General features: G+C 45.2%; 1 protein-coding gene and 22 non-coding genes across 23 annotated transcripts; all 23 read left to right on the top strand.

Annotated features, from left to right (window-relative positions):
- The first annotated feature begins 22,375 nt into the window (after positions 1-22,375).
- On the top strand, positions 22,376-22,540 carry LOC114440636 (U1 spliceosomal RNA). Its single transcript, XR_003671173.1, has one exon. It is a non-coding gene; the product is annotated as a U1 spliceosomal RNA (small nuclear RNA).
- Positions 22,541-22,896: 356 nt separating this feature from the next.
- On the top strand, positions 22,897-23,087 carry LOC114440632 (U2 spliceosomal RNA). The gene has a single exon (XR_003671170.1). It is a non-coding gene; the product is annotated as a U2 spliceosomal RNA (small nuclear RNA).
- An 806-nt stretch (positions 23,088-23,893) lies between these two features.
- Positions 23,894-24,058, top strand: LOC114440647 (U1 spliceosomal RNA). The gene has a single exon (XR_003671184.1). It is a non-coding gene; the product is annotated as a U1 spliceosomal RNA (small nuclear RNA).
- A 356-nt stretch (positions 24,059-24,414) lies between these two features.
- On the top strand, positions 24,415-24,605 carry LOC114440640 (U2 spliceosomal RNA). Its single transcript, XR_003671177.1, has one exon. It is a non-coding gene; the product is annotated as a U2 spliceosomal RNA (small nuclear RNA).
- Positions 24,606-25,411: 806 nt separating this feature from the next.
- LOC114440659 (U1 spliceosomal RNA) lies at positions 25,412-25,576 on the top strand. The gene has a single exon (XR_003671195.1). It is a non-coding gene; the product is annotated as a U1 spliceosomal RNA (small nuclear RNA).
- Positions 25,577-29,285: 3,709 nt separating this feature from the next.
- Positions 29,286-29,476, top strand: LOC114440637 (U2 spliceosomal RNA). Its single transcript, XR_003671174.1, has one exon. It is a non-coding gene; the product is annotated as a U2 spliceosomal RNA (small nuclear RNA).
- Positions 29,477-30,282: 806 nt separating this feature from the next.
- Positions 30,283-30,447, top strand: LOC114440666 (U1 spliceosomal RNA). The gene has a single exon (XR_003671201.1). It is a non-coding gene; the product is annotated as a U1 spliceosomal RNA (small nuclear RNA).
- A 324-nt stretch (positions 30,448-30,771) lies between these two features.
- Positions 30,772-30,962, top strand: LOC114440633 (U2 spliceosomal RNA). The gene has a single exon (XR_003671171.1). It is a non-coding gene; the product is annotated as a U2 spliceosomal RNA (small nuclear RNA).
- An 805-nt stretch (positions 30,963-31,767) lies between these two features.
- Positions 31,768-31,932, top strand: LOC114440625 (U1 spliceosomal RNA). Its single transcript, XR_003671163.1, has one exon. It is a non-coding gene; the product is annotated as a U1 spliceosomal RNA (small nuclear RNA).
- Positions 31,933-32,288: 356 nt separating this feature from the next.
- LOC114440642 (U2 spliceosomal RNA) lies at positions 32,289-32,479 on the top strand. The gene has a single exon (XR_003671179.1). It is a non-coding gene; the product is annotated as a U2 spliceosomal RNA (small nuclear RNA).
- Positions 32,480-33,285: 806 nt separating this feature from the next.
- Positions 33,286-33,450, top strand: LOC114440631 (U1 spliceosomal RNA). The gene has a single exon (XR_003671169.1). It is a non-coding gene; the product is annotated as a U1 spliceosomal RNA (small nuclear RNA).
- Positions 33,451-33,806: 356 nt separating this feature from the next.
- On the top strand, positions 33,807-33,997 carry LOC114440641 (U2 spliceosomal RNA). Its single transcript, XR_003671178.1, has one exon. It is a non-coding gene; the product is annotated as a U2 spliceosomal RNA (small nuclear RNA).
- Positions 33,998-34,803: 806 nt separating this feature from the next.
- Positions 34,804-34,968, top strand: LOC114440626 (U1 spliceosomal RNA). The gene has a single exon (XR_003671164.1). It is a non-coding gene; the product is annotated as a U1 spliceosomal RNA (small nuclear RNA).
- A 3,709-nt stretch (positions 34,969-38,677) lies between these two features.
- On the top strand, positions 38,678-38,868 carry LOC114440638 (U2 spliceosomal RNA). Its single transcript, XR_003671175.1, has one exon. It is a non-coding gene; the product is annotated as a U2 spliceosomal RNA (small nuclear RNA).
- Positions 38,869-39,674: 806 nt separating this feature from the next.
- Positions 39,675-39,839, top strand: LOC114440627 (U1 spliceosomal RNA). The gene has a single exon (XR_003671165.1). It is a non-coding gene; the product is annotated as a U1 spliceosomal RNA (small nuclear RNA).
- A 3,709-nt stretch (positions 39,840-43,548) lies between these two features.
- LOC114440639 (U2 spliceosomal RNA) lies at positions 43,549-43,739 on the top strand. The gene has a single exon (XR_003671176.1). It is a non-coding gene; the product is annotated as a U2 spliceosomal RNA (small nuclear RNA).
- An 807-nt stretch (positions 43,740-44,546) lies between these two features.
- Positions 44,547-44,711, top strand: LOC114440629 (U1 spliceosomal RNA). The gene has a single exon (XR_003671167.1). It is a non-coding gene; the product is annotated as a U1 spliceosomal RNA (small nuclear RNA).
- Positions 44,712-45,035: 324 nt separating this feature from the next.
- Positions 45,036-45,226, top strand: LOC114440635 (U2 spliceosomal RNA). Its single transcript, XR_003671172.1, has one exon. It is a non-coding gene; the product is annotated as a U2 spliceosomal RNA (small nuclear RNA).
- An 806-nt stretch (positions 45,227-46,032) lies between these two features.
- On the top strand, positions 46,033-46,197 carry LOC114440628 (U1 spliceosomal RNA). The gene has a single exon (XR_003671166.1). It is a non-coding gene; the product is annotated as a U1 spliceosomal RNA (small nuclear RNA).
- A 356-nt stretch (positions 46,198-46,553) lies between these two features.
- Positions 46,554-46,744, top strand: LOC114440643 (U2 spliceosomal RNA). The gene has a single exon (XR_003671180.1). It is a non-coding gene; the product is annotated as a U2 spliceosomal RNA (small nuclear RNA).
- An 807-nt stretch (positions 46,745-47,551) lies between these two features.
- Positions 47,552-47,716, top strand: LOC114440630 (U1 spliceosomal RNA). Its single transcript, XR_003671168.1, has one exon. It is a non-coding gene; the product is annotated as a U1 spliceosomal RNA (small nuclear RNA).
- A 356-nt stretch (positions 47,717-48,072) lies between these two features.
- Positions 48,073-48,263, top strand: LOC114440644 (U2 spliceosomal RNA). Its single transcript, XR_003671181.1, has one exon. It is a non-coding gene; the product is annotated as a U2 spliceosomal RNA (small nuclear RNA).
- A 3,622-nt stretch (positions 48,264-51,885) lies between these two features.
- Positions 51,886-53,894, top strand: LOC114439878 (zinc finger BED domain-containing protein 1-like). Its single transcript, XM_028412074.1, has 4 exons — positions 51,886-53,180; positions 53,307-53,457; positions 53,557-53,735; positions 53,891-53,894. The coding sequence occupies exons 1-4, from the start codon at positions 51,886-51,888 to the stop codon at positions 53,892-53,894; spliced, it is 1,629 nt and encodes a 542-aa protein (XP_028267875.1).
- The last annotated feature ends 7,054 nt before the right edge of the window (positions 53,895-60,948 follow it).

A 60,948-nucleotide genomic window follows, 5' to 3' on the forward strand; every position in this document is an offset into this window, starting at 1 on the left:
CCAGGTTAGCTCTGTGAGGGTTTAAAAAATACAGAATAAAGTATTTAAAAATATGCAGAAACACGTTCCCTCACAAACCTCATGAAAATGTCTCTAAGGATGTTACCATGCAGAGATCTGTTTGCTCTAAATATCTTGATGCATATTTGTGTTAATACACAGTTCAATGTTTATTTTAATGGTTCTACCTGCATCCAGATAAAGGACTGTAACATGGTGGCCTCCAAGCTGATTCTGGTCCTGGATGACCTGCTGTGGGTGCTGACCGACTCCCAGCTCAAAGCTATGGTGCAGTATGCCAAGTCCTTAAGCGAGGCCATGGAGAAGTCTGCACAGCAGAGGAAGAGCATGGCGTCAGAAGATCAGGTGCACATATACAACACAAACCCTTTTATCTGTAGAGGAGCTATGTCTGCTCCTCTCTGTGCTTCTCCCCGATGCCATATGGTGTCTGTCTGCCTGTAGCATCTCTGTCTCTCACTCACTGTTCAAACACACAGTAAATGTACAGACGTTCATCACCCACACACTTCACACCTTCCAGGCTCATTATGTTTTCTGTTATTTTCTCGGACATGCAATCTGGTGGGCACATTGAGAACTGCACAACTCAACTAAAGAAGTCACAATGACACAAAAAAACAAAATCTCAACATCACCACTAAAAACATCTGTGCTCACCACGAGTCATCAGCGCCCCCTTCAACCCAGCATGTGTGCACACAGCAGGCGTCCACCTTCTTCTCTTCATCTTTCTCCTCTTTCCACCGCTCCTCATCTTCCTCTCATGCATCCCGTCTTCCAGCAACACGCTCATGAACAAGACACCAAGCTGCGCGACATCTACCGAGCCCTGGTGGTGGCAACGATGAGCACAGAAAGCTGTGCCGTGGGATTTTGTTACATGTCAAATGTGCCGTGGCTCAAAAAAGGTTGAGAAACACTGGTCTAGACAGACACAGATACTGCAGTTGTTCTCTTTAGTGTCAACTTTTTTGTGCTCACACACTGTTGTGTGTGTGTGTGTTGCAGCAGTCGATGGAGATCGTTTGATGCGGTCCTGCATCAAACGATCTCCATCGACAGCTACCTGATGGAGGATGGAGACACCTACATCCTGCTGGAGAGAGGTGGATATCATACACACATGCGTGAAAACAAGAGAATAAATCTGAATATGCATTTGACCTTTAACCTCGTTTTATGTAGCAGTTGCAGGATACTGTTTTGACCAGCAGGTGGCAGCATCATCTATACTGCACACAGTAAGACAGGGTTCAGTGTCTGTGAGTCACTTTTGTGTGTTTATATGACATTTTTACAGATGATGTGTCCATCTCAGGTTTCAAGAATGCGATCAGTGAACAGAGCGTCACAGAGAACGCCACCGAGGCAGCCGCTGGTCTTGAGCAGGACGGAGGGGCATGGATACCGTCAGTGCGCTGTTTTAGAGCCCACCAAAGATATTGTAGGATAACACCAAAAGAGTGTGATATCCTGACCAACTAAACCTATAAATAAAGAATATATAACTGTCCTCCGTGCCCCCCCCCCTGCAGTTGTCTGTCCTGGTGCTGAAGGTGCAGTCGGTGTGTGCTGGCATGGAGGTAGTGGGCGAGAGCACGGCTGTGGCTTTGGAGGTGGGCCGGGTCACACCCAGCCAGCTGGGCAATGTCAGCCTCAGGCAGTACCTGAGCAACCACAGCCTGGGTAAGAAGTCTGCGTGCTGGGCTGAGCACAGTTTGTGGGAGCGCTGACGTGACGTATTTGTGTTTTCGTAGAATTTCGTAGAATTTGAATTCAGTTTCAATTCAATTCAATTCAGTTTTATTTATATAGCGCATATTACAATCAGACATCGTCTCAAAGCGCTTCACAGGAACCCCCCTAAGAGCACTGTGGCAAGGAAAAACTCCCTTTAAGAGGAAGAAAACTTGAGCAGGACCCGTCAGCTTAAGGGGGAACCAGTCCTGCTGCTAGTCAGAGAGGATGAAGGAGAGAGAGAGAGAGAGAGAGAGAGAGAGAGAGAGGATGAAGGAGAGAGAGAGAGAGAGAGGAGCAAACATGATACAAACATGATACAGTACAGAGCAAACATGACAGCAAGATGAAACAGTGATTATATTGTAATAGATATCTATATATATCGTCAGTCCATAAGTAGGAATAGTAATTTGGTAGCAAAGATGAGCAGCAGGGGCTGATGAAGTCGATGAGCACAGGAGAGATCAGGGGCCAGACTGCAGGTCAGGATGCAGGTCTGAGACCTGCAAAGAGAGAGAGCGAGAGCGAGGCACAGAACTACAAGGAAGACAGTAAATACAGATTATGAGACAATATTACCAGTATGAGCCAGACTAAGGAGAGTAGAGGAGAGGTCAGAGGGTGAGGGGGACACTGCTCAATGGGTCATGTTTGTACCCCCCGAAGAAGCTGAGGATGCTTCATAATGATCCCTCCTTCACAACAATCTTTGATTATTCACACTTTTGACATCACAGTTTAAACCTCCACACACCCTGAGCAGAGCAGGAAGCAGGTATTTAACATGTTCATGGTTCCACATTTGATGAATCACAGTTGTCTTTGCTCTTAAATGTGATTGTTTTAGTAGGCTCTTGACCAGTTTTCTGAAGCATTGATTATTCAGGGCTAATAGGGACTCCTTTACGTATGCAAATTTGTAATAATTCATCAATTAAAATACAAAATACAACTTTACTATGGAGGGCTTGGAAGGACAGTGGCATTAGAGCATTATCCGATGCTCTAGTAATGTTCGCTCATTTAATGATTTAAAAGAAACATTTAACCTTAAAGGTATAGAGATATTCAGGTATTATCAATTAAGGAATTGGATAAAAGAACATTTTGGTATTGAAACTTTGGTCCCAACAGATATAAAGCTACTTTGGGGTCTAGATAAGTGAAGAAAATTGATAAGTAGACTGTACCATATGTTTATTATGATGAGAACAATGATGACCCATTGGCCATTATATATAAAGGTTGGAATAAAGACTTAAGAGGTTTTGATGCCAAAAACAAATGGAAAGAGTGTTTGCAACTTACATATAGACTTACAACTAATGAAAATTTGCATTTGATACAGTATAACGTATTTTCACGACTATAAGGAGCACCTAAAAGTCTAAAATTTTCTCAAAAGTCGGCCTTGCGCCTTATAATGCAGTGCGCCTTGTGTATGGGTTGAGTACCAGACACAGGGACGTGGTACGTAAACTACATACGCTGGCAGCAATTCACCAATCAGCTGAACGCTATGGTACTGGCGCAGCAACTTCCAGCGGATTACAAAGAAAAGCTGGCCAGCTTCCGCGTCTACTGCAGTGACAACATTGCCAGCAAAACCATCCAGCCCAGCCACATCACCAACATGGATGAAGTCCACCTCACTTTCGACATCCCCGTGAAAAAAAAACAGGCGAAGCAGATGAATTCAGAGCTTGCCGTATTCCCGGGAGGGTTAACAAAGAACTCCAACCCCTGGACATCGGCGTAAACAGGACATTCAAAGTAAAGTTGCGAGCGGCATAGGAGCGATGGATGGCAGACAGCGAGCACAGCTTTACTGGGAGGCAGCGCCAGGCGAGTTACGCCAGCATATGTGAATGGATTGTGGATGTGCAGTGACTGTTGCCCGAGCTTTTGTGAAAGCCGGCATAATTTCTGAACAATAATAATAATTTCCGAACAGCCAGCCGGCCACGTGTGTGGCTGTGACTCTGACAGCGATGAGAGGGAAGCTGGCAGGTTTGAACTCGCGCAGTTGTTTCCTGTTTATTGTTGTAATAAATATTCTGTATAGTCAGCCACTGGTAAGGTTGAATTAGGAATCACTGTGGTGCATCTGATTAAAATGCGGGACAACGTATATCCGAAGATGGTCTTTATTTATTAATAAAGTGTAAAGATAAAGCTGGAATCACAACAGGCATTCAGCAGCAGCCACTGTTCTGCCCATAGAAACACACACGCTGTTTCTCTGTCGCTGCCACCGTCGAGAGAGAGGCTGCACCGGCTCCTCACTCTTTCACTGAATCACTGCTGATAGAGATGTGAGCGGCTTGCGGAGGATGCGGAGCAGTTTCCTGGGTTTTCACTTCTGCAGCGCAACATAACTCTCTGTCTTAAAGCTCAGACGGGAGGGTCTGATCATACGTCACTGCAGCTCAGAGCACAAAAACAAAAACCCCACACAGGCACGGCAGCAAAACAGAAAATTGTACATACACATTTCAAATGGTTATGCAGAATAACGTGTAACAAACCACTGCATCTGTATTATGTAATTATTGCGAGCTACAGCACTATATGCAGCGAGTAATCAAACTATATACAAAGTTGTTCCTTCACAACAATAAAGTTTGACTTAACTCACTGTTTTGCTCCAGTTACCTTTTTATTTACGTACTGGTATGTTTTAGTGTAACCTGCCCCTTATAGTACGGTGCGCCTTGCGTATGTGCTGAGGACAGAAATAGACCCTGTAACTGACACTGCGCCTTATAATGGGGTGCGCCTTATGGTCGCGAAAATACGGTAATGACAAGAATGTATTATAGTAGAGATAAAATACTTACCTGTGATGTTCTGGCTGACTGGAAAGCAGCACAAACTCAGTCACATGGTGGTGGTGGCCTCAGACATCATCTTTCTACCACATACAATGCAGTGATTCCATCCATTCCCAGGAAGTTTGCACATACTCACAGTAAGAACAAAGGGCTGTCAACCAGTCCACCTCCGGCAGTTTCATAGTCGTTAGCCAGTCGTTAGACACACCTGGCCCAGTCAGCCAGAACATCACAGGTAAGTATGGAAACATTTAGTGCTATTGTTTTTTTCAGTTTTTAAGTTTTTACCCAGACCCACCCACATAGGTCTGTAACCACATATAAACCATGTTTCCCCACCAAACAGTTAGAACTGATGAAGCTGCTTGGATGAGCAGCGAAACGTCTTCTAGAAAACTCCACAAGTCCAGACGCCTTGCTTCAATCTTCTCTACGTATGATGACCTGGATGACTGAGAATCTTCATCAACATGTCACATCACTGGTGTACACAAAGTTAATACTACAGTATTGAAAAAATGAAAACCCTAAAGTTGGAACGTTGTCTTTAGCATGTCGGCCGTGTGTAACCTCATGTTTGGGTTTCTGGTGCTATTAATTTAATTTTTGTCGTGTCTGTGACTTCAGGATCCTCTGAGACTGAGATGTTCATTCATTTCATCCTATTTGTCTCAGCAAGCTCTGCTTCCATGAGTAGAATATTGTTTAACTGACTCATTATTGCAGCTTTAGAGCACATCAGGATTTAGATGAGAGTCTCCTGTGAGGTGAGTGGACCGTCTCCTCTCTCTTTAGGCCTTTTTAGTTGATTATTGAGAAATAATGTACTTTCATACTTGTGAAGAACGACTTTTCTTTTTTCTTCCTCCACCACAGGTATGCCAGTGAAAGAACGCTGACGTTCAGGTTCTCAGAGTGTGATGTGAGAGTGAAACTGAAAGCCATCACTAGTCACAAGCTGCTGCTTTACAGCATGTTGACACTCATGTGATGATTGGAGTACATCAGTTTCACAGTGGCATGCATTGAGTCTCCTTTCTATAAGACTCCCTGTCAACAAAGGACCTAGCATAGGGCCATGGTGGCCATAATAAAGGTGAATGAGGCTACTGAATTTTCTTATGTTGCAGGGATGCACAGTGATAACAAATGAAACCAGTTCACTTGTTGTTGGAGCTGACTGAAGCTTGTCAGAGCCTTACTTGGCAGTTTGTTCTAAGGAACTATTGAGAAAACCTATTCTCAGTCTTGGCTTGCCTCGATACCACAGGAAGTGATGTGTGGTTTGTGAGAGAGTCTAAGAATGAAGAAGAACGATGATTAATCCCAAAAGAACTGATTTCAATATATCAACAAGGAGCAGAGAGGTCAGAGGAGGTCAGTCCACTCATTTTATTAACTTGATCAATAGATCGAGTTTAAATCCTACCTACCAACAGGTCCTAATCAAAGTGATTTACTGCTCTTCCTTGTAATTTAATGATATGGTTTAATGATATGTTGCCCTATGTGTGTGTCAGTGTGTCTCTGAGAGAGAGAGGGAGAGCAGAGGGAGAGGGAGAGAGAGCAGGGAGAGAGGGAGAGAGAGAGAGAGAGAGAGCAGAGAGAGAACGGACCTCAGCTCATTGAGAGGATGGTGGACAGGCTGTGATTTTTTTTGATGTTCTGTGTTGTTATTTAAATGGTTACTTAACAAGAGTTAGACAAAAGTCAAGTTTGATTGCTGCAGCTGAAGCATTGTGTTGAATGCTGATGTGAAGTATTGCTCTGAATTGCTGGAGAATCTGCAATCTGAATTGAATTCGCTGAAACACAGTTAGGAATTTAAAAAGATGAAGCTCTTATTTTGAAAAGCAGAAAATCTTAATATGAAGATATGAAACAGTATGAAGTCATGACCTTAAAGAATAGCCTGTGAATATACCATATGAAAGGTCAGAGGCTGGAATAATAACATAAGACTATAAGACGCTCAGGCTGTGTGATTTGAATGTGGAAAAGTAGTATCCAGATGAAGGATGATCAATATGACAGATACAATGCTTAAAATGTGATAAAGACTACAAATATGGCTGCTTTGTGTCAGCCTGTCACCATGGTAACAGCCCTAGGTGTGTCAGCGTCCTTTGCACTCCTCTCAGGGCAGATCCCATGTATTTTAACAGGGGTTGCACCCTCCGAACAACTTCTCTTTTTGTCCAAACCAAAGCCTTCAGACCAAAAATAAGGACACTGTGAGAATCACAAGTTGCTCTGCACGGTATAATTTTTATGTGTATGATGTCAAAGATGTGGAGATGGCGGCAAGTTAAAAAATATGGCTGCTCTGCTTCTCTGTTTTTGTTTTACATTATGTCTTAATGGAGGAATGACCAGCACTATCCCCGAACAGCTGGGTGTAAAGGCAAAACGGTTTGGTGTTCACACCATCAGAAAGCTAACGAGTGTTCCTTCGAACTGATATACAAATTATCCCAGTTAGATGGAAGGTGCAGGCCTGAGCGCAGGTTAGAGAGATTTTATTTAGGCATCTCCTCAGCCTCTCACCACTCCAGTGTTAATTTTGGCAGCAATTTCTGATTTAGTTTTTATTTTAGTCTTGTGACTAAAATGTCATTTGATTTTAGTCACATTTTAGTCATCAACATGTTTTAACTTTTAGTCTAGTTTTAGTCGACTAAATATCAAAGAATTTTAGTCGACTAAAATTCTATGATATATATTTTTTCATGAAATAATTAAGGTTTGAAGTGCAATAAAAACAGGCACAGCTTTAACTTGTGTTATTTGAAACAAACACCTCTCTATTTAATTGCTATGACCTTTTCACAAAAGCACCAGTGAACAGTGAGCTGCTGTCCCTGAATACACGGTTCAGTCATGACCTTCTTCATGAATACTCCATAACTATAGCAAAACACTTCCGTGACAACTTAGAACAGTGCGCATGCTGTAAAACCACCAGCAGCCTTGGTTCTTCCCTGAACTGAAGTTAAGATGACTCGTCTGCAAACGTCGGTTCACGTTTGTTTTGTTTTTACCTCTGATAGTCACTCCACGCGGTTTGCAAACCGTCTTGTTTGTCTTGACATCAAACGTGTCTGTGTGTCTGTTCTTCTCCTGTTTTGTGTAACCATGCATGAGTACACCTTCTTCCAGCATCGCGGGGTAACGTCCTTACTCAGAGAGATCACTTCTGATTGGCTTTCTGCCGCCGTCTCCTGATTCGTCCCTCCCTTCCACAAACAATATTTGTTCTGATTAGAAGATTAGTAGATTGAAATTTGTAGGAGGAGATACATTTGGCAGATGACCCTTGGTGAAGGGCTCTCTCATAGACTTCAATGTTAAATGGCTTTTGAATTTTAATTAATATTTTGAAAACGAAACATATTTTAACAATCTGGCACCTCCATAGACTGGAATGTTAAAAATGACAGATATTGCTTAATATTTGAAAAATTATAATATTTTCAAAAAAACCTGAAGTTGACCCGGAATGTCCTCTGTGAAATGAACATTTTGATAGTTGAATGGCTGACATCGGTGAATGTATGCTGAAGATACGCTGTGCCAAAAAACTTACGGAAGAATAAAAAGAAGAAAGAGGGTGAAGAACAATAGTTTGATTGCCTAATCAACTAAAAACACAAATGCAATGCATGATGGGTAGTTTTTATATGTAAACATGATTACATGTCTCCATGGTGATGTGAAGCGCTTTGATGACAAGGGTTCCATTCACAGTGTGTCTTTGAACTTCAGTTACATACTGAGAGGAGACAGGCAACAAACACAGAGAAAATATAAAGTCTGCAAAGTCAACATGACTCAAAAAGACAGGGAATTAGTTTACAAGGATCTCCTTGACCAGGAGCTTTTCTGTGACGGCGTCATCAGAGTGGAGGAGGTTGACTTTAATATCCACAAAGTCATCTTGGCGAACTGCACCCCTTACTTCAGGTGAACTGATTATCTCAATTTTAAATGAATGTGTTAATAACCTTTACATAGGGAGACAAAAACAAGGATTTGTTATAGTTTTTGATGTGAGTGTTGGAGATTATTCACTGCAATCTTGTTTTTATAGCTTACAGTGTTTCAGTGTGTTTGCTTATATTGTGTGAGGATTAGTCAACTGCTGGGGAAAATGTTGTCAGCCTGACCTCATAGAGATCTAGACCTTTAACTAGACTGTTGAAATAAAGTTACCCATAAATCCACCAGTGACTTAGTGACTCATTTTAGTATCTGTTTTAAAAACTGAAATGCATCAAAGTGGTGTATAATGTTGTGGAACTTTTTCTTTGTATTTCAGAGCTCTCTTCACACGCTGGTCTGAACCTGACAAGAAAGTCTACATTATTCCTGACCTATCCTCAGACATGATGGAGTTCATCATTGAGTTTGCATACACCGGCTGTGTTAACGTGACAGAGTCCAATGCATGGAGGCTTTTCATGGCAGCTGATTACCTCAATATAGTGGAGCTGGTGCAAATATGCTGCAACTTTTTTGAAAAGACGCTCTGCCCACACAACTGCATCGGCATCTGGCAGTTCACAAAAACCTACCATGCCCCTGAACTGCACCTCAAGGCTTTCCACTATGTCCTCAGTCACTTTGAGGAAGTGGTTTTCGGCAAAGAGTTCCCGCAGCTCTCAGCCCAGGATGTCAGTGACATCATCAGAAGTGACAACCTCAATGTGAGACAGGAGGCAGCTGTGTTTGAGGCCATCATTCGGTGGATCACACATGAACCTCAGGAACGAGAAGGATACGCAGATCTTCTCTTGCCAAAGGTAATTTATGTTATACATTATAATTTTCACTTTATAAGGTAATCTATTTATCAGTCATTAGATGTGCTCCATGTCATGATGATGGCCAGTACAGCCATCCTTTACCCTTTTATAGGCCAGAAGGTGCAATATCATCTATTCTGATGAGTGATAAATAGAAAGAAACACAGACTACCTGAGTGACGCAATGTGCTCATGTGCATGCTGGTCTTCTGGGTGACTCTGAAAATGGAGGAGAATTTATACAAATCATCATCTTTTCCAAAAACTTACCAAGCATTTGTGGTTTGACAACCTCCCTATGAAAGAGCAAGAAATGAAAATATAAGAAAACCAAACAAAAGTTACTAAACCTCCTGTTAAAGCTGGGCACTGGCACAAGCATTTATAATCATTTATTATTATTAGTACAGGTACATAAACTAATAAGGAACATATACATGTAATGCTAATTTGCATAAGGTTTGTGTGCAGGTTAATGCAACTCTAAGATCTAAGATCAAGATAATGATACTATGACAGATGAAGGCAGGAGAGTAATGAGAGGAATAAAAAAAATATATTAAAGATAAGACTTCAAAGAGGGCTCAGTGCATCTGACTGACTGCCACAATGTAGAACAAATAAAATGAAGACCTCGTTTGTTCCGGTTGCTAATAGCATTTCAAATAACTGACCATTGTTTTATTGTTTTACTTGTTGTATTCATTGTGATGTTCTTTATTAGGAACCATGATTTTTTTGTGTATTTTTATTCATTCTGACACAGACTGTTAAGTTATATCCTCTTTATTCTCTGTATTGTTGTAGGTCAGGCTGTGCATGATGCCTACAGAGTACATACAGAGTCAGTTGCTGTCCAATAGGCTGGTGACGGACAGCTTCAGATGCCAGGCCATGGTCTCTGAGGTCATTGAATGCAAAGACAGCATCCTCGGTCGGCCTCGTCTGCCTTCTGCCATTCTATTGGCCATTGAAGGCATGAGCAGCAGCAGGGATCTACCTAATGTAATCGAGGCATTTGACGTCCGTGCAAATCACTGGATGAACATAACAAACCCTTCTGAGCCTCCTCGGAGCTTTCATGGTGCAGCCTACCTCGGTGGGTATGTCTACTGTGTTGGTGGCTTTCCTGGGGTGTTCAAAGCCACCAATAGTGTGCGCAGGTTTAACCTGAGCACACGGACATGGCAAGAGGTGGCACCGATGCACTATCGGCGCGGTAATGTGAGCGTGACTGTGCTGAACGGGTGCATCTACGCCATGGGAGGCTATGATGGACACACACGTCTCAGCAGTGCTGAGTTCTACCAGCCAGAAACCAACCAGTGGCTTCAAATTGCATCCATGAATGAGCAGAGGAGCGAAGCCAGCTGCACAGCACTCAACGGCAAGGTGGGTGGAACACAATGGAACATACCAGAGGACAGAAAGATCTGTTTACAAAACTGTAACTGCTGCCAGTTTGAGCCAACAAAAATGACCATTTCTTATTGTCCCCCCCACCCACCTTTTGTATTTAGATCTACACATGTGGTGGATATAACAGGAATGAGTACCTGCAAACGGCAGAGTGCTACAACCCAGAGACCAACCAGTGGACCCTGATCTCTCCCAAGAGCAGACGGTGCAGTGGACTAGGAGTCATTGCATACGACAACCATGTTTATGCAGTAAGTGCATGAAAGAAATGTGTGACCAGCTTTCATCAGCGGTTTAAAGAGGCTAGTTTTTTTTTATGTGACAATTGAATTGATAAGTGATGCATCTTCTCATCTTTGACTCCAAAGGTTGGAGTGGGGTATTTGATAACCGGCAGGGTGTACGTGTTGATGGCCTGGACCTTGTTCTTCCCCTGGTTCCTGTTCAGGGAGGTTGTGGTGGTCTGCGTACGTAAACTACGTACGCTGGCAGCAATTCACCATTCAGCTGAACAGTACGTCATACGTACACTACGTACACTAGCAGCGATGAACCAATCAGATGGATACTACATAACACACCGGTTCAGCCGATTGGTGAATTGCTGCCAGCGTACACTACGTACGCTGGCAGCAATTCACCAATCGGCTGAATGCTACGGTACTGGCGCAGCAACTTCCAGCGGATTACAGCTTCCGCGTTATGCAGTGACAACATTGCCAGCAAAAACATCCAGCCCAGCCACATCACCAACATGGATGAAGTCCACCTCACTTTCGAAATCCCCGTGAACCAAACTGTGGAGAGAATGGGGACCAGCATGGTATCAATACGGACTGTAGTGGTGGACTGGATGGTAATGGACAGAAACTACCGCCTATGGAAGAGAAAGACTCTGCCTAAAGAAATGTTTCCAGCAGGAGTCTTTGTTAAGGAGAAATGAGGAGACGAGGAGTGGCTCAGGGAAGTTTATGTAAAGAGACCGGATGTTTTTTTTCACGCATCACCCTCGCTGCTGATCCGCGACTCCGCGTACGCCCGTCTCACCGCTGGTGTAAAAATACAGGCGAAGCAGATGAATTCATAGCTTGCCGTTATCCCGGGAGGGTTAACAAAGAACTCCAACCGCTGGACATCGGCGTAAACAGGGCTTTCAAAGTAAAGTTGCGAGCGGTGTGGGAGCGATGGATGGCGGACAGCGAGCACAGCTTTACTGGGAGGCAGCGCCGGTGTTCCAGTTTAACTGGTGATCATGTTGACTGGTGATATTTGTTTACATTCCAGGCAACCAGATGTGCTTGGTGTTGGCCTCCGCAGATTCGTCACAATCCGAGACCACTCCTATGCTGTGTGGCCGTCAAATGTTGCAAGATATAGATATCTGCGTTGAATAAAAACAGCCGTCCTGTCGATACCGTGCACAGAAAGTAATGAAAACGTGCTTATAAAACAAAACAGCCACATGTATAAATAAAGCCCCATGCGGGATTCGAAACCCTGCACAACAGCAATATGATTACCAACCCAGCGTCGTATTCTCTGCACCACGGACAAGCTACTGTCTCCTGTCGCTTTACCTGCACATATCTCCTTCACGGTGTTGGCCGTTCAACACACGTGAGTGATGCGGTGAACACGCCCATGTTAACCAGTGACAGTCACAACTTAACATGGGCAGATGACCCTCTTTAAAAGCGAAATAAACCAACACAAAGCAGCGTTTTTCACAGCGAAACTCAGCTATAGGGAAGAATACACAAGCACGGACACCGTCACGTTGAATGGATTTGATGTGAACCATGTGAAATATGTAACTCTGGCCTTTTTGATCGGACCACCGAACTACAGCCACCATTCAAAACATAAGCAGCGCTGTGTGTCACAGCGACGCTGGTATTGTGAAGAACATTCAAAGACAACCACCACGACGTGACCACAGTCCAGTTATCATCTTCCATGGTGCCCTATAAAGGAGCTAAATGCAGCTTTATCCCAATATCTGTGGTTGATTCTGTCACTCGCTCACATTTAGGCGGCGAGGTTAACGCGCCCATGTCAACTAGTGACAGTCACAACTTAACATGGCCCGACTTCTGTATCCTCAAAAACAAACGATCGTCTCACACAGCAAACTCAGGTGATGTAAAAACACACAGACATGGCCACCGAGGACACAGACCGTGGGCTGACAGCGTTTTTTGGGTTCGGTGTAAACATTTAGAGCTAGTTTAAAGCTCTGTTTGATTACACTGCTGAGCCACAGACACCGGAAGCGAAATGCACCTTTCAAAATAAGAGCAGGTGGCACCATGCACAGCCACCCCAGAAGAAACTACACACAATATGTATCGTTACTTGTGTTTGTTTGTATGTATGCACTAACGATACAAATTGTTTAAATTGTTTACGGTAGTTATCAAACAAACACACAAAAGTACAAGTAGTTTCTTCTGGGGTGGCTGTGCATGGTGCCATTTGTATTATTGTCGGTATCGACAGGACGGCTGTTTTTATTCAACGCAGATATCTATATCTTGCAACATTTGACGGCCACACAGCATAGGAGTGGTCTCGGATTGTGACGAATCTGCGGAGGCCAACACCAAGCACATCTGGTTGCCTGGAATGTAAACAAATATCACCAGTCAACATGATCACCAGTTAAACTGGAACACCGGGCGAGTTACGTCAGTTATGTGAATGGATTGTGGATGCATGGACTCATGTTTCTGCAGTGACTGTTGCCCGAGCTTTTGTGAAAGCCGGCATAATTTACAATAATAATAATAATTTCCGAACAGCCAGCCGGCAACGTGTGTGGCTGTGACTCTGACAGCGACGAGAGGGAAGCTGGCAGGTTTGAACTCGCGCAGTTGTTTCCTGTTTATTGTTGTAATAAATGTTCTGTACAGTCGGCCACTGGTAAGGATGAATTAGGAATCACTGTGGTGCATCTGATTAAAATGCGGGACAACGTATATCCGAAGATGGTCTTTATTTATTAATAAAGTGTAAAGATAAAGTTGGAATCACAACAGGCATTCAGCAGCAGCCACTCTTCTGCCCATAGAAACACACACGCTGTTTCTCTGTCACTGCCACCGTCGAGAGAGCGGCTGCACCGGCTCCTCACTGATATCCAGCCGGTTTTTACTGAATCGCTGCTGATAGAGATGTGAGCGGCTTGCGGAGGATGTTTCCTGGGTTTTCGCTTCTGCAGCGCAACGTAACTCTCTGTCTTAAAGCTGAGATGCGAGGGTCCGATCGCAGGAGAGTTGCTCAGGGAAGTTTACGTAAAGAGACCGGGTGGTTTTTCCACGTATCACCCTCGCTGCTGATCTGTGACTCCATGCGCGCCCATCTCACCGCTGGAGTAAAAAACCAGGCGAAGCAGACGAATTCGGAGCTTGCCGTTATCCCGGGAGGGTTAACAAAGAACTTCAACCGCTGGATATCGGAGTAAACAGGGCGTTTAAAGCTAAGCTGCGAGCGGTGTGGGAGCGATGGATGGCAGACGGCGAGCACAGTTTTACCAAGAATGGGAGGCAGCGCCGGGCGAGCACATCTACTGTGTTCCAATGTGCCTGCGATACTTCAGACTGTCCGGTGATGAGCTGTGAAGATGCGACATTAAAAGTAACAATAGCAAAGATATACAGACATTGTTAACGAGCCTATTATGCCCGGGTATGTAGGAGTATATAGAATGGTAATAACAGTCACCATCTGGTATGTGTGAACGGCTGTCTGGAGTTATTGGTGACAAATCGCGCCTGACTTGCCTTTCTTTCTTTCTTTTATTGCTCATCATGCAAAACCGGTATGGTCTTATCTAAATCTGCTGAATCAGCGCTGTTTATACACCTACCTATATACCTGGAGAGGCTCTTGCGCTTCTCCACTTTCATCACGCCCACAATAAATTCCGACCAATCACAGCATGGTTGCCGCACAGCCTTGAAAGACAAAGTTCGGCCCGGACCCTGTGCACAGGAGTGCGGATCAGCGGGCGGTCAGAGACAAAAAATGACGTCATTTTGTGGGCGTAACGTCTGCAGGGGGGGGAAATGTCTTTGTCTCGCGGAGTATGGATCCAGCTTTACGCCACCATACGTGAGTGGATTGTGGACGCATGGACTCATGTTTCTGCACTGACTGTTGTTCGAGCTTTTGTGAAAGCCGGCATAATTTCAGAACAGCCAGCCGGCAACGACAGTGACTCTGACAGCGATGAGAGGGAAGCTGGTATGCAAGCACTCGCATATATTCTGACGCTGAAGATGAGGACTTTGATGGGTTTGCGGGAGAGGATTGATTAAAATGTGAGTGTATTGTACATAGCTGTAATAAAGTTCGACTTAACTCTATGTTTTTGTCCCGTTACCTTTTTATTTACGTACTGGTATGTTTTAGCGTAGCATGCGTCTTAGCGTCTCAGTGACTGTTGTCCGAGCTGTTGTGAAAGCCGGCATAATTTCAGAGCAATAATGAATTAGGAATCACTGTGGTGCAATTTATATCCAAAGATGGTCTTTATTTGTTAATAAAGTGTAAAGATAAAGTTGGAATCACAACAGGCATTCAGCAGCAGCCACTGCTCTGCCCATAGAAACACACACGCTGTTTCTCTGTCGCTGCCACCGTTGAGAGAGAGGCTGCACCGGCTCCTCGCTGATATCCAGCCGGTTTTTACTGAATTTACGTACTGGTATGTTTTAGCGTAACCTGCGCCTTGTAGTACGGTGCGCCTTGTGTATGCGCTGAGGACAGAAATAGACCGTGTAACTGACACTGCGCCTTATAATGCGGTGCGCCTTATGGTCGCGAAAATACGGTATATATATATATATATATATATATATATATATATATATATATATATATATATATATATATATATATATATATATATATTAGCTTCACTAGGGGGCACCAAGGTTATTTAGGGAAGCACTGGACACAGGTAGACCAGAACAAATGGGCAAATGGTTTTCTACCAGCACAGGAGAGACAGCAGGGACAAGTTTTTCTGGTTGTCTGCCTGAACATGGACAAAATAAACATTTCCTATCAAAATGATTTTAAGAATGGACATTGAGTTTTTTTCCTGCCTGCGTAAACCAAATACCCACGGTGCACAGAAGTGATTGTTTGATTAAGTTGATAGTTTTCTTTTGTTAAAGTTTCAAATATTTGTGATAAATGGTCACTACAAAGTATTTGTGATTCTGATCTAACTGCTGCGCTGTTGCTTTAAGTAAACCGGAAGGAACCTTTCCTCATAACCACCCCTGTTTCCACTCGGACACTAACAGTTTGGAACAAAGAACAACTCATCAACAACGCAACAACTGGATATGGAATTCACACATTGATATACCCCATGGGCGTTCCTGCCTGCCGGCCCACAGGGGCATCTACTATCCCCCTGCAGACCCTGGTTCACACAGCGAATAGACTATTAGTGTTTACTGCCAAATAAGGCAAAACTCCAATTCCTTAAATCTCATAGGTTGTGAGGCTGATCTAGGGATGACCATAACATGGGTACTCAGGAGAAAAACACATTCCTTTAGAATCTGGCTTTTATCAGGTCAGAGGTGCTGCTGTCCTTACTCTGAATTTATGACCATCTCGTACCAACCGGAGCTCTCTCCAGAGAGCAGAAAAACAACCGATCTCATCTGCCACAGCCTGAACTGCAGAAAACAAAGTTATATGACACACTATGAAATCACTTCTTAATACATTCAATATCCTCAAATTACTTTGATTTTCTATAAAACTTCCTAACACATAAACACTTATGAAAATTACATTATTAAGCGATAAACACATATAAACATAAATACTTAACGTTAGGGACACACTCCTATATATTTGACCACACACTGCATGTTAACACCGTGCAGAATAAATTCTTTCACCCTACAATTCCCTCTTTTGAGCTCTTATAAGAGCTCACAACAAATCTTCCTCGTCGTCGTCGTCACCTGGCACAGGCACCTCTGCTGCGAGCAGAGGCATCTGGTATGAAGGAGAATAACCACTTGAATCCTTCTTGTCAATTGCCGACACAATTAACTTGTTACATAAACAGTGCACACAAGGAATACAACAACAACCACATATAGTCAAAATACCCAAGAATGCTGCAAAAGAAATGATTAGTGACATACCATACTACCGCCTTCCAGGGTCCCAGCACCCTAATCAACCAGCCGTCCAGGGGGTTATCTATCCCTGAGTGCTCATGCAACGTACTGGAAAGAGTTCTCAAACCTTCTAATGCTTTAGTGACCTTACCGTCGGGAGCAGTGTTTTTGGGAATGAAAGTACAACACATTTCAATTTCACACAAGCAATTTCCCATTTTGTGGGACTAATAAAGGTTTCTTAATCTTAATCTTTCCCCAAACATAGCACATACACCTCTTTTCTCTGCCAATAACATATCCAAAGCCATCCGGTTCTCTACTGAAATCAAATCCCCATGCATCGTCTGGATATAATGGGGCAGGTTCAGTGTACAGGTGGGGCCTGACATATTTTGCTCCCTCACCTGTTTTACCATCCATCTGAGCCAAATATTATCATCCTCATATCCAGTAGATAACGCTAATACATCAAACGGCGTGAGCTTAGTGTAATCACGGACTACAATGTCGGGTTTGGGGTCCCAACATTGGCCAGGCACTCCGGAAGGTTTAACATAAGGGTTGTCATCCAGGCCAATAATTGATAGCATAATGGGATTCTGCACGCAGCTCCAATCTCTTAGTATATGGAAATACCCACTTAACAAGATCCGCCCACCTGAGGTGGTTTTAGCTTTTTTAGGTGCCCAATTTGTGTGCTGCCACCCCAATCTACAAACATAGATGCCATACTGTCTCTGCGACGCATTATGTCCCCCGCAGTTGATTACTGCACACAAATCAAAGATAAAAGAGAACTCTGAACCCTTATAGTAGTCTAACTCTATACCTTTCCCGTTTCTCACACATGCATCTTCTGCTGTCCCTGGTGCTCTCCTCACCCTGCGTGTGCTGGGCCCTGGATTTGACTTACCATTGGATCCTGGAAAACTGACAAAATAATTATGTTCACACAAAAATAAAGTCAAAGATACAATAACTACTGACATGAAAACACAAGCTCATGTGAAGTATATAAGGTTATTTACGCACTGACATGTACTCGATTATATATGCTTACATATATATATATATATATATATATATATATATATATATATATATATATATATATGCTTACTAAACGTTTTGATTGAATTTGATTGGTTGTTTCTTGACTGTTTACTGTAGTATAGTATAAAGTATAGTTCACGTGAGGAGCAATATTGTCGTTATTATATCAAACGGTCATTCTGCCTGTTGTCATTTTGTTGTAGGAGGAGCAGAGGGAAACAGAAGAAACCTGACAATTGATAACGGAGGAGAAGAGGCTGGAGAGGGAGGGAGGGAGAGAGAGAGCAGAGAAAGAGCGGACAGACCTCAGCTCATTGAGAGGATGGTGGACAGCAGTGATTTTTATGTTCTGTGTTATTTAAATGGTTACTTATTAAATTGTATATTAAATTGTTCTTGTCTCTGTGTTCTTAAAATCTTCTAACCTTGTTACATTATGTGTTTCATTACCTATTTATAATTTAAGTAAACTTTTGAACAACTTCTCAGTGACCACAGTAAATCATTTATTGTTCTGTTATGTACAATATTTACAAAGACACAGTTTGAACATTTCTAACTATTTACCAGTGGGCATTATGAAAATGTACAGTTTATTATTTATAAAAGATCAGCAGAAAATACTATTCACAAAGAACATATATATAAATGTTTGGCTGAGCAGGAGTCCTTGGTGCTGCTGGGCTGGATGATGCCACGGTGAAGAGCTTGGAGTCCTCTGGCTGTGAGTGGGACATCATCTGGGGGAGGGGGGTGTCTGTCTCCTCTGTCCACCACATCGTCCATCAGGGTTTGCAGAGCTGATGATCGGCGGCTGCCATGTTACTAAAGATGTTTTTTAAAAATAAAAATAATAACTTCAACAGAGCGGTTTCCAAAGCAGCTTAAAATATGAAAAGCTATAAAATATGTATCCTCACCCTCCAAAGGTGATGATGGTCAGTACACCTCCTCCAGGACAGACAGCTGGTCCTGCAGGGAGCCCCACTCTCCTCCACCCAGCAGTAATTCTCTGGTGTAGTGACAGACCTGATGCTTAATGACACATTAAAGCAGTGCTTTCAGGGTTATTTGCAGGGTTCTTACACATGTAGCTATTTAATTTAAAGTATTAAAATTACAAACAGACCCTGTATCAAGTCTTACAATTGAATAAAATATAAATTACATTTAATCATATTTGTCTATCTACTGGTTATATGGCTAGCGTTTGCTCAGTAACTGGTATATTAATTATGATCAATAATATGGTTAAACAGCAGCTTACCGTCACCTCCCCACTGCGCTCTCCCAGCCTGAAGAAAATGAGCCGTCACCAGTTTTGCTGCCGCTGGAGCCGCCTCTCCCCTTCCTCCAACAACAAATACATATATTAAAATATTCCAAATTTCTAAATCCACACTGTTGTCCCGCTTGTTGTGTAGTCCGTGTTGTGTCGCTGTCGCTGCTTTTGTTTTTCCCGGGGCAAAATTTATGACGTCGCGCCACAATCAGGAAGTGCTTTGAAGGCCAGACCGTCCCATTTACCAACGGTTGGGGATCCTCCGGAGGATCCTCAGGAGGACGCGGCCTCCTGAGACGGCGTAGGCTGCGTTCTCCGAAGGATGCAGACCCTGAATTGAGACACAGCTAGAAGGTGCTAAGTAAACATAAATATAGACCAGTGGAGGGAATGACAGTGATGCCTGACATGATTATCTAGCTCTTCTTCTGGTAACACCATGCAGAATAAATTGTTTCACCCTTCAATTCCCTCTTTTGAGCTCACAACAAATAAGAGCTTTAAGAGCTCACAACAAATCTTCCTCCTCGTCATCATCACCTGGCACGGGCACCTCTGCTACCAGCAGAGGTATCTGATATGGAGAATAACCACCTGAATCCAGCTTTTAAATTGCTGACACAAGTAACCTGTAACCTAAACAGTGCACACAGGGAATACAACAAAAACCACATGTAGTCAAAATACCCAAGAATGCTGCAAAAGAAGTGATTAGTGACATACCATACATATAAAATCAAAACAACAACAATTACAGACAATAAATATGTAAATATTTATTTATAATAATTAAATAACTAAATGTATTTATTATATATGTATTTATTTATAAATATTTAAATATGTATTTTTGAGATTATGGACAGAACTACTTTTAAAATTAAAAAATATATATTTGTAGTAACATTATTTTAAAATGGTATAACCTATGAACACAGGTCTCACTTTTTAGACCATGTAAAGGAACAAGTTATTTACTATATAATTTTTTATAAAAATTAGGATTTATCTGATTTTTTTTTCATCATATGTCAACTCCATACAACATATCCAAAATAATTTTATTTCAATTTGAATAATTAAGTCAAACTTTAAAAGCTTCAAATATCAAGTACTAGCTTACTTAATCATAAAAAAGTGATTAAAATACATATTGTACCATTCTGTCATTATTTTACATGGTTTTGGAAAATGACTTTTAAAAAGAACTTTGTTATATATATTCATTTTTATTATGAATCATATTTAATCTTCCGATTTATGCAGATAAGAGACCAGTGCATGCAGTCCAAGTAATATTTTAATAAACAAATTCATAAATTGTACCAAAATGTAATGCATTTAAAAAAAAAAAAGAATAAACCTACACTTGACAGTGCGACAACTGATGGAGTTGACAAGAGTAGGCAAAGCCTGTTAACAAGGCCATTAAACAACACATGAATACACATGACTTTGGAGGTACTCTATACTTGGAATATTGCCAAACTGGAATATTGCTGAACTGAACTGTTTGAGGAAATGATATGATTTACATGACATAACAGACATACGTTTACTTTGAAATTTCATGATCATAAACAATTACTTTTTTGCCTTCTTTTTGCCTTTAAATAGATTATCGTGATTAGCAGAATAATAATACACAAGAACAAAAGTGCAGAACTGTATAAGTTTGAAATTTTAACTTCACAATCATATCAGCAATGCTCCTTGTGACAGCCATGGCTCTTTGTGAATCATGTAGGTCATGTAGGTGTGAATCATGACTAAGATACTTTTATAAAAGTTTAACACCTCTCTGCATGTAGCCTAAATATGAAGAATAAAGATCCTTCAACAGTTATCACCAAAGCATAATTATATTAATCATACTGTAATACATATCATTATATAAACTTATATAATTACATTATGGGGACAACAGTGGAGCAGTGGTATAGGAGGGTTGTCTAGTAACTGGAAGGTTGGTGGTTCAATCCCAATCCCAAGACACTTCACCCTAGCCTGTGGCGCGCCTTGCTAGTCATTGTATGAGCCGTAAAGAATTTCCCTCTGGGATTAATACATTATCTAAAATAAATAAAATAAAATTAAATATATTTTGGAATTTGAGAAAAACGAGATTTATTTCCGCTGGTGATATGATGACAGTTCAGTCATTCTGCTTAAATTGCATGTCTTAGAGTAATTACTGATCCTAACTTTGGTATCGATACTATCGATATTTAGATCGATTTGCCCACCCCTACCCTCCACTCCACGCATCAACCTGGTATTGCAGTACTTCCAGGAATGGTGCACCCCCTCATTTTGCTGTAGAAAAATACACGGAGAAGTTTTACCGTAGTAGTTTGACATGCGTGGATGCTGCTCTTCTTGAAACAGGGAGATGTGGCTTCAGGATGAGCTCTGGGGCGTGTGCAAACATATAAATACTTAATAAATAAAATAGAAATTAGGAAATGAACAATAAGCAACCTTTTAGGGAACAAAATGTGTACATTACTGTACAAAGAAGTATGATAAACATGACAGACCTGCAAGAAATCTTCCCTGTTATGGAACTGTATTGTGTATGAAGCGTAGTTCACACTCCGCACCAGCAGGTGGCAGCAGCAGAAAAGCCAGATGGCTAAGCAAGATTTAGACAAAAAAAGGAAGTGATTGTACTGTGAGGAGAAAACAATTTGCTGTTATATTCCTTCCTCTGAATGTCACATGTATATCAGATAGTCTTCTGTCTTGATATTGTCATACAGCTTTGTTTCACCTGGATTTGCTGGCAGATTTCTTTAGTCTTTTTTTTGTAAGGATAGAAAGACTTGTAGGGGTAATCTGAATGTTAAAGTATGATGGAAAGTGCAGGGTGTGTGCTCCAAATAAACAGTTAATCTTGACTGGCATTTGTGCCAAAACCTAGTTACTCTATAATGACAGTCTATGAAGATGCAGCCTGAGCTGTGTGTGTGTGGTTTTGATGGTTTGTAGATTGTCAGGTACCATTGTTCAGGGGGGCATCTGTGTGAAAGGCTCCCCTGTTTGTGACGTGCCCAACTCATACTTACCTGGCAGGGGAGATACCATGATCAAGAAGGTGGTTCACCCAGGGCGAGGCTCAGCCATTGCACTCTAGGTTGTGCTGACCCCTGCGAATTCCCCAAATGTGGGAATCTCGACTGCATAATTTCTGGTAGTGGGGGACTGCGTTCGCGCTCTCCCCTCATAACGTGTTTAATGAAAATGAACAAGCAGCTCTCTGTGTGCGTGTGTGTTTACCTGGTGCTCTCTCGCAGCACCTTCCAGTGGTTTGTTTAGCATGAAATTTGCACTCCTAGTGGTTTGTTGAGCTTGAAATTTGCACTCCTATTCTTTTCTCTAGGCCTCATGTGTGGATTAAAGATTTGCTGACTGCATTATAATTTAGTTTTTCACTTTGATTTGTGTTGGGCCCTTTAGTCAAGTTGTAGAAGGGCAGTTTCTAGCTGAAAGCTAAAATCGGAGTCGCTGTTCGTCTTCGGAACCATCAGTGAGAGAGACGGCGCCGTGCATGGCTCGCTTTCCTCTGGCCCCAGCGTGGCATCGCTTCTCGGCCTTTTGGCTAAGATCAAGTGTAGTATCTGTTCTTATCAGTTTAATATCTGATACGTCCCCTACCCGGGGACCATATATTAAATTGCTTTTTGGACAAGGGAGATGGAATAGGGGCTTGCTCCGTCCACTCCACGCATCAACCTGGTATTGCAGTACTTCCAGGAATGGTGCACCCCCTCCTTTTGCTGTAGAAAAATACACGGAGAAGATTTACCGTAGTAGTTTGACATGCGTGGATGCTGCTCTCCTTGAAACACGAAGCACCCAACTCTCATCTTCAGTGACCAGGAAAAATGAGCTTCTTTGTGAAAGGGAGATGTGGCTTCAGGATGAGCTCTGGGGCGTGTGCAAACATATAAATACTTAATAAATAAAATAGAAATTAGGAAATGAACAATAAGCAACCTTTTAGGGAACAAAATGTGTACATTACTGTACAAAGAAGTATGATAAACATGACAGACCTGCAAGAAATCTTCCCTGTTATGGAACTGTATTGTGTATGAAGCGTAGTTCACACTCCGCACCAGCAGGTGGCAGCAGCAGAAAAGCCAGATGGCTAAGCAAGATTTAGACAAAAAAAGGAAGTGATTGTACTGAGAGGAGAAAACAATTTGCTGTTATATTCCTTCCTCTGAATGTCACATGTATATCAGATAGTCTTCTGTCTTGATATTGTCATACAGCTTTGTTTCACCTGGATTTGCTGGCAGATTTCTTTAGTCTTTTTTTTGTAAGGATAGAAAGACTTGTAGGGGTAATCTGAATGTTAACGTATGATGGAAAGTGCAGGGTGTGTGCTCCAAATAAACAGTTAATCTTGACTGGCATTTGTGCCAAAACCTAGTTACTCTATAATGACAGTCTATGAAGATGCAGCCTGAGCTGTGTGTGTGTGGTTTTGATGGTTTGTAGATTGTCAGGTACCATTGTTCAGGGGGGCATCTGTGTGAAAGGCTCCCCTGTTTGTGACGTGCCCAACTCATACTTACCTGGCAGGGGAGATACCATGATCAAGAAGGTGGTTCACCCAGGGCGAGGCTCAGCCATTGCACTCTAGGTTGTGCTGACCCCTGCGAATTCCCCAAATGTGGGAATCTCGACTGCATAATTTCTGGTAGTGGGGGACTGCGTTCGCGCTCTCCCCTCATAACGTGTTTAATGAAAATGAACAAGCAGCTCTCTGTGTGCGTGTGTGTTTACCTGGTGCTCTCTCGCAGCACCTTCCAGTGGTTTGTTTAGCATGAAATTTGCACTCCTAGTGGTTTGTTCAGCTTGAAATTTGCACTCCTATTCTTTTCTCTAGGCCTCATGTGTGGATTAAAGATTTGCTGACTGCATTATAATTTAGTTTTTCACTTTGATTTGTGTTGGGCCCTTTAGTCAAGTTGTAGAAGGGCAGTTTCTAGCTGAAAGCTAAAATCGGAGTCGCTGTTCGTCTTCGGAACCATCAGTGAGAGAGACGGCGCCGTGCATGGCTCGCTTTCCTCTGGCCCCAGCGTGGCATCGCTTCTCGGCCTTTTGGCTAAGATCAAGTGTAGTATCTGTTCTTATCAGTTTAATATCTGATACGTCCCCTACCCGGGGACCATATATTAAATTGCTTTTTGGACAAGGGAGATGGAATAGAGGCTTGCTCCGTCCACTCCACGCATCAACCTGGTATTGCAGTACTTCCAGGAATGGTGCACCCCCTCCTTTTGCTGTAGAAAAATACACGGAGAAGATTTACCGTAGTAGTTTGACATGCGTGGATGCTGCTCTCCTTGAAACACGAAGCACCCAACTCTCATCTTCAGTGACCAGGAAAAATGAGCTTCTGTGTGAAAGGGAGATGTGGCTTCAGGATGAGCTCTGGGGCGTGTGCAAACATATAAATACTTAATAAATAAAATAGAAATTAGGAAATGAACAATAAGCAACCTTTTAGGGAACAAAATGTGTACATTACTGTACAAAGAAGTATGATAAACATGACAGACCTGCAAGAAATCTTCCCTGTTATGGAACTGTATTGTGTATGAAGCGTAGTTCACACTCCGCACCAGCAGGTGGCAGCAGCAGAAAAGCCAGATGGCTAAGCAAGATTTAGACAAAAAAAGGAAGTGATTGTACTGAGAGGAGAAAACAATTTGCTGTTATATTCCTTCCTCTGAATGTCACATGTATATCAGATAGTCTTCTGTCTTGATATTGTCATACAGCTTTGTTTCACCTGGATTTGCTGGCAGATTTCTTTAGTCTTTTTTTTGTAAGGATAGAAAGACTTGTAGGGGTAATCTGAATGTTAAAGTATGATGGAAAGTGCAGGGTGTGTGCTCCAAATAAACAGTTAATCTTGACTGGCATTTGTGCCAAAACCTAGTTACTCTATAATGACAGTCTATGAAGATGCAGCCTGAGCTGTGTGTGTGTGGTTTTGATGGTTTGTAGATTGTCAGGTACCATTGTTCAGGGGGGCATCTGTGTGAAAGGCTCCCCTGTTTGTGACGTGCCCAACTCATACTTACCTGGCAGGGGAGATACCATGATCAAGAAGGTGGTTCACCCAGGGCGAGGCTCAGCCATTGCACTCTAGGTTGTGCTGACCCCTGCGAATTCCCCAAATGTGGGAATCTCGACTGCATAATTTCTGGTAGTGGGGGACTGCGTTCGCGCTCTCCCCTCATAACGTGTTTAATGAAAATGAACAAGCAGCTCTCTGTGTGCGTGTGTGTTTACCTGGTGCTCTCTCGCAGCACCTTCCAGTGGTTTGTTTAGCATGAAATTTGCACTCCTAGTGGTTTGTTCAGCATGAAATTTGCACTCCTATTCTTTTCTCTAGGCCTCATGTGTGGATTAAAGATTTGCTGACTGCATTATAATTTAGTTTTTCACTTTGATTTGTGTTGGGCCCTTTAGTCAAGTTGTAGAAGGGCCGTCGTAGTGTATCGTCCACCTGCTGCTGCTTATTCAGAGTTCCTGCTGGAGTTTTCAGACTTCTTATCAAGTTTAGTGCTTAGCACAGATAAAGTCATTATAGTGGGTGACTTTAACATTCATATGGACGTCGACTCCGACAGTCTGAAGATTGCCTTCAACTCACTCTTGGATTCAGTTGGGTTCTCTCAGTTAGTAAATGAACCCACACACTGTCACAGTCACACCCTCGACCTGGTTCTCACCTACGGCCTGGAAGCTGAGAACCTGCTAGTGTGGTCTCAAAATCCTGTTCTTTCAGATCACTCATTAATAACTTTTGACTTCTCTCTTTCAGACCTACCAGCACCTGAGGAAAAGGTCTACTACAGCAGATGTCTGTCTGAAGACGCCGTAAAGCAGTTTAGGACAGCAATCCTACCAGTACTCCCCACAGTCCCAAGTACTGACGGGGGTACCAACTTAAATGTTACTCCTGCAGAGCTGGACCGCTTTGTCAACAACACTGCAGACACACTACACTCAGTCTTAAACAGGATTGCTCCACTGAAGAAGAAGAAAACTACAAACCAGAAGAGGCTAGCTCCGTGGTACAACTCAAATATCCGATCACTGAAACGGATTACACGTAGGATGGAGAGGATGTGGCAGTCCTCTAAATCAGATGACTCCCGGAGGATCTGGAGAGACAGTCTGCTGACGTATAAGAAGGCCCTTCGTAAAGCCAGGACAGCCTACTATTCATCACTAATAGAAGAAAACAAGAACAACCCGCGCTTTCTCTTTAACGCCGTGGCCAGGCTGACAAAGAGCCACAGCTCTGTGGAGCCTCGCATTCCTGCAGCTCTTAGTAGTGAAGACTTCATGAGCTTCTTCACTGATAAAATCACCACTATTAGAGGACAAATCAACCACAATCTCTCTGTGACCGCTGAGGATACACCGCCACTTCTGGAAATGGATCCTGATCTAACTCTGGACTGCTTCGCGCCCATCGGCCTCCCTGAGCTGACCACCAGCATCAGCAAGTCTAAACCTACTACCTGTCTTCTGGATCCGATCCCTTCACAGCTCCTCAAGGATGCTATTCCTCTGATCGGAGACTCTATATTAGGACAGATCAACTTGTCTCTGGAAACAGGATATGTACCACAGGCTTTTAAAACTGCTGTGATCATTCCGATACTTAAAAAACCTTCACTGGACCCGGACGTCCTAGGAAACTACAGACCGATCTCCAACCTCACCTTTATCTCCAAACTACTCGAAAGAGCTGTTGTAAGTCAGCTAAACGACCACCTGTGTAGTAACAGTCTGTTTGATGCTTTCCAGTCTGGTTTCAGAGCCCATCACAGCACAGAAACAGCACTGCTTAAAGTCACCAATGACCTCCTCATGGCATCGGACCGGGGTCTCGTCTCTGTACTCGTTCTACTGGATCTCAGTGCTGCCTTCGACACCGTAGACCATCGCATCCTGCTACACAGATTGGAACACGAGATCAGGATTACAGGAACAGCACTGCGCTGGTTTAAATCATATTTATCTGACAGATTTCATTTTGTTCACACTAACGATGTGTCTTCCACAGGTACAAGGGTTAACCACGGTGTTCCACAGGGTTCTGTGCTCGGACCGATCCTGTTCACCCTCTACATGCTCCCTCTAGGATACATCATCCAGAAGCACGGCATAAACTTTCATTGTTATGCTGATGATACCCAGCTGTATTTATCCATGAAGCCTGAAGAAACGGAGCCGCTAGTCAGACTACAGGCGTGTCTAAAGGACATAAAGGACTGGATGTCCTCCAACTTTTTACTATTAAACTCGGACAAGACTGAGGTCATTGTTTTTGGACCGAAACATCTCAGAACTAGTTTATCAGATAATACTCTCTCCCTGGATGGAATTACTCTGGCCTCCAGTACGACTGTGAGGAACCTTGGAGTTATCTTTGATCAAGACATGTCGTTTGTCTCTCATATTAAGCAGGTCTCCAGGACCGCTTTCTTTCACCTGCGTAATATTACTAAGATCAGGAGCATCCTCTCTCAGAGTGATGCTGAAAAGCTCATCCATGCTTTTGTCACTTCAAGACTGGACTACTGCAACTCTTTATTGTCAGGATGTCCACATTACTCCATCAACAGTCTGCAGCTGATCCAGAACGCAGCAGCTAGAGTTCTGACAGGAAGCAGCCAAAGGGATCATATCTCTCCTGTCCTAGCGTCTCTTCACTGGCTCCCAGTGGACTCAAGAATACACTTCAAGATCCTTCTTCTAACCTACAAGGCTCTTCATGGACTTGCTCCGTTGTATCTGCAGGACCTGATTGTACCATATGTTCCTAATAGGACACTCAGATCTCTGAGTGCAGGTTTACTAGTAGTTCCTAGGATTCATAGAAGTAGAATGGGAGGACGAGCTTTCAGCTATCAGGCACCGCTATTATGGAACCAGTTACCAATCTGGGTCCGAGAGGCAGACACTGCCTCCACCTTTAAGACTAGACTTAAAACTTTTCTGTTTAGTAAGGCGTACAGTTAGCCTTAGACCTAGTGTGTACCACAGCTATGCTGCTCTAGGCCTACGTTGTCGGGGGGCACAAACATGATCCACTGAGCAGTTTCCCTCTCACCCTCTAACCTCTCCTTTTCTCTCCTTAGTCTGGCTCACACTGGTCTCAAGACCTGGATGATGACCTGCAGTCCGGCCCGTGAAGTCTCTCTTGCTCTACGTTGTCGGGGGGCACAAACACGATCCTCTGAACACCCTCTGACCTCTCCTCCACTCTCCTTAGTCTGGATCATACTGGGTAATATCGTCTCATAATCTGTGTTAACTGTCTTCCTTGTAGTTCTGTGCCTCGCTCTCGCTCTCTCTCTTTGCAGGTCTCAAGACCTGCATACTGACCTGCAGTCTCTCCTGTGCTCATCGACTTCACTAGCCCCTGCTGCTCATCTTTACTATCAAATTACTATTCCTACTTATGGACCGACGATATATATAGATATCTATTACAATATAATCACTGTTTCATCTTGCTGTCATGTTTGCTCTGTACTGTATCATGTTTGTATCATGTTTGCTCCTCTCTCCCTCTCTCTCTTTCTCCTTCATCCTCTCTCTCTCTCTCTCTCTCTCTCTCTCCCTCATCCTCTCTGACTAGCAGCAGGACTGGTTCCCCCTTAAGTTGACGGGTCCTGCTCAAGGTTTCTTCCTCTTAAAGGGAGTTTTTCCTTGCCACAGTGCTCTTAGGGGGGTTCCTGTGAAGCGCTTTGAGACAATGTCTGATTGTAATATGCGCTATATAAATAAAACTGAATTGAATTGAATTGAATAGAAGGGCAGTTTCTAGCTGAAAGCTAAAATCGGAGTCGCTGTTCGTCTTCGGAACCATCAGTGAGAGAGACGGCGCCGTGCATGGCTCGCTTTCCTCTGGCCCCAGCGTGGCATCGCTTCTCGGCCTTTTGGCTAAGATCAAGTGTAGTATCTGTTCTTATCAGTTTAATATCTGATACGTCCCCTACCCGGGGACCATATATTAAATTGCTTTTTCGACAAGGGAGATGGAATAGGGGCTTGCTCCGTCCACTCCACGCATCAACCTGGTATTGCAGTACTTCCAGGAATGGTGCACCCCCTCCTTTTGCTGTAGAAAAATACACGGAGAAGATTTACCGTAGTAGTTTGACATGCGTGGATGCTGCTCTCCTTGAAACACGAAGCACCCAACTCTCATCTTCAGTGACCAGGAAAAATGAGCTTCTGTGTGAAAGGGAGATGTGGCTTCAGGATGAGCTCTGGGGCGTGTGCAAACATATAAATACTTAATAAATAAAATAGAAATTAGGAAATGAACAATAAGCAACCTTTTAGGGAACAAAATGTGTACATTACTGTACAAAGAAGTATGATAAACATGACAGACCTGCAAGAAATCTTCCCTGTTATGGAACTGTATTGTGTATGAAGCGTAGTTCACACTCCGCACCAGCAGGTGGCAGCAGCAGAAAAGCCAGATGGCTAAGCAAGATTTAGACAAAAAAAGGAAGTGATTGTACTGTGAGGAGAAAACAATTTGCTGTTATATTCCTTCCTCTGAATGTCACATGTATATCAGATAGTCTTCTGTCTTGATATTGTCATACAGCTTTGTTTCACCTGGATTTGCTGGCAGATTTCTTTAGTCTTTTTTTTGTAAGGATAGAAAGACTTGTAGGGGTAATCTGAATGTTAAAGTATGATGGAAAGTGCAGGGTGTGTGCTCCAAATAAACAGTTAATCTTGACTGGCATTTGTGCCAAAACCTAGTTACTCTATAATGACAGTCTATGAAGATGCAGCCTGAGCTGTGTGTGTGTGGTTTTGATGGTTTGTAGATTGTCAGGTACCATTGTTCAGGGGGGCATCTGTGTGAAAGGCTCCCCTGTTTGTGACGTGCCCAACTCATACTTACCTGGCAGGGGAGATACCATGATCAAGAAGGTGGTTCACCCAGGGCGAGGCTCAGCCATTGCACTCTAGGTTGTGCTGACCCCTGCGAATTCCCCAAATGTGGGAATCTCGACTGCATAATTTCTGGTAGTGGGGGACTGCGTTCGCGCTCTCCCCTCATAACGTGTTTAATGAAAATGAACAAGCAGCTCTCTGTGTGCGTGTGTGTTTACCTGGTGCTCTCTCGCAGCACCTTCCAGTGGTTTGTTTAGCATGAAATTTGCACTCCTATTCTTTTCTCTAGGCCTCATGTGTGGATTAAAGATTTGCTGACTGCATTATAATTTAGTTTTTCACTTTGATTTGTGTTGGGCCCTTTAGTCAAGTTGTAGAAGGGCAGTTTCTAGCTGAAAGCTAAAATCGGAGTCGCTGTTCGTCTTCGGAACCATCAGTGAGAGAGACGGCGCCGTGCATGGCTCGCTTTCCTCTGGCCCCAGCGTGGCATCGCTTCTCGGCCTTTTGGCTAAGATCAAGTGTAGTATCTGTTCTTATCAGTTTAATATCTGATACGTCCCCTACCCGGGGACCATATATTAAATTGCTTTTTGGACAAGGGAGATGGAATAGGGGCTTGCTCCGTCCACTCCGCGCATCAACCTGGTATTGCAGTACTTCCAGGAATGGTGCACCCCCTCCTTTTGCTGTATAAAAATACACGGAGAAGATTTACCGTAGTAGTTTGACATGTGTGGATGCTGCTCTCCTTGAAACACGAAGCACCCAACTCTCATCTTCAGTGACCAGGAAAAATGAGCTTCTGTGTGAAAGGGAGATGTGGCTTCAGGATGAGCTCTGGGGCGTGTGCAAACATATAAATACTTAATAAATAAAATAGAAATTAGGAAATGAACAATAAGCAACCTTTTAGGGAACAAAATGTGTACATTACTGTACAAAGAAGTATGATAAACATGACAGACCTGCAAGAAATCTTCCCTGTTATGGAACTGTATTGTGTATGAAGCGTAGTTCACACTCCGCACCAGCGGGTGGCAGCAGCAGAAAAGCCAGATGGCTAAGCAAGATTTAGACAAAAAAAGGAAGTGATTGTACTGTGAGGAGAAAACAATTTGCTGTTATATTCCTTCCTCTGAATGTCACATGTATATCAGATAGTCTTCTGTCTTGATATTGTCATACAGCTTTGTTTCACCTGGATTTGCTGGCAGATTTCTTTAGTCTTTTTTTGTAAGGATAGAAAGACTTGTAGGGGTTATCTGAATGTTAAAGTATGATGGAAAGTGCAGGGTGTGTGCTCCAAATAAACAGTTAATCTTGACTGGCATTTGTGCCAAAACCTAGTTACTCTATAATGACAGTCTATGAAGATGCAGCCTGAGCTGTGTGTGTGTGGTTTTGATGGTTTGTAGATTGTCAGGTACCATTGTTCAGGGGGGCATCTGTGTGAAAGGCTCCCCTGTTTGTGACGTGCCCAACTCATACTTACCTGGCAGGGGAGATACCATGATCAAGAAGGTGGTTCACCCAGGGCGAGGCTCAGCCATTGCACTCTAGGTTGTGCTGACCCCTGCGAATTCCCCAAATGTGGGAATCTCGACTGCATAATTTCTGGTAGTGGGGGACTGCGTTCGCGCTCTCCCCTCATAACGTGTTTAATGAAAATGAACAAGCAGCTCTCTGTGTGCGTGTGTGTTTACCTGGTGCTCTCTCGCAGCACCTTCCAGTGGTTTGTTTAGCATGAAATTTGCACTCCTAGTGGTTTGTTCAGCATGAAATTTGCACTCCTATTCTTTTCTCTAGGCCTCATGTGTGGATTAAAGATTTGCTGACTGCATTATAATTTAGTTTTTCACTTTGATTTGTGTTGGGCCCTTTAATCAAGTTGTAGAAGGGCAGTTTCTAGCTGAAAGCTAAAATTGGAGTCGCTGTTCGTCTTCGGAACCATCAGCGAGAGAGACGGCGCCGTGCATGGCTCGCTTTCCTCTGGCCCCAGCGTGGCATCGCTTCTCGGCCTTTTGGCTAAGATCAAGTGTAGTATCTGTTCTTATCAGTTTAATATCCGATACGTCCCCTACCCGGGGACCATATATTAAATTGCTTTTTGGACAAGGGAGATGGAATTGGGGCTTGCTCCGTCCACTCCACGCATCAACCTGGTATTGCAGTACTTCCAGGAATGGTGCACCCCCTCCTTTTGCTGTAGAAAAATACACGGAGAAGATTTACCGTAGTAGTTTGACATGCGTGGATGCTGCTCTCCTTGAAACACGAAGCACCCAACTCTCATCTTCAGTGACCAGGAAAAATGAGCTTCTTTGTGAAAGGGAGATGTGGCTTCAGGATGAGCTCTGGGGCGTGTGCAAACATATAAATACTTAATAAATAAAATAGAAATTAGGAAATGAACAATAAGCAACCTTTTAGGGAACAAAATGTGTACATTACTGTACAAAGAAGTATGATAAACATGACAGACCTGCAAGAAATCTTCCCTGTTATGGAACTGTATTGTGTATGAAGCGTAGTTCACACTCCGCACCAGCAGGTGGCAGCAGCAGAAAAGCCAGATGGCTAAGCAAGATTTAGACAAAAAAAGGAAGTGATTGTACTGAGAGGAGAAAACAATTTGCTGTTATATTCCTTCCTCTGAATGTCACATGTATATCAGATAGTCTTCTGTCTTGATATTGTCATACAGCTTTGTTTCACCTGGATTTGCTGGCAGATTTCTTTAGTCTTTTTTTTGTAAGGATAGAAAGACTTGTAGGGGTAATCTGAATGTTAACGTATGATGGAAAGTGCAGGGTGTGTGCTCCAAATAAACAGTTAATCTTGACTGGCATTTGTGCCAAAACCTAGTTACTCTATAATGACAGTCTATGAAGATGCAGCCTGAGCTGTGTGTGTGTGGTTTTGATGGTTTGTAGATTGTCAGGTACCATTGTTCAGGGGGGCATCTGTGTGAAAGGCTCCCCTGTTTGTGACGTGCCCAACTCATACTTACCTGGCAGGGGAGATACCATGATCAAGAAGGTGGTTCACCCAGGGCGAGGCTCAGCCATTGCACTCTAGGTTGTGCTGACCCCTGCGAATTCCCCAAATGTGGCAATCTCGACTGCATAATTTCTGGTAGTGGTGGACTGCGTTCGCGCTCTCCCCTCATAACGTGTTTAATGAAAATGAACAAGCAGCTCTCTGTGTGCGTGTGTGTTTACCTGGTGCTCTCTCGCAGCACCTTCCAGTGGTTTGTTTAGCATGAAATTTGCACTCCTAGTGGTTTGTTCAGCTTGAAATTTGCACTCCTATTCTTTTCTCTAGGCCTCATGTGTGGATTAAAGATTTGCTGACTGCATTATAATTTAGTTTTTCACTTTGATTTGTGTTGGGCCCTTTAGTCAAGTTGTAGAAGGGCAGTTTCTAGCTGAAAGCTAAAATCGGAGTCGCTGTTCGTCTTCGGAACCATCAGTGAGAGAGACGGCGCCGTGCATGGCTCGCTTTCCTCTGGCCCCAGCGTGGCATCGCTTCTCGGCCTTTTGGCTAAGATCAAGTGTAGTATCTGTTCTTATCAGTTTAATATCTGATACGTCCCCTACCCGGGGACCATATATTAAATTGCTTTTTGGACAAGGGAGATGGAATAGAGGCTTGCTCCGTCCACTCCACGCATCAACCTGGTATTGCAGTACTTCCAGGAATGGTGCACCCCCTCCTTTTGCTGTAGAAAAATACACGGAGAAGATTTACCGTAGTAGTTTGACATGCGTGGATGCTGCTCTCCTTGAAACACGAAGCACCCAACTCTCATCTTCAGTGACCAGGAAAAATGAGCTTCTGTGTGAAAGGGAGATGTGGCTTCAGGATGAGCTCTGGGGCGTGTGCAAACATATAAATACTTAATAAATAAAATAGAAATTAGGAAATGAACAATAAGCAACCTTTTAGGGAACAAAATGTGTACATTACTGTACAAAGAAGTATGATAAACATGACAGACCTGCAAGAAATCTTCCCTGTTATGGAACTGTATTGTGTATGAAGCGTAGTTCACACTCCGCACCAGCAGGTGGCAGCAGCAGAAAAGCCAGATGGCTAAGCAAGATTTAGACAAAAAAAGGAAGTGATTGTACTGAGAGGAGAAAACAATTTGCTGTTATATTCCTTCCTCTGAATGTCACATGTATATCAGATAGTCTTCTGTCTTGATATTGTCATACAGCTTTGTTTCACCTGGATTTGCTGGCAGATTTCTTTAGTCTTTTTTTTGTAAGGATAGAAAGACTTGTAGGGGTAATCTGAATGTTAAAGTATGATGGAAAGTGCAGGGTGTGTGCTCCAAATAAACAGTTAATCTTGACTGGCATTTGTGCCAAAACCTAGTTACTCTATAATGACAGTCTATGAAGATGCAGCCTGAGCTGTGTGTGTGTGGTTTTGATGGTTTGTAGATTGTCAGGTACCATTGTTCAGGGGGGCATCTGTGTGAAAGGCTCCCCTGTTTGTGACGTGCCCAACTCATACTTACCTGGCAGGGGAGATACCATGATCAAGAAGGTGGTTCACCCAGGGCGAGGCTCAGCCATTGCACTCTAGGTTGTGCTGACCCCTGCGAATTCCCCAAATGTGGGAATCTCGACTGCATAATTTCTGGTAGTGGGGGACTGCGTTCGCGCTCTCCCCTCATAACGTGTTTAATGAAAATGAACAAGCAGCTCTCTGTGTGCGTGTGTGTTTACCTGGTGCTCTCTCGCAGCACCTTCCAGTGGTTTGTTTAGCATGAAATTTGCACTCCTAGTGGTTTGTTCAGCATGAAATTTGCACTCCTATTCTTTTCTCTAGGCCTCATGTGTGGATTAAAGATTTGCTGACTGCATTATAATTTAGTTTTTCACTTTGATTTGTGTTGGGCCCTTTAGTCAAGTTGTAGAAGGGCCGTCGTAGTGTATCGTCCACCTGCTGCTGCTTATTCAGAGTTCCTGCTGGAGTTTTCAGACTTCTTATCAAGTTTAGTGCTTAGCACAGATAAAGTCATTATAGTGGGTGACTTTAACATTCATATGGACGTCGACTCCGACAGTCTGAAGATTGCCTTCAACTCACTCTTGGATTCAGTTGGGTTCTCTCAGTTAGTAAATGAACCCACACACTGTCACAGTCACACCCTCGACCTGGTTCTCACCTACGGCCTGGAAGCTGAGAACCTGCTAGTGTGGTCTCAAAATCCTGTTCTTTCAGATCACTCATTAATAACTTTTGACTTCTCTCTTTCAGACCTACCAGCACCTGAGGAAAAGGTCTACTACAGCAGATGTCTGTCTGAAGACGCCGTAAAGCAGTTTAGGACAGCAATCCTACCAGTACTCCCCACAGTCCCAAGTACTGACGGGGGTACCAACTTAAATGTTACTCCTGCAGAGCTGGACCGCTTTGTCAACAACACTGCAGACACACTACACTCAGTCTTAAACAGGATTGCTCCACTGAAGAAGAAGAAAACTACAAACCAGAAGAGGCTAGCTCCGTGGTACAACTCAAATATCCGATCACTGAAACGGATTACACGTAGGATGGAGAGGATGTGGCAGTCCTCTAAATCAGATGACTCCCGGAGGATCTGGAGAGACAGTCTGCTGACGTATAAGAAGGCCCTTCGTAAAGCCAGGACAGCCTACTATTCATCACTAATAGAAGAAAACAAGAACAACCCGCGCTTTCTCTTTAACGCCGTGGCCAGGCTGACAAAGAGCCACAGCTCTGTGGAGCCTCGCATTCCTGCAGCTCTTAGTAGTGAAGACTTCATGAGCTTCTTCACTGATAAAATCACCACTATTAGAGGACAAATCAACCACAATCTCTCTGTGACCGCTGAGGATACACCGCCACTTCTGGAAATGGATCCTGATCTAACTCTGGACTGCTTCGCGCCCATCGGCCTCCCTGAGCTGACCACCAGCATCAGCAAGTCTAAACCTACTACCTGTCTTCTGGATCCGATCCCTTCACAGCTCCTCAAGGATGCTATTCCTCTGATCGGAGACTCTATATTAGGACAGATCAACTTGTCTCTGGAAACAGGATATGTACCACAGGCTTTTAAAACTGCTGTGATCATTCCGATACTTAAAAAACCTTCACTGGACCCGGACGTCCTAGGAAACTACAGACCGATCTCCAACCTCACCTTTATCTCCAAACTACTCGAAAGAGCTGTTGTAAGTCAGCTAAACGACCACCTGTGTAGTAACAGTCTGTTTGATGCTTTCCAGTCTGGTTTCAGAGCCCATCACAGCACAGAAACAGCACTGCTTAAAGTCACCAATGACCTCCTCATGGCATCGGACCGGGGTCTCGTCTCTGTACTCGTTCTACTGGATCTCAGTGCTGCCTTCGACACCGTAGACCATCGCATCCTGCTACACAGATTGGAACACGAGATCAGGATTACAGGAACAGCACTGCGCTGGTTTAAATCATATTTATCTGACAGATTTCATTTTGTTCACACTAACGATGTGTCTTCCACAGGTACAAGGGTTAACCACGGTGTTCCACAGGGTTCTGTGCTCGGACCGATCCTGTTCACCCTCTACATGCTCCCTCTAGGATACATCATCCAGAAGCACGGCATAAACTTTCATTGTTATGCTGATGATACCCAGCTGTATTTATCCATGAAGCCTGAAGAAACGGAGCCGCTAGTCAGACTACAGGCGTGTCTAAAGGACATAAAGGACTGGATGTCCTCCAACTTTTTACTATTAAACTCGGACAAGACTGAGGTCATTGTTTTTGGACCGAAACATCTCAGAACTAGTTTATCAGATAATACTCTCTCCCTGGATGGAATTACTCTGGCCTCCAGTACGACTGTGAGGAACCTTGGAGTTATCTTTGATCAAGACATGTCGTTTGTCTCTCATATTAAGCAGGTCTCCAGGACCGCTTTCTTTCACCTGCGTAATATTACTAAGATCAGGAGCATCCTCTCTCAGAGTGATGCTGAAAAGCTCATCCATGCTTTTGTCACTTCAAGACTGGACTACTGCAACTCTTTATTGTCAGGATGTCCACATTACTCCATCAACAGTCTGCAGCTGATCCAGAACGCAGCAGCTAGAGTTCTGACAGGAAGCAGCCAAAGGGATCATATCTCTCCTGTCCTAGCGTCTCTTCACTGGCTCCCAGTGGACTCAAGAATACACTTCAAGATCCTTCTTCTAACCTACAAGGCTCTTCATGGACTTGCTCCGTTGTATCTGCAGGACCTGATTGTACCATATGTTCCTAATAGGACACTCAGATCTCTGAGTGCAGGTTTACTAGTAGTTCCTAGGATTCATAGAAGTAGAATGGGAGGACGAGCTTTCAGCTATCAGGCACCGCTATTATGGAACCAGTTACCAATCTGGGTCCGAGAGGCAGACACTGCCTCCACCTTTAAGACTAGACTTAAAACTTTTCTGTTTAGTAAGGCGTACAGTTAGCCTTAGACCTAGTGTGTACCACAGCTATGCTGCTCTAGGCCTACGTTGTCGGGGGGCACAAACATGATCCACTGAGCAGTTTCCCTCTCACCCTCTAACCTCTCCTTTTCTCTCCTTAGTCTGGCTCACACTGGTCTCAAGACCTGGATGATGACCTGCAGTCCGGCCCGTGAAGTCTCTCTTGCTCTACGTTGTCGGGGGGCACAAACACGATCCTCTGAACACCCTCTGACCTCTCCTCCACTCTCCTTAGTCTGGATCATACTGGGTAATATCGTCTCATAATCTGTGTTAACTGTCTTCCTTGTAGTTCTGTGCCTCGCTCTCGCTCTCTCTCTTTGCAGGTCTCAAGACCTGCATACTGACCTGCAGTCTCTCCTGTGCTCATCGACTTCACTAGCCCCTGCTGCTCATCTTTACTATCAAATTACTATTCCTACTTATGGACCGACGATATATATAGATATCTATTACAATATAATCACTGTTTCATCTTGCTGTCATGTTTGCTCTGTACTGTATCATGTTTGTATCATGTTTGCTCCTCTCTCCCTCTCTCTCTTTCTCCTTCATCCTCTCTCTCTCTCTCTCTCTCTCTCTCTCCCTCATCCTCTCTGACTAGCAGCAGGACTGGTTCCCCCTTAAGTTGACGGGTCCTGCTCAAGGTTTCTTCCTCTTAAAGGGAGTTTTTCCTTGCCACAGTGCTCTTAGGGGGGTTCCTGTGAAGCGCTTTGAGACAATGTCTGATTGTAATATGCGCTATATAAATAAAACTGAATTGAATTGAATTGAATAGAAGGGCAGTTTCTAGCTGAAAGCTAAAATCGGAGTCGCTGTTCGTCTTCGGAACCATCAGTGAGAGAGACGGCGCCGTGCATGGCTCGCTTTCCTCTGGCCCCAGCGTGGCATCGCTTCTCGGCCTTTTGGCTAAGATCAAGTGTAGTATCTGTTCTTATCAGTTTAATATCTGATACGTCCCCTACCCGGGGACCATATATTAAATTGCTTTTTCGACAAGGGAGATGGAATAGGGGCTTGCTCCGTCCACTCCACGCATCAACCTGGTATTGCAGTACTTCCAGGAATGGTGCACCCCCTCCTTTTGCTGTAGAAAAATACACGGAGAAGATTTACCGTAGTAGTTTGACATGCGTGGATGCTGCTCTCCTTGAAACACGAAGCACCCAACTCTCATCTTCAGTGACCAGGAAAAATGAGCTTCTGTGTGAAAGGGAGATGTGGCTTCAGGATGAGCTCTGGGGCGTGTGCAAACATATAAATACTTAATAAATAAAATAGAAATTAGGAAATGAACAATAAGCAACCTTTTAGGGAACAAAATGTGTACATTACTGTACAAAGAAGTATGATAAACATGACAGACCTGCAAGAAATCTTCCCTGTTATGGAACTGTATTGTGTATGAAGCGTAGTTCACACTCCGCACCAGCAGGTGGCAGCAGCAGAAAAGCCAGATGGCTAAGCAAGATTTAGACAAAAAAAGGAAGTGATTGTACTGTGAGGAGAAAACAATTTGCTGTTATATTCCTTCCTCTGAATGTCACATGTATATCAGATAGTCTTCTGTCTTGATATTGTCATACAGCTTTGTTTCACCTGGATTTGCTGGCAGATTTCTTTAGTCTTTTTTTTGTAAGGATAGAAAGACTTGTAGGGGTAATCTGAATGTTAAAGTATGATGGAAAGTGCAGGGTGTGTGCTCCAAATAAACAGTTAATCTTGACTGGCATTTGTGCCAAAACCTAGTTACTCTATAATGACAGTCTATGAAGATGCAGCCTGAGCTGTGTGTGTGTGGTTTTGATGGTTTGTAGATTGTCAGGTACCATTGTTCAGGGGGGCATCTGTGTGAAAGGCTCCCCTGTTTGTGACGTGCCCAACTCATACTTACCTGGCAGGGGAGATACCATGATCAAGAAGGTGGTTCACCCAGGGCGAGGCTCAGCCATTGCACTCTAGGTTGTGCTGACCCCTGCGAATTCCCCAAATGTGGGAATCTCGACTGCATAATTTCTGGTAGTGGGGGACTGCGTTCGCGCTCTCCCCTCATAACGTGTTTAATGAAAATGAACAAGCAGCTCTCTGTGTGCGTGTGTGTTTACCTGGTGCTCTCTCGCAGCACCTTCCAGTGGTTTGTTTAGCATGAAATTTGCACTCCTAGTGGTTTGTTCAGCATGAAATTTGCACTCCTATTCTTTTCTCTAGGCCTCATGTGTGGATTAAAGATTTGCTGACTGCATTATAATTTAGTTTTTCACTTTGATTTGTGTTGGGCCCTTTAGTCAAGTTGTAGAAGGGCCGTCGTAGTGTATCGTCCACCTGCTGCTGCTTATTCAGAGTTCCTGCTGGAGTTTTCAGACTTCTTATCAAGTTTAGTGCTTAGCACAGATAAAGTCATTATAGTGGGTGACTTTAACATTCATATGGACGTCGACTCCGACAGTCTGAAGATTGCCTTCAACTCACTCTTGGATTCAGTTGGGTTCTCTCAGTTAGTAAATGAACCCACACACTGTCACAGTCACACCCTCGACCTGGTTCTCACCTACGGCCTGGAAGCTGAGAACCTGCTAGTGTGGTCTCAAAATCCTGTTCTTTCAGATCACTCATTAATAACTTTTGACTTCTCTCTTTCAGACCTACCAGCACCTGAGGAAAAGGTCTACTACAGCAGATGTCTGTCTGAAGACGCCGTAAAGCAGTTTAGGACAGCAATCCTACCAGTACTCCCCACAGTCCCAAGTACTGACGGGGGTACCAACTTAAATGTTACTCCTGCAGAGCTGGACCGCTTTGTCAACAACACTGCAGACACACTACACTCAGTCTTAAACAGGATTGCTCCACTGAAGAAGAAGAAAACTACAAACCAGAAGAGGCTAGCTCCGTGGTACAACTCAAATATCCGATCACTGAAACGGATTACACGTAGGATGGAGAGGATGTGGCAGTCCTCTAAATCAGATGACTCCCGGAGGATCTGGAGAGACAGTCTGCTGACGTATAAGAAGGCCCTTCGTAAAGCCAGGACAGCCTACTATTCATCACTAATAGAAGAAAACAAGAACAACCCGCGCTTTCTCTTTAACGCCGTGGCCAGGCTGACAAAGAGCCACAGCTCTGTGGAGCCTCGCATTCCTGCAGCTCTTAGTAGTGAAGACTTCATGAGCTTCTTCACTGATAAAATCACCACTATTAGAGGACAAATCAACCACAATCTCTCTGTGACCGCTGAGGATACACCGCCACTTCTGGAAATGGATCCTGATCTAACTCTGGACTGCTTCGCGCCCATCGGCCTCCCTGAGCTGACCACCAGCATCAGCAAGTCTAAACCTACTACCTGTCTTCTGGATCCGATCCCTTCACAGCTCCTCAAGGATGCTATTCCTCTGATCGGAGACTCTATATTAGGACAGATCAACTTGTCTCTGGAAACAGGATATGTACCACAGGCTTTTAAAACTGCTGTGATCATTCCGATACTTAAAAAACCTTCACTGGACCCGGACGTCCTAGGAAACTACAGACCGATCTCCAACCTCACCTTTATCTCCAAACTACTCGAAAGAGCTGTTGTAAGTCAGCTAAACGACCACCTGTGTAGTAACAGTCTGTTTGATGCTTTCCAGTCTGGTTTCAGAGCCCATCACAGCACAGAAACAGCACTGCTTAAAGTCACCAATGACCTCCTCATGGCATCGGACCGGGGTCTCGTCTCTGTACTCGTTCTACTGGATCTCAGTGCTGCCTTCGACACCGTAGACCATCGCATCCTGCTACACAGATTGGAACACGAGATCAGGATTACAGGAACAGCACTGCGCTGGTTTAAATCATATTTATCTGACAGATTTCATTTTGTTCACACTAACGATGTGTCTTCCACAGGTACAAGGGTTAACCACGGTGTTCCACAGGGTTCTGTGCTCGGACCGATCCTGTTCACCCTCTACATGCTCCCTCTAGGATACATCATCCAGAAGCACGGCATAAACTTTCATTGTTATGCTGATGATACCCAGCTGTATTTATCCATGAAGCCTGAAGAAACGGAGCCGCTAGTCAGACTACAGGCGTGTCTAAAGGACATAAAGGACTGGATGTCCTCCAACTTTTTACTATTAAACTCGGACAAGACTGAGGTCATTGTTTTTGGACCGAAACATCTCAGAACTAGTTTATCAGATAATACTCTCTCCCTGGATGGAATTACTCTGGCCTCCAGTACGACTGTGAGGAACCTTGGAGTTATCTTTGATCAAGACATGTCGTTTGTCTCTCATATTAAGCAGGTCTCCAGGACCGCTTTCTTTCACCTGCGTAATATTACTAAGATCAGGAGCATCCTCTCTCAGAGTGATGCTGAAAAGCTCATCCATGCTTTTGTCACTTCAAGACTGGACTACTGCAACTCTTTATTGTCAGGATGTCCACATTACTCCATCAACAGTCTGCAGCTGATCCAGAACGCAGCAGCTAGAGTTCTGACAGGAAGCAGCCAAAGGGATCATATCTCTCCTGTCCTGGCGTCTCTTCACTGGCTCCCAGTGGACTCAAGAATACACTTCAAGATCCTTCTTCTAACCTACAAGGCTCTTCATGGACTTGCTCCGTTGTATCTGCAGGACCTGATTGTACCATATGTTCCTAATAGGACACTCAGATCTCTGAGTGCAGGTTTACTAGTAGTTCCTAGGATTCATAGAAGTAGAATGGGAGGACGAGCTTTCAGCTATCAGGCACCGCTATTATGGAACCAGTTACCAATCTGGGTCCGAGAGGCAGACACTGCCTCCACCTTTAAGACTAGACTTAAAACTTTTCTGTTTAGTAAGGCGTACAGTTAGCCTTAGACCTAGTGTGTAGCACAGCTATGCTGCTCTAGGCCTACGTTGTCGGGGGGCACAAACATGATCCACTGAGCAGTTTCCCTCTCACCCTCTAACCTCTCCTTTTCTCTCCTTAGTCTGGCTCACACTGGTCTCAAGACCTGGATGATGACCTGCAGTCCGGCCCGTGAAGTCTCTCTTGCTCTACGTTGTCGGGGGGCACAAACACGATCCTCTGAACACCCTCTGACCTCTCCTCCACTCTCCTTAGTCTGGATCATACTGGGTAATATCGTCTCATAATCTGTGTTAACTGTCTTCCTTGTAGTTCTGTGCCTCGCTCTCGCTCTCTCTCTTTGCAGGTCTCAAGACCTGCATACTGACCTGCAGTCTCTCCTGTGCTCATCGACTTCACTAGCCCCTGCTGCTCATCTTTACTATCAAATTACTATTCCTACTTATGGACCGACGATATATATAGATATCTATTACAATATAATCACTGTTTCATCTTGCTGTCATGTTTGCTCTGTACTGTATCATGTTTGTATCATGTTTGCTCCTCTCTCCCTCTCTCTCTTTCTCCTTCATCCTCTCTCTCTCTCTCTCTCTCTCTCTCTCCCTCATCCTCTCTGACTAGCAGCAGGACTGGTTCCCCCTTAAGTTGACGGGTCCTGCTCAAGGTTTCTTCCTCTTAAAGGGAGTTTTTCCTTGCCACAGTGCTCTTAGGGGGGTTCCTGTGAAGCGCTTTGAGACAATGTCTGATTGTAATATGCGCTATATAAATAAAACTGAATTGAATTGAATTGAATAGAAGGGCAGTTTCTAGCTGAAAGCTAAAATCGGAGTCGCTGTTCGTCTTCGGAACCATCAGTGAGAGAGACGGCGCCGTGCATGGCTCGCTTTCCTCTGGCCCCAGCGTGGCATCGCTTCTCGGCCTTTTGGCTAAGATCAAGTGTAGTATCTGTTCTTATCAGTTTAATATCTGATACGTCCCCTACCCGGGGACCATATATTAAATTGCTTTTTCGACAAGGGAGATGGAATAGGGGCTTGCTCCGTCCACTCCACGCATCAACCTGGTATTGCAGTACTTCCAGGAATGGTGCACCCCCTCCTTTTGCTGTAGAAAAATACACGGAGAAGATTTACCGTAGTAGTTTGACATGCGTGGATGCTGCTCTCCTTGAAACACGAAGCACCCAACTCTCATCTTCAGTGACCAGGAAAAATGAGCTTCTGTGTGAAAGGGAGATGTGGCTTCAGGATGAGCTCTGGGGCGTGTGCAAACATATAAATACTTAATAAATAAAATAGAAATTAGGAAATGAACAATAAGCAACCTTTTAGGGAACAAAATGTGTACATTACTGTACAAAGAAGTATGATAAACATGACAGACCTGCAAGAAATCTTCCCTGTTATGGAACTGTATTGTGTATGAAGCGTAGTTCACACTCCGCACCAGCAGGTGGCAGCAGCAGAAAAGCCAGATGGCTAAGCAAGATTTAGACAAAAAAAAGGAAGTGATTGTACTGTGAGGAGAAAACAATTTGCTGTTATATTCCTTCCTCTGAATGTCACATGTATATCAGATAGTCTTCTGTCTTGATATTGTCATACAGCTTTGTTTCACCTGGATTTGCTGGCAGATTTCTTTAGTCTTTTTTTTGTAAGGATAGAAAGACTTGTAGGGGTAATCTGAATGTTAAAGTATGATGGAAAGTGCAGGGTGTGTGCTCCAAATAAACAGTTAATCTTGACTGGCATTTGTGCCAAAACCTAGTTACTCTATAATGACAGTCTATGAAGATGCAGCCTGAGCTGTGTGTGTGTGGTTTTGATGGTTTGTAGATTGTCAGGTACCATTGTTCAGGGGGGCATCTGTGTGAAAGGCTCCCCTGTTTGTGACGTGCCCAACTCATACTTACCTGGCAGGGGAGATACCATGATCAAGAAGGTGGTTCACCCAGGGCGAGGCTCAGCCATTGCACTCTAGGTTGTGCTGACCCCTGCGAATTCCCCAAATGTGGGAATCTCGACTGCATAATTTCTGGTAGTGGGGTACTGCGTTCGCGCTCTCCCCTCATAACGTGTTTAATGAAAATGAACAAGCAGCTCTCTGTGTGCGTGTGTGTTTACCTGGTGCTCTCTCGCAGCACCTTCCAGTGGTTTGTTTAGCATGAAATTTGCACTCCTATTCTTTTCTCTAGGCCTCATGTGTGGATTAAAGATTTGCTGACTGCATTATAATTTAGTTTTTCACTTTGATTTGTGTTGGGCCCTTTAGTCAAGTTGTAGAAGGGCAGTTTCTAGCTGAAAGCTAAAATCGGAGTCGCTGTTCGTCTTCGGAACCATCAGTGAGAGAGACGGCGCCGTGCATGGCTCGCTTTCCTCTGGCCCCAGCGTGGCATCGCTTCTCGGCCTTTTGGCTAAGATCAAGTGTAGTATCTGTTCTTATCAGTTTAATATCTGATACGTCCCCTACCCGGGGACCATATATTAAATTGCTTTTTGGACAAGGGAGATGGAATAGGGGCTTGCTCCGTCCACTCCGCGCATCAACCTGGTATTGCAGTACTTCCAGGAATGGTGCACCCCCTCCTTTTGCTGTATAAAAATACACGGAGAAGATTTACCGTAGTAGTTTGACATGTGTGGATGCTGCTCTCCTTGAAACACGAAGCACCCAACTCTCATCTTCAGTGACCAGGAAAAATGAGCTTCTGTGTGAAAGGGAGATGTGGCTTCAGGATGAGCTCTGGGGCGTGTGCAAACATATAAATACTTAATAAATAAAATAGAAATTAGGAAATGAACAATAAGCAACCTTTTAGGGAACAAAATGTGTACATTACTGTACAAAGAAGTATGATAAACATGACAGACCTGCAAGAAATCTTCCCTGTTATGGAACTGTATTGTGTATGAAGCGTAGTTCACACTCCGCACCAGCGGGTGGCAGCAGCAGAAAAGCCAGATGGCTAAGCAAGATTTAGACAAAAAAAGGAAGTGATTGTACTGTGAGGAGAAAACAATTTGCTGTTATATTCCTTCCTCTGAATGTCACATGTATATCAGATAGTCTTCTGTCTTGATATTGTCATACAGCTTTGTTTCACCTGGATTTGCTGGCAGATTTCTTTAGTCTTTTTTTTGTAAGGATAGAAAGACTTGTAGGGGTTATCTGAATGTTAAAGTATGATGGAAAGTGCAGGGTGTGTGCTCCAAATAAACAGTTAATCTTGACTGGCATTTGTGCCAAAACCTAGTTACTCTATAATGACAGTCTATGAAGATGCAGCCTGAGCTGTGTGTGTGTGGTTTTGATGGTTTGTAGATTGTCAGGTACCATTGTTCAGGGGGGCATCTGTGTGAAAGGCTCCCCTGTTTGTGACGTGCCCAACTCATACTTACCTGGCAGGGGAGATACCATGATCAAGAAGGTGGTTCACCCAGGGCGAGGCTCAGCCATTGCACTCTAGGTTGTGCTGACCCCTGCGAATTCCCCAAATGTGGGAATCTCGACTGCATAATTTCTGGTAGTGGGGGACTGCGTTCGCGCTCTCCCCTCATAACGTGTTTAATGAAAATGAACAAGCAGCTCTCTGTGTGCGTGTGTGTTTACCTGGTGCTCTCTCGCAGCACCTTCCAGTGGTTTGTTTAGCATGAAATTTGCACTCCTAGTGGTTTGTTCAGCATGAAATTTGCACTCCTATTCTTTTCTCTAGGCCTCATGTGTGGATTAAAGATTTGCTGACTGCATTATAATTTAGTTTTTCACTTTGATTTGTGTTGGGCCCTTTAATCAAGTTGTAGAAGGGCAGTTTCTAGCTGAAAGCTAAAATTGGAGTCGCTGTTCGTCTTCGGAACCATCAGCGAGAGAGACGGCGCCGTGCATGGCTCGCTTTCCTCTGGCCCCAGCGTGGCATCGCTTCTCGGCCTTTTGGCTAAGATCAAGTGTAGTATCTGTTCTTATCAGTTTAATATCCGATACGTCCCCTACCCGGGGACCATATATTAAATTGCTTTTTGGACAAGGGAGATGGAATTGGGGCTTGCTCCGTCCACTCCACGCATCAACCTGGTATTGCAGTACTTCCAGGAATGGTGCACCCCCTCCTTTTGCTGTAGAAAAATACACGGAGAAGATTTACCGTAGTAGTTTGACATGCGTGGATGCTGCTCTCCTTGAAACACGAAGCACCCAACTCTCATCTTCAGTGACCAGGAAAAATGAGCTTCTGTGTGAAAGGGAGATGTGGCTTCAGGATGAGCTCTGGGGCGTGTGCAAACATATAAATACTTAATAAATAAAATAGAAATTAGGAAATGAACAATAAGCAACCTTTTAGGGAACAAAATGTGTACATTACTGTACAAAGAAGTATGATAAACATGACAGACCTGCAAGAAATCTTCCCTGTTATGGAACTGTATTGTGTATGAAGCGTAGTTCACACTCCACACCAGCAGGTGGCAGCAGCAGAAAAGCCAGATGGCTAAGCAAGATTTAGACAAAAAAAAGGAAGTGATTGTACTGTGAGGAGAAAACAATTTGCTGTTATATTCCTTCCTCTGAATGTCACATGTACATCAGATAGTCTTCTGTCTTGATATTGTCATACAGCTTTGTTTCACCTGGATTTGCTGGCAGATTTCTTTAGTCTTTTTTTTGTAAGGATAGAAAGACTTGTAGGGGTAATCAGAACGTTAAAGTATGATGGAAAGTGCAGGGTGTGTGCTCCAAATAAACAGTTAATCTTGACTGGCATTTGTGCCAAAACCTAGTTACTCTATAATGACAGTCTATGAAGATGCAGCCTGAGCTGTGTGTGTGTGGTTTTGATGGTTTGTAGATTGTCAGGTACCATTGTTCAGGGGGGCATCTGTGTGAAAGGCTCCCCTGTTTGTGACGTGCCCAACTCATACTTACCTGGCAGGGGAGATACCATGATCAAGAAGGTGGTTCACCCAGGGCGAGGCTCAGCCATTGCACTCTAGGTTGTGCTGACCCCTGCGAATTCCCCAAATGTGGGAATCTTGACTGCATAATTTCTGGTAGTGGGGGACTGCGTTCGCGCTCTCTCTTCATAACGTGTTTAATGAAAATGAACAAGCAGCTCTCTGTGTGCGTGTGTGTTTACCTGGTGCTCTCTCGCAGCACCTTCCAGTGGTTTGTTCAGCATGAAATTTGCACTCCTAGTGGTTTGTTCAGCATGAAATTTGCACTCCTATTCTTTTCTCTAGGCCTCATGTGTGGATTAAAGATTTGCTGACTGCATTATAATTTAGTTTTTCACTTTGATTTGTGTTGGGCCCTTTAGTCAAGTTGTAGAAGGGCAGTTTCTAGCTGAAAGCTAAAATCGGAGTCGCTGTTCGTCTTCGGAACCATCAGTGAGAGAGACGGCGCCGTGCATGGCTCGCTTTCCTCTGGCCCCAGTGTGGCATCGCTTCTCGGTCTTTTGGCTAAGATCAAGTGTAGTATTTGTTTTTATCAGTTTAATATCTGATACGTCCACTACCCGGGGACCATATATTAAATTGCTTTTTGGACAAGGGAGATGGAATAGGGGCTTGCTCCGTCCACTCCACGCATCAACCTGGTATTGCAGTACTTCCAGGAATGGTGCACCCCCTCCTTTTGCTGTAGAAAAACACACGGAGAAGTTTTACCGTAGTAGTTTGACATGCGTGGATGCTGCTCTCCTTGAAACACGAAGCACCCAACTCTCATCTTCAGTGACCAGGAAAAATGAGCTTCTGTGTGAAAGGGAGATGTGGCTTCAGGATGAGCTCTGGGGCGTGTGCAAACATATAAATACTTAATAAATAAAATAGAAATTAGGAAATGAACAATAAGCAACCTTTTAGGGAACAAAATGTGTACATTACTGTACAAAGAAGTGTGATATACATGACAGACTATTGTCAATTTGAATCGAACAAAAAGTCAAGAGCCAGAAGTCAGCCTTCAGCAGGATTTTATTCAGATCAATTGTTGACACGTATCAGCCAGCCAATTCAGATAAAATCCCCCGAACCTCAAACTGAAGATCTTTTATAGTCAAGCCTGTCTGTGTGTGTGGGTGAAGGTGTGTGTCTAAATTAGGCAACTAATTCTGGCATTGTGTGTGCTTCCACACTGTTTCCTATCAACTGACTTGTTTTTAAGCACATAGCCAGTTCAACCGAGGACAAGCCTGGTCATTCTGACCTAGCTCCTCAACTCTTGAACTAAGCAAGTAAGGAGAAAACAATGAACAAGGATAGATAAAGGAATTCTGAATCTGACCAGAGACATCGCCATTGAAATACATGATTGACAGCCTCTTTGTGTGGAGATCAGTGGTGTCTGTCTCTTGTCTGTGAGAAGCTCCACACCCAGGCCTCTCCAGTAGTTAGTATTTTTAAGTTTCCAGTCAACGGAGTGTTGACAGAATCTGTAGGTGCAGTAGTAGTCGTAGCTACATCAGAAAACTGAAATTCTTTATAAAAAAAAAATTAAAAAATGTAAAAAATGAGGAACGCTTCACGAATTTGCGTGTCATCCTTGCGCCTTTGGGACAGGCTTCCTCTCTCCACCATGTTACACCTTTGTGTTACACTTTAGGCCACACCCCTTGTGCCCGATTGGCTACGGCCACCCCGTGACTGTTCCAATTCGAAGTGAAACGCGGGTCCCTCCCTCCCTAGTCCGCGGTTGGCCAACTCCAGTAGGTTGCACGCGCTATTGGTCGTGTTTCACTTTCCATGCAAATTTCGCGGACTCGCGTTCAAGTGCCGGCCGCCGCGATGGCCGCACAATTCTGCGTCTACGATCCCGGAGAGCGAAGTTGGAAGAGGGACTTGAACGTGTCGTCTGCTATCCGCGAGAGAAAGAGAGAAAGAGCATCTCCACTTACTTTTTCCAACAACAAACACTTTTATTCGTTGAAATGGTACGTTAATTTTTCTTTGTTAATGTAGTACATACTTATCCGAAAGTTAGCTTAATGCCGTATTTCCCTTTGCTCGCTAGCGATTAAACGATTCACGTTTGTGAAGAAAAAATAAAAAAAAATCCCATTTCGGGAAAGCAACCTTTTTTTCCCCAGTACTTATCACTAACTACTTATTAAATGTAGTCATTTTCCGAAAGTTAGCAAGCTTAGTGAACGATACTGCACTGTACTGCACTGTACTGTACTGTACTGTGTGTTTTTCAAAATGTAAAACTCGAGTGTCCACGGCCCTACTGTGATAGTACTAAGTAATAAATATGTAGTAGTAAAGTGTAATAATGAGTTTGTGAAAAAAAAATTGTAATTACCGTGTCCCTGCTTTTATTTTAGATTGTTTAACATGTGTAGATATTGTTGTGATTAAGGTGTTCTTGTATTTGTTTCATATTGAAAAATGTGTGGCTACTAGATGTATTCACAGTGTATATATATATATCTATAAATAATAATCTTTTTAATTTCTCCCCAGGATCATTTTCCAGTGTTCCGGCTTGAGGCCACCTCCAGAGAACTGACCCTCAGGCCCTCACAGGAAGCACAGGAGGTGGTGAAACGGTATAAACAGCAGCCACCATCCGTCGCCATCTTGATTTCTCCCACTGCTGCCCGTGCAGAGGCGGTCAGCAGGGTTGTGGAGAAGCGGGGAGACCCAACCTGTGAGCTTCATGTACAGGCCGAAATGCAGCTGCAGTTTGGCCAGTACAGAGGGCAGACCTTCCGCTGGCTGCTCAGCAATGATGTTGGCTATGCAGCCAACGTTGTGGCCCAGCACCAGGACGAGAGGGAGCGTGACCCAAACCTGCAATCGGTCCATATGGTCCACAAGGACTCCCTTGCCGCCTATGCCATGGCTTTCCCGGCGATGGCGGATGCCATTAACAGGCGTAGGGTGAGCGAGGGAAGCCAGAGCGCCAGGACCATTGATGACACAGTTGTGGGTTTTGGAGAGCATGCCCACCTCACCTACAAGGCCTTGTATGGTTCCAGGAGCAGGGAATTGCAAGGGTGAGTGTTGCCGTGCGTGCTTGTCTGTGTGTGCACATGTGGAAGACGGATCCCAAGTGACACATTTTTGTTATTGTGCAGCTATGTGGGTTGGGTGAGGAAAATGAAGCCGGTGCCCGGGACCAGGCTGCACTCCCTGCACCAATACATAATGGCGAGAGATGCTGAGAGGAAGGAAAGGCCCCCTGAGTCTCAGCCAATGCATGTGCTCCCACGTCCAGGTAAGCCACCCCTCCCCCCTCCCCCCTGTGGCTGCTGCTCAGACAGATCTATGTCAGTTAAGCAACAAGCTAGAATAAACATGTGTGTCTACACAGGTGCTGCAGCTTCGGAGCCGGGCCTGTCTGATGACGAGATGGTTGCTGCTGCCATAGAGGTGGAGTGCAGCGGTGAGTAGACGTTGTGAAAATTAAGAAAGCTATTCAGCAGAAAGTAATGAAAGCCTCCTATGTATATATGCTTAATGTACACTCTATTAACTCCACTTTCAACCTCTTTTTCACCTACAGTTCCCTCAGACTCCCAGCCAGCAGCTTCCTCCAGCCAGCCTCCTTGCCCTGTTCCTGCCTCTGTTCCGGCCCCTGTTCCAGGCCCAGCTGTGCATCCAGCTCCAGCTGCCCAGCAGCAGTCGACTGGAAGACAGGTAAGCTTAGTGACTGTTCAGCGAGTGCCATAGTTTTTGGTGTGAGTTTTTGCTTTGATATCTCATTAATAAAATGCTCTTTTTTTGTTTTTTTTTAAGCTTCTGCCCCGCGGGTGGAGGTCCACGCTGCCGGAGGAGCAGCAGGACTGGGTCGGCCGGGCCCTGTTCCACCACACGGCCAGGGGCAAGGTGGAGCTGAGGAACATTGACAAGATGTGGTGGTTCCCGCCTGGCCCCCGGCGGCTGTATGCTCAGCCGCCTGCCGGTCACCACGTCTTCTTCCAGCGCCCGTTCTTCCTGTGGCTGCACTACAGGATGTGGGCGTACCCTTTGCGGTGTGAGTGCAAAGGGAAGCTGACGGGTGCCGGGCTGTACAAGACCGTCCGGAGGGTCTTGTGGTTTGACGGGTGGTACTTCATGGCTAGACCTGTGTTGAAAAAATCGATTCTCCGATTTTAAATCGATTCTCATTTTATTTCCTAAAGATCGATTAGTACGTCCAAAAATCGATTTTTTAAAATAAATTTTCCTCCGGTGAACTTTAACCCCATTAGTCGCGTCATTGAATTTACGTAGGCGCGCTTGCTGTGAAGACATAAAAACAATGAACATGGCGTCGGACACTAGCGACAACGTTAGCCAAGCCCTGGTTTTAAAAACACCCGACACGGTCAAAGCTACTATCTGGTCCCATTTCGGGTTCAGAAACGACAAAGAGAAAGATAAGCTTGACCAAAGCAAAGCGATATGCAAGGTATGCCAAATGGAAGTGAAGTATTGCGGGAATACGACCAACCTCAGGAACCACATGTTGCGACATCACCAAGATCTCATGTCAAAGCCGTCCACCGGGCCACAACAGATGAAACTTAAGCAAACACTACAACTACCAGCCAATTCTGCACGTTCTCTCAAAATAACTGAGGCGATTGCGGGCTTCATTTGCAAAGATATGCGCCCGTATTCTGTTGTTGAAAACGAGGGCTTCAGGCGGCTAATTAAGGTAACTGAACCGCTTTATGTTATGGTGTCTCGCAAACGTCTGTCTGAAGAAGTTATTCCAAACATGTACCAGTCAGTCAAAGAAGATGTAAAAAGTAAGCTCAAGTCAGCAGTGAGGGTGGGCATTACAAGTGATACCTGGACATCAGTGGCTACGGAATCATACATGAGTGTAACGGCACACTACATAGACGAGGAGTGGAACCTCATTTCATACGTACTTCAGACCACGGAGGTTGAAACTGACCATCGTTCTGCCAGTTTAGCAGAAATGATGACAGTGGCGATAGAGGAGTGGGGGCTGATGAGCAAAGACCCCGTCATGGTTACTGACAATGCAGCAAATATGGTCCATGCGGTTGAGATTATGGGGCTAACCCACGTTGGCTGCTTTGCACACATCATCAACCTTGCCTCGCAGGCCGGTTTCAAACTCCCTAATATTGCACGCCTGCTTGGGAGAGTGAGGCACATCGCCAAATTCTTTCATCGCAGTACGACAGCCACCCGCATTCTCAAAGAAAAGCAGAAGCTACTGCAGCTGAAAGCACACAAGCTCACAATTGATGTTGTGACCCGGTGGAACAGTGTGCTGGAAATGCTAGAACGCTTTCTGGAGCAGCAACCTGCAATCTCTGCCGCTCTGCTCTCACCTGAAGTCCGCAGAAAGGAAAAGGATCTGTGCAGCCTCAAAGAGGAAGACATAACAGATGCAGAAGATGTGGTCAGAGCTCTGAAGCCAATGAAGACAGCCACTCAAGTCATGTCAGAAGAAAAGTCCCCAACTCTCTCAGTGATCGCACCCCTGCATGCCATGCTGCTGAAGGAGATGACCAGCCTCCCAGAAGACTCCAAAGTTGTTAAGGACATCAAGGATGAGATCAAGAAAAACCTGAGCACAAGGTAGGCCTATGCTGTGTGTGTGTGAGAGTGAGCGAGTGTGAGATGAATTAAATGAAACATAAGAAAACATTAGCACCCTCCTCTGATTGTATAAAATTATTTAAATGTGTGAAATTTAAATTTCAGGTATTTGAACCAGAAGGACATGCTGCATGTTGCCTCAGCTGTCGATCCACGCTTCAAAGCCTTGCCATTCCTGAGTGAGGAGGAGCGAGACAGCACCTTTTCCAGACTCCAGACTGAAGCAGTGGTTGGGATGGAAGAAGAAGCATCTAATGTAAGTAATAATACAAAGCCATGTGGAAAAAAATCTCACTGTCATACAGACATACACCTCTGTATACAATACACATTCTCTCTCTACTCTCTCAAACAGCAAGATGATGCTGATGATGAAGCAGATGGAGTGGAGGAAGAGGTGCAACCTCAACCCCCTGCAGCCAACCACAAACAATCCAGCGCCATGGAGTCTCTCCTTGGGGAAGCTTACAGACTAAGAGAGGAGGGGGGAGCACAGAAAACTCGAGCAGAAGAGGCAGAAGATGAGATCAAAAGGTACAGAGCAAGGAGACCTGCAGGACTGCAGGACAATCCTCTGGTCTGGTGGAGAGAGAATGAAAACGAGTATCCTCTTTTGGCTCATATGGCAAAGCGATATCTCTGTGTCCCTGGGACCAGTGTCGCATCTGAGAGGGTTTTTTCAACTGCAGGTGACATCATCACTGCAAAAAGAAGCTGCCTTACCCCAGGGCATGTCAATGAGCTACTTTTCCTGCAGAAAAATCTTTCCATTCCCAAGTGAGTTGACCAGTGGACAGCTTACCCAGTTTGTCTTAAGTTAAGTTTACTTCCAGTTTATTTTTATTTGCACTTTAATAGGCGACGCCTTTCTCTATTTGTTTCTGTTTACAGTACGAGTTAAAATGTACAGTTTACATGTTTGCACTTTAAAGGCAATTGATTGTCTTAGACACTTATATTTCCTAAGTTACTGTACTGTGATTTTTATTTAGATACTTTGAAGCCATACTTTAAACAATGTTTACATTTACACTGGCTGAGAATGTTTTAGTTTTTTATATTGACAATTAAAATAAAAGTGCATTTGTACTCAACAGTAATGGCTTTTGGGTGAATTTTTAATATAATATTTTCAATAATGCACCAGGTTAGTGTCCCAGTAGCAGTCAGCTGCTGCAGGTATAGACACCTCCGGCATACTCCGTTTGCTGCCCTGGATCTGTATTCTAACCCACAGCATGTTTGTGAAAGCAATTGTATCAACATTCTGGGAGGGGGATTGGTCTTTACAGTCATCATGAACTACCAATACTTCATTAATTTGCTGTTGAATGTCAGTATAACACTAGGATTAATATGTTGCATAAATACACAGTCAAGTGATTCAGGTAACAACTCAAAATGGTTTAATAATACTAACCAGAATCGAGATCGGATCGGATCGAATCGAATCGAATCGTGATAATCGATTATAAATCTTGAGAATCGGAATCGAATCGATTCTTGAAATTTGAATCGATACCCAGCCCTATTCATGGCCACAGAGTACCTGGAGTGCGGCACCTGCAAGAAGAAGGTGCCGGGCTGGGCGCAGGCCATCCTGGATCAGCTGGACGTCGTCCACCGGGCAGAGTTTCCAGCTGTGCTGTCCTACAAGTATGACAAAGTTTCAAAAGTCAGACAATTTGTGTGTGCAACATTAGGTGTTGGATGGTGCTGCCTTAGAGTGTCGTTCAATACTGACTCCTTCTTTCCCCCCAGGATGGCGTGTGACAGGAGGGTGCTGGGTATGCTGAGGGACCGCAGCCTCGGCAACAGCCCCTCTCGGCTCCGCAACTACCTGATGGAGGAGCACACTCTGCGCTGGATGGACCGCTCCAGCCTGTACTTCTCTGTGCTGGAGAAGCTGCAGGTGGACGCCCCGGCACCGGTCCCCCCGATGGACCCAGTGCCCACCATCTACTGGATGCTGGGAGTGTACGTCAGGGAGGCCTTGCATAGGGCACCAGAGACCAAGGCCAGGATCACGTCTGTCTTTGGGAGCGTTCTGAAGCTGGACTCCACCAAGGTGAGCAGCGTCGTCCACCCTCCTGTCTTCAAAGTGTTGTGTGATTAGCCTAGTGTGGGACCCTCGTGACGCGTCTCTGTGTTGTGCAGTTCACCAAGAAGCTCGCTGGTGGTGCCGCTGGGACAGCTGCCTGGGTGACAAACGTGGGCAACGAGCACGGGCAGGTGCTCATGTCCGTGCTCACTTGCATGGAGGGCGCTGGCCTGGTCAACATGGCAGCTGGGCTCATCATCCGCCTGGACGTCTGGCACCTGATGCGTCGCTTTGCCAGGGGCGTCACCACAGATGCCCACGTGCTCTACGGCCTGTTCATGGGCAGGCTGTCCTTCGCCATCTTCGAGTGGGACGCCGGCGACGTGGCGGCCCTCACCAAGGCCAAGCAGGCCGAGGCGTCGAGGACGTATGGCAGCGCCACGCCCACAGCCAAGGAGCTTGCCCGCCACTGCCGCCGGCGGACGAGGGGTACGGCTGAGGTGGAGAGGCTGATCCAGGAGCTGCTGGTCAGCATGTGGGACGCCGTGGACTCGCTGGGCGTCCCCCTGCTGGACCGTGAGCGGATGGAGGACATCTGGGCCACGCAGCGCCGCCACATCGGCTGCATCCAGGACCCGCCAGGTGTGCAGCTGTACACCAAGACGGGGGAGATCACCAAAGGCGGGGTGCGTCTCCCCGTCTATCGCTTCAGCAGGGGCTCTACATCGCTGGAGTCATTCCACCTGCACCTCACCCGCTTCATCCCAGGTAAGCCTCTTTCCAGTCTCCATCAGTGGCATGAAACTGGCCTCGAGTTCTGACTAACGGTGTTTCTCTCCCCTGTTTGCCAGGGACCTCTGCGAGTGACATACACTTACAGGTGTACCTGCTGGAGGGGCTGATGCGGTGGAATGAGGACCGCGCCAGGGCAGCCACCGTCGGAGGGCGGGAGACGGCGCTGCGCTGCTACTACGCCGACAGGCATCAGAGCTTTCAGCGGCTGGCCCGGAAGTACATGGGGACGGTGCCAATCAAAGACTACAGCCAGCCCAGACCCTACACGGGTATGTAATCTGAGGCCTCATTGTGAGGTTGTGCTTTGCCCCTGAGCTCAGTGTCATCAGTCGCGTCTCTCTCTGCTTTTCCAAATGCGTGCAGGCGAGCTGATCGGGATGGAGTACCTGTACTCCCAGACAGGGGCTGTCCTGCAGCAGGAGCTGGACCCCGACGTGCCCGATGTGCCTGTGGCAGAGGGAGAGGGCGATGTGCCTATGGCAGAGGGAGAGGGCGACGAGGGCTTCGGGGAGGTGGAGCATGAGGATGACCTCAGGCCCGAGGAGGAGTTGGCCCTCTCCCACCACCCCGCGCTTATGCGGGCCCCAGCTGGGTTGTACGCTTCCTCCCAGATGGAGGAGGAGGAGGAGGGTGGAGGCCTGCAGCAGGCAGGGGAGGACGAGTCTGTAAGTACTACAACTGTCTGCTCTTCCACATTGTGTCTGTATGGAGGGTTGTGTGTGTGTGACAGGGGGAGAAAGAGAGAGAACTGTAGAGAGAACTGGAGACACTCATGACTCATTTCTGTGCTTTGCATCTTTTTCCCAGGGCGCTGAGGGTCCAGATGGGCGGCCTGGCTACCGACAGGTGGTTGAGCTGGCCATGGCTTTGGTGGAGCTGCGCAACCACGCCTTTGTGACCAACGCACAGGCCAGGGACATCATTGCCCTGTGGAACAGGCTGTCTGACCAGGACAGAGAGCCAGTGCAGTTTGCGCCGAGCCACCAGGACAGGCTTGTCAAAGGCCGGTTTAAAGTCAGCCAACGCCTGAGCCACACTCCAGGCAGGGACAGCGTCAGGCGGTAAGCACTTGCAACCCACCCATCCTTAGCGTTTACCACATGCAATCCAGTCAACAAATACTTTTGCGTTGTGCGCATTGTTCACATCACACTGTCTTGTGTGCAGCTGTGCCATGGGCCAGGGGGCGGGGGCTTCTCAGTCTCCAAAGGCCAGCAGGCTCCACCAGGCCGACACGCGGACCATCGCGCACCTGCGCATCAACCGCTGGGGTGCCATCATCAGGGACTACAACCAGATACAGGACAACATCTTCAACTGTCCAACCCTGGTGGGGGCCACCAAGCTCCAGCTGTACGATGTCAACAAGCGCACGCTCTCACTGTGGTAAGATTAAATATGTGTATATAAAAAACACATATCTGTTTATGTGTGTCTTGATGCGGTCGCTCACACTGTCACATTCTTCCTCCCAGGAACATGCAGCGGAGCAAGGCCAAGGCGGCTCATGTTGCCAACCTGGCCTCCCTGCCGGCGACCGCAACACAGTCGGCAGCTGAGGTGCTGAACCCGGCACAGACACTGCAGCAGGAAGCGAGGACCTACAGCTCTCTGTTTCAGCCCAATGTCCCTGCAGATCTGTCCGGTCTGGCAATCACGCGCAGAGGACCACTGTCGGAGGCTCTATACAGGCGCTTGACTGCCACGGCTCCCACAGCTCTGTCCCGTGCCACAGCTACTCCGGTTCCAGCTCTGTCCCGTGCCACAGCTCCGCCCCATGCCACAGCTACTGCGGTTCCAGCTCCATCCCGTGCCACAGCTCCTCCGGCTCCAGCTCCGTCCCGTGCCACAGCTCCTCCGGCTCCAGCTCCGTCCCGTGCCACAGCTCCTCCAGCTCCAGCTCCTTCTCCGTCCGCTGCCACAGCCTTTCCGCCATTCATGGGGAGGACTAAGCCTGCCACAGCTTTCCAGCCATTTGCTGTGAGAGGTTCCCCTGCCCCCTCTGCCACCACCACAGCTGCCCCCTCTGCCACCGCCACAGCTGCCCCCTCTGCCCCCTCTGCCACAGCTGCCCCCTCTGCCCCCTCTGCCACAGCTCCCCCCTCTGCCACCGCCACAGCTGCCCCCTCTGCCACAGCTGCCCCCTCTGCCACAGCTCCCCCCTCTGCCCCCTCTGCCACAGCTCCCCCCTCTGCCGCCGCCACAGCTGCCCCCTCTGCTGCCGCCGACACAGCTGGGTATTCCAGGACCACAGCTTGGCGGATGAAAAAACGTGAAATGGGGAGGCAGCTTGCACTGGCGGCGGGGGACACTGCGAGGCCGTATCGACGGACAACGCACTTTAACTGTCGCGACTGTGGACTGCCAAAGACCAAGCAGTACGGACACACCAGCTACAGGAAGTACGGTTGGTACTGTCCTGTGAGGGAGCAGCAGAGTGTGGAAGAGTGGCTGGCACAGAAGAAGATGGAGGAGGCTGCAGCTGCTGCCACTCTTACACCTGCTGACCAGCCTCCACCACCTCCTCCTCCTCCTCCACCTGCTGCTCCTACACTGTAATGTTCCTTTTTCTATTGTTTTGTGTTTGAGTTTGCTGTGTGTGTGTGTGTGTGTGTGTTCTTTGCACTTTAGATTTTAGTGTGCACTGTTTTGTATATAGTTTGATATTGCTTGTTGTGTTATTGCTCTTCATTGTAGGAAGTGATTTCTATGCAAATATTTTGCAGGCTGTTTTGTGTTTGCACTTTTATTTTCTGTTTTCAGTTTGCATGTTACTTAAAACTTACTTTTTTATTATTTTGCACAGTCCAGTACTTTCAGCTGGCTTTCTTGGTTTGCACATTTGCCTTTTGACTGTCTGACTGACTTTGTGCTACTATTTACAGTTGACTTATTTATTATTTTGCTCATTCCTGTTGGTCCTGTTTCTTGGTTTGATATTAAAGCACTCTTTTAGCACTTATGCTCAAGTTGTTCATTCTGTCTATTGGGATTTGTGTGGCACGCGGATCAAAACCAATGACTAGTCTTGGAAAAGACAAAAAGGCTCTGCAGGGTCCCTAAACACCTCGTTGTCTCAAGGGTTGGAAGGTAGTGGTGTTCAGTTAAATAATGCAGAGCAGCACGTTTCTAACATAAGTTCAACGTCTGTCACCATAAGCCCGAGCACGAAGAAAGCCGAAGAAAGGAGCGTTGGTTGTCGCTATAGTAACTGGATGTTTGCTCGTATCAAAAGAATGAACTCCGATCTTTATTTAAGGACTCCACAGCAAGATAGGAAACATTACAACAGCGAAGTCTCCTCCAGCAGATATTGGAAAGAATTCCACTCAGTTGAGAATCCGCGATACGTTTAGTCATTGTGCTCCTTACGACCAAACGAAGCGATGGAAGAACGTAACGTAGGTTGATTTGCACAGACACACATTTAAATGTGAAATTGTCCGGTTTGTTATTATTATTTGACAAAGTTACTTTAAATGTTTGCTTCATTATTATTTTGAAGCAGTTTGTGCCTCAATATTATCAATACATATTTCCATGGCTGGTTGGTGCCTAATCACCAGCTTAACCTGTTAGAATGAAGTAGTGGGAGGAAGGGTGCAGTTTTGCTATTGAGTTGAGAGCCACAAAGACTGCTGCTGGGGGGGTCACACTCCATTTTCAGGTTTCAGAGATGGAAACACCAGCCAGGAAAGCTGTGGCAAAGACCGGGTGTTTGGAAGACCAAGCACAAGGTGAATAGCAATTACAGGTGTTACAGAGGTTTAAAAATCAATTACAAATGAAGAATTACACAATTGATTTTTATTTCTGTCTTAATGTAGAGTCTGCTTCTGCTGCTCCTCCTGCTCCACAAGTGGAGACTACTGGTGCAGATGTTGCTGCTGCTGCCGCCGCTGAAGGTGGTGGTGCTGCCGCCGCGGAGGCAAATGTTGCCGCCGATGCAGATGTTGCCTCCGCCACAGCAAGCACCTGCCCCGTTTGTGGCGTTGCTAGGCACCTAAACACGGGACATGCCTATTTCAAGGGGACTTTTTTTTGCTATTACGAGGGATTCCACCCGACAGGGAGCCCCATGCAGTTGGCCAAGCAGTATGTGGAGGATGCGGAGAAACGAGAGCCGCCACCCCAGGTTCCCCGTACAACAACCTGGAGCCGGATGAAGAGGGAGGATGCCGGTCGGCGAGAGAGGCCACACAAGCAGCACGTCTGCAAAAAGTGTGGTCACGACAAGAAGTGCGACCAGGGGGACAGCCAGTACAAGGGGGAGCACTTCTGTGCCGTTTTCGCTGGCAAGACCGTTGAGGCCTGGCTGGCTGAAAAACGTCAGCACCTTGATGACCTTTAGCGAACGCCCTTCCCTTTGTTGTTGTTATTGTTTTCTGCACATGTACAGCATTACAGCATTTGCATTTGAGATTTTTCACTTGTATATTTTTTCTTATTGTTTTGTGTGTTTTACGTCGATTTCGCGGTTGACTTTAATGTGTTATGCAAATTAGCCATGTGCGCAGAGCCGGGCCAAAACAACGGGGTGACGGCCGGTCGATCGCCGTCACCCCGCCGTCACCCCGCCGTCACCCCGCCGTCACCCGCCGTCACCCCGGATCTTTTGTTCTTCTGAGTCGGCCCGGCGGGTCGCCCGGGTCGCGGGGACGGGGCGCCGCGGGGGCCCGGGCGCGGGCCGCGCGGCCCCCCGCTCTGCGGGGGGGCGGCGGGGGGCCCGACCGGCAAAAACGTCACCCTTCCTTTGCTCTTTGTGATGCTCTGTTGCTCTCTGTGTCATGTTGTTTCTGTATTCGTAACACCCAGGTCCTTTTTTTGAGGGGACCCGGGTGTTACTCAATGTTTCCTGTCTTAACTCACTCAACATCTGCACACCAGGCCTTGTATGCCATCTAGCCTTAA

This window comes from Parambassis ranga, chromosome 8 (assembly GCF_900634625.1).
Source record: "Parambassis ranga chromosome 8, fParRan2.1, whole genome shotgun sequence".
In the NCBI taxonomy this organism is placed as follows: Eukaryota; Metazoa; Chordata; class Actinopteri; family Ambassidae; genus Parambassis; species Parambassis ranga.

What these genes read in the sequence shown, in the direction of transcription:
- LOC114439878 (XM_028412074.1), top strand. Translation starts at nt 51,886, where the DNA reads ATGGCGTCGGACACTAGCGACAACGTTAGCCAAGCCCTGGTTTTAAAA. An exon ending in AAGAAAAACCTGAGCACAAG is followed by an intron (nt 53,181 to 53,306) that starts GTAGGCCTATGC and finishes TTTAAATTTCAG; the next exon opens with GTATTTGAACCAGAAGGACA. An exon ending in TGGAAGAAGAAGCATCTAAT is followed by an intron (nt 53,458 to 53,556) that starts GTAAGTAATAAT and finishes TCTCTCAAACAG; the next exon opens with CAAGATGATGCTGATGATGA.